General features: G+C 47.0%; 2 long non-coding RNA genes across 2 annotated transcripts; both read right to left on the bottom strand.

The window, feature by feature from the left end:
- Positions 1–13,685: 13,685 nt before the first annotated feature.
- Positions 13,686–27,371, bottom strand: LOC116599138. Its single transcript, XR_004289253.1, has 3 exons — positions 26,806–27,371; positions 15,149–15,328; positions 13,686–13,872 (listed from the first exon to the last, which is right to left on the bottom strand). It is a non-coding gene; the product is annotated as an uncharacterized LOC116599138 (long non-coding RNA).
- A 5,527-nt stretch (positions 27,372–32,898) lies between these two features.
- Positions 32,899–34,750, bottom strand: LOC116600061. Its single transcript, XR_004289486.1, has 3 exons — positions 34,667–34,750; positions 33,886–34,106; positions 32,899–33,287 (listed from the first exon to the last, which is right to left on the bottom strand). It is a non-coding gene; the product is annotated as an uncharacterized LOC116600061 (long non-coding RNA).
- Between the last annotated feature and the right edge of the window lie 27,562 nt (positions 34,751–62,312).

Genomic DNA, 62,312 nt, shown 5'->3' with positions numbered 1-62,312 from the left:
CATCTCATTTGAGTTCCATGATGATCCTTCAAGCCTAGGTGAGGCAGGACTTATCCCCATTTTACAGATGAGGACATTGAGGTCCAGACAGGGAGGTGATAACAGGGAGCCCCGGGGTAACCCTCGAAGCAATATACAAACTGTCTTATCTGGTTTTCCTAACACCCTAAGAGGTGGTTATTAGCACTACCTTTCTTTAGCAGACGAGGACATGGAGACTTTCACATTAGGTGAGTGCCTGGCCACTGTTAGGCCTGGGGGTTGGAGGGTGGTAGAAAAGGCAGGATTTGAACTTGGCCTGGAGGTTAAAGGCTGACCATTCTCTCAGGCACAGTGGCCTGTGGGACGGCTTCCCAGCCATTCCTGTTTCCAGCTCCCTGCGCAGCGTCCCCTCCCCGTCTCCAGGGCTCCTTTCTTAAGAACCTTTTCTTAGGGGCCCCCGGTGGGGGCAACCTCTGTCTGGCCTCCCTCAGTCCTCCCTGGAGTGGGGGTGGGAGAGTCAGCTTACCTGCACTGCTTTCTGAAGCTGCTGGATGGGGGCTGAGCATTAATTATGCAATAACCTCTCCGTGGTATGCCTAATTGCCTGATAACCATAATTGAATCTTATGGATTACACCAACATTATTGCAGGAGGCCGTTAAGGCAGTTAATGGCATTGTGATATTTGTTTCTGATCTCCCTGGCTGGTCCTACTGTCAGCCCCTTCGTGGGGGCTGGGCTGGGTTTGTGGGGAGCCTGCGGTTGGGGGGGGGCGGTGAGAAATAGCCCAAATATCACATTCTCTTACTCCAGGAGGGAGAAACGCTGTGGCTGCTGGCATTGTCATTTGATTAATGAGAAGGTGGCCTGGGGAGGTGAAGATTTTCCCTGGCTCATTCTTGATCATTCCTACGGGCCTTTCCAGCCTCTGCTGGGACCTTTTGGAAAGGTGGAATCTCAGAGCCCATGGTGAACTCACAGACTCAGGACCCGCATTTTAGTAAGAACCCCAGGTGACTCATATGCATGTCCTAGTTTGAGAACAACCCAGGGCTGCTTGGTTTACTTATTTATTTGTTTTGCCTACAGGGGATCCCTTCTTATTGGAGTAACAGCATCTTGATTTCCCTTCAGGAAACAAGCCCCTCCCCCAACCGCATCCGAGGCTTCAAGAGAGTGTAGCTGCCCCAAACCAGGCCGTCGAGTCCATTCCAAGCTTTCTGAGGCACTATGGAGGAAGATATATTTGGTGACCATCTTTCTTCCCTCTCTGCCTGTCTGCCATGGCTTGCTGGTGGGGAAGGGTCTTCTTACCCAGGGGAAGGTGGCCTTGGCCATCTGACTTGCTCCAGTCAAGGAATGTGAGTAGAAGTGACAAGGCACCAGTTTCCAGCCAGGCTTTTGAGAGGTACCTCAGGAGCTGCTCTTGAGCTGCTTTTGAGCTCCTGACCCCCACCATGAGAAGCCTTGACCTTCATCTGGAGTTCCATGGTGGAGAATGTGAAGCAAATGGAACCCAAGCTGAAGATCTGAGTCCAGCCCTACCCAGCTCATATTAGGTCCCCCACCACCCCCCGCAACTTACCGATAGACTCATGAGTGTGCAATGAATGATTGTTACTGCAAGCAATTGCAATTTTCAGGGCTGTTTGTTAGACAGCATCATTGCAACAGACACTTGACTGATAGAAAGGAGATGTGTTCTTTCCAGAGTCACAAAGAGGAATCTGGACCAGGAGGGCAGAGCCTGCCTAAGGCTGAAATCAGCACAGAAGGAAAGAAAGCTAAGCTAGAATGAGAATCTTAACCCTGAGGACAGTCTTTGTTTTTGTGGATCTGACCTTACTTGAGTTAGTCCACTGGTCTAAACCAGAAAGGGAATTAGTGGCTCCCATAATGCAAAAATTCAAAGCAGTTTCAGGTGAGGCTTGATCCAGTAGCCAACTGATGGACCAGTGTCTTTGTCTCTTCATTCTGCTTCCTGTTGTGTTCATTTCATTTCGATGCTCGTTCCCCTTGTTATATGGCAAGATGGCTTCCTTATTCAGGTCCAGTAGGAGAGAGTGTTCCTTCTGGCAGCAAGGAAACTTCTTTTCCAGGAGCTGGAAGTACATGTTTCCTCAAGTCTCTCTGCCTCACACTGGGTCACACACCCAGCCCCTAAGCCATTCTTAGAGGCTGGGGAAATGGCAGGTACCAAGCTGTCTAAGCCAACTGAGGTGAGAGCAAGTCCGCTTTATAGAACCACATGGATCCTCAAGAGGGAATCAGAACTTTTGGACAGCGGGACAGGCTAGAATGCTGGTAAGGAAGTGATAGGCATTTCCTAGGCTGCCGTAAAAAGTAACCACAAACCTGGGGGCTTAAAACAACAGATATTTATTCTCTCACAGTTTTGGAGTTTGGAAATCTGAATTCAAGATGTCAGCAAGGTTGGTTTCTTCTGGAACCTTCTGAAGGACAATCTGTTGTACACTTCTCGCTTGTGGCAGTGGCTGGAAACCCAGGGCTGTGGATACATCGTTCCAGTTTCTGGCTCTAGTCATCATAATGTCCTCCCTGTATGTGTCTCCGCAGGGCCTGCTTATAAAGACGCTAACCTGTCATCATTAGAATCAGAGCCCACCCGAATCCAGTATGCCCTCACTTAACTAACTGCATTTGCAAAAAACCTATTTCAGAAGTCCCCTTCTGAGTTTCCAGATGGATATGAATTTTTGAGGAACACTATTCAGCTCAGTACAGAAGACAATCAGCAAATGCTCACAAGATTATAATTCTTTTATACAAAAATAGGATTATAGGATCCATTCTGTTAAATTTTTTTTTATTTGGAAATAATTATAGACTTACAGAAAAGTTGCAAAAATAGTACAGAGTATCCTTAATATCCTTTGCTTAGCTTTCCTTCATGTTAACATCTTGCATAACCATAATGCAATTATCAAAACTAAGAAAGTAACATTGGAATAATACTATTAGGTAACCTACACGCTAGATTCAGATTTCACCGGTTTTTCTATTAATAACATTCTTCTGTTCTGGGACCCAGTCCAGGATTCACACTGCATTTAGTTGTCAGGCCTCCTTAGACTCCTCTGGTCTGGCAAAATGTCTCCGTTCTTTGTTGCTCATGACCTTAACACTTTTGAAGAGTACCCATCACTTATTTTCTAGAACATTCCTCCATTTGGTTTTGTCTGCATTTTTTTTTTTTTTTTTTTACATGACTAGATCGAGACTTTTAGCAAAAATACTCAGAAGTAAGGTGCCTTTCCCTGGGGGAGTGGAGGGTGAGGTTGGGTGGGTGGGTGGGTACGATGTCCATGGGTCATATCACAGGTGTCACTAACCTTGGTCACTTGGATTAGTTGACATCTGGTGGGTTTGTCTCCTGTGAACTTACTGTCTAACCCTCTGTAATTACTAAATATCTTGGTGGTGGTTGGAATTCTTCGGTCATAAAAAAGGTATGTTTTCTCCCCCATTCATGCTGTTTTTACAACTTTATCCCCCCACTTAATACTAACTCTTGGAGTAGTCTATGTACAACTCCATCATGATTATGACTCACTCATTTTTCAAGTGCTAGACATTATTTCCTCATTTTCTTCCAGTTACAAACAACATGGCAGTGAATTGAGTGTACTTGTATTTATTGTGACCTTCTTCTGGGAAGATTTTTCTGGGGGGGGTGGTTTGCAATCCCCCAAATAGGAAGTGTGAGGTCAGGGGTATGAGCATATTTAGTTTTTCAAAGATATTGCTAAATTGCCCCTCAAAGAGATCGTACCGGGCAACCACACTACCCTCATTCATTCATTCGAGGAGCTTGTCCCTGCTTAGACTTCCGGAGGGCACACTATGGGTACAGAAAGCCCCTTGGCCACTCCCAGACCCTTTACAACTCCTCCTGGGCTCTTTATTCCCTTTCCTGTCTCATCTGCTTTGGCATGAATAAATTCCATGTGTACCGTGTTGCAGAAGAGCATCTTTTTTTTTTTTTTTTGAGATGGAATTCGTACAAAATTCCCTTTTTAAAAAGAGTACAGTTTAGTGTTTAGTGTGTGTGTGTGTGTGTATTTACAAGGTTACGCAACCATCCCCACTATTTAGTTCCAGAACATTTTCCCACCCTCCAAAAAAGAAACCCCATCCCCCGTTAGCAGTTACTCCCCCATGACATCCTGCTTCTAGCCCATGACAAACAAATCTATTTTCTGCCTCTATGAATTTGCCTGTTCTGGACACACATATGGAGTTGTACAGCATGTGGCTTCTTTTCATTTACCATAACATTTGCCAGGGTTATTTGGATGAGAGCACAAACCAATGGTCCATTCCTTTTTTACGACCGGATGCTATTCCTGTGCATAGCGATATCACATTCTGTTTATCTGTTTCTCAGTTGATGGACATTGGCTTGTTTACACCTTATGGCTATTACGAATAAGGCTGCTATGAACATTCATGTACGAGTTTTCATGTGGACATAGATTTTAATTTCTCATGGGTATACATGCCAAGGAAAAAAGGTGCTGGGTCATAGGGTAATTCTTTTTAACTTTTTGAGGAACAGCCAGACTGTCTCCAAAGAGGCTGCACAATTTTATTGTCTTTAAAAAATAAACATTTATTTATTTGATAGAGAGGGAGAGCGAGCACAAGGGGAAGGGCTGAGGAAGAGGGAGAGAAAGTCTTTTAAGCAGACTCCATGCTGAGAATAGACCCCGATGCAGGGCTCAATCTCATGACCCTGGGAGACTCTGCGATCACAACCTGAACGTGAACTGATAGTCAGACTCCTGACCAACTATAGCACCCAAGAGTCCCTCATCGTCTCTTTGATTACAGCCATCCCAGTGGGTGTGAAGTGATAGCTCACTGTGGTTTCGATGTGCATTTCCCTGATGACTAAAGATGTCAAGCATCTTTTTTTTTTTTAATTTTATTAACATACAATGTATGATTTACTTCAGGGGTACAGGTCTATGAATTATCAGTCTTACACAATTCACAGCACTCACCATAGCACACACCCTCCCCAATGTCCATCACCCAGCCACCCCATTCCTCCCCACCACCCCCTAGCAACCCTCAGTTGCTAGTTTCATGAGATTAAGAGTCTCTTATGGCCTGTCTTCCTCCCTGGTCCCATCTTGTTTCATTTTTTTCCCTCCCTTCTGCCCACAACCCCGACCCCCCTTGCCCTGTCTCTCAAATTCCTCATATCAGAGATATCATATGATAATTGTCTTTCTTTGATTGACTCAATTCACTTAGCATAATACTTTCCAGTTCCACCCATGTGGTTGCAAATGGCAAGATTGTTGATCATCTTTTTATGCACCTGCCAGCCACTCACGTATCTTTTCTGGAGAAGTGTCTGTTCAAGACCTTTGCCCATTTTTAAATAGGGCTTTCTTTTTATTGTTGAGTTGTAACAATTCTTTATATATTCAGGAAACTAGACTGTTTTCAGATATGTGATTTGCAAATATTTCCCCAATCTGTGACTTGCCTTTTCACTTTCTTAATAATGCCTTTTGGGGCACAATGTTTTAAATCTTGATGGAGGTCAATTTATCTATTTTTTTTCTTTGGTTGCCTATGCTTTCGGTGTCATAGCTAAGAAAACTTTGCCTAATTCGAGCTCATGAAGATTTACAGCTATATTTAGAGCAGTGTGCTTTCTTTTTAAAGTTTTTATTTAAATTCCAGTGGAGTTGACATACAGTGTAATATTAGTTTCAGGTGTACAATGTAGTGATTCAGCACTTCCATACAACACCTGGTGCTCATCATGACAGTTGTGCTCCTTAATCCCCATCACTTATTTCTCCCATCCCCCCAAACCCCACCTCCTCCCTGGTCACCATCAGTGTGTTCTCTATAGTTAAGAGTCTGTTTCTTGGTTTGCCTCCTAGAGCAGAGTACTTTTTAAAAAATTTTTTCTTAAATAGGTTTGGTTTATTTATTTGAGAGACAGAGATCACAAGTAGGCAGAGGGACAGGCAGAGAGAAGGGGGGAAGCAGGATCCCTGCTGAGCAGAGAGCCCAATGCGGGGCTCTATCCCAGGACCTTGAGATCATGACCTGAGCTGAAGGCCAAGGCTTAACCCACTGAGCCACCCAGATGCCCCAGCAGTATACTTTTTTTTTTTTTTTTAAAGATTTTATTTATTTATTTGACAGACAGAGATCACAAGTAGGCAGAGAGGCAGGCAGAGAGAGAGAGGGAGAAGCAGGCTTCCTGATGAGCAGAGAGCCCGATGCGGGGCTCGATTCCAGGACCCTGGGGTCATGACCTGAGCTGAAGGCAGAGGCTTTAACCCACTGAGCCACCCGGGCGCCCCAGCAATATACTTTTTAATACAACTTTTTTGACCACTACTTATGGGAAGAAAATAGTATATACTGCAATCCAGAATTCCCATAAGTGCATACATTCCCATACGTGTGTATATATATATTTCATGTTTCATAAAAATTCTGTAAAGCAATGTTCTTTAGCCTGTATTCTATCCCATTCTATTTTGTTAAAAATAATGCTGGTTGGGGCGCCTGGGTGGCTCAGTGGGTTAAGCCTCTGCCTTCGGCTGGGGTCATGATCCCAGGGTCCTGGGATCGAGCCCCACATCAGGTTCTCTGCTCTATGGGGAGCCTGCTTCCTCCTCTTTCTCTCTGCCTGCCTCTCTGCCTACTTGTGATCTCTGTCAAATAAATAAATTTAAAAAATCTTTTAAAAAAATGCTGGTCAAGAGCACCTAAATTGATCTCGTGACTCCTTTACCGGCCGAGACCTGCGGAGTGAGGAACTACTGTTTAAGAGTTTACAGTGTGCTCTTGCATACCTTGCATACCTGACTTTCGTTTCTCCTCAAGGCAAATGGGCGAGGCAAGCGATCCTGTGTCTGTTTTACAGATGAGGAAACTGAGGCTCAGAGGGGTTCAGTTACTTCCAGTCACGTAGCTGATCCATGGCAGAGCTGGAATTCCATGGCGTGCTTGCCCGTGTCCATCTTTGCACTCAACCTCCCCGTGGTGATTCCCATGCCTTAGTGTGCTTAAGAATTCCCTGGGGTGACTTGTTAAAAAAAAAATGCCGATTTTCAACTTCTATGCACGGAGACTCTGACCGCATCTCCAGGAACAGAGGACAGCGAGACTAGCTGGGAGCTTGTGGAAAGGAGCCTCGCCTAGGACTCAGGATGCCTGGTATCCCCTTGGCTGGCACCGGCCTGGGCTTCCACGAATGTTCCCTACCACGGATTGAGCACTCCCTGTGCTGGCCTGGGAGATGGCTGGGGACAGGCATGAAGTCAGGCCTGGAGCTCAGGAGCTCACACTCCAGTGAGCACATTTATGAGGTGAGGTGATGGGATTGGATTTTTAGAGGTTGCTGACTATGGTCAGTAGGCTAGAGCCAAGAAGCAGTGGTGTTTTGTTTGCCTGAACCGTGTTTGTTCATTCTCTTGAACGGCGAGCCAGCATAGACAGATAGGAAGATTTCACGTGATCATTTGATCGCTGGCATTTCTTGAAAAGTCCAGCGATTGGGTGAGCCTGGGCTGGTGTTGCTGCATGCCCTCGGTGGGTTGGAGTCAGGCTGGGTCTGTGCCTGCTCAGTCATCACGGTCCCCCTCGACCCCCTACTGTCTTGGACCCCACCAACTCCTTCACGGGCCACCTCCCTCCTGCGGGCATGTCCGAGTGTGGCCTCTGGATCTCCACAGTGCCCAGAGACCCTCTGGGCTCTCGCTCTGAGGCAGCAGATTTTCTCCAGCTGCACTTGACCCACAGTTGGATGCCCTTAGCTTTCCCTCTGCCCTCTTCCCCACACTCTCTCTTTGTTCCCTTTTCCTCGCTCTCTGCTTTTCTTACAGAGATGACTGTGGTGATGTTGAAAACCCACAGTCTCTGGAGCTGGACAGCCCCAGGTTTCAGTTGCCCACCCCACTGTTTCCTCACTGATTGACCTTGGACAAGTTACCAAACCTCTCTGTTGAGTAACCTCTGTTTTCACATCTGTAAAATGGGGAGTGCACTTCTCACCCACTCCGAGGTTTCTTTCTTCCACGTGGAGGAAGCGTCCATTAGAGTAACGTTCTGGGCTCCCCCCCCCCCCCCGCCACCCCAGTCTTTTCCGGGAAGGAGGGGTGGCATGTCCCTGGTGCACTGGGGACTCAGCTGTTGCTGTGTGCAGCCCCCCTTTTCTTTTTGGGGGTGTAGCCATTGCTTACTGTTATGTGCCCCAAGTTTCACAGGGCTCTTTCTCCACCAGGGGAGACTGGGGTGTGGTGCCCACAGTCTAGTAATGAGGGTTTGTCTGGTCCCTGAGTTCAGAATTAAGAAACTACAGACCTAAGACAGAGTATCCCCAGTCAGCTTGCTCAACAGTCAAGAGGCCATTTGAAATTCATCTGCCTGGGTCAGTCTCTGTTGTTTCTGAACAGGGGCTGGGAAGAGGGGTTCTCTTTACCGAGTCCCCTCAGATGCCCTCAGACAGTAGTTCTTGGGAGGGGCAGGACAGGACACAGAGAAGGTGCTCAATAAAGGGTAATTGTTCTTTTGAAAAAAATACTGCTCATCCTGTTTTAGTTCCTACATTCAGAAATAGGAAAGCAGGGCCTGTGCCTGGGGGCGGTGGTGGGGGGTGGGTTCCAAGGAACAGGAAGAAACCGAGAGATAAGGAGGAAAAAGCAGTCTTGATAATACTTCACTTGAAAACTGCCTTCCAGGGTCCTTATAAGTGAATGCAAATTGCATGCAAATCTCACGCATATTTATTAGCAGCTCTCCTCAGGAAGTCTGCCTGGATGTGGCCCTGGGGAAAATTTGGGTAGAGGTCACGGAATTCCAGGGAGTTTGTGGTCAGAACTAGGGGAGCCCGCTGCCTGGGAACAGTGTGGATGGGGGGTGGGCGGGGCGGTGGGGGGGGTAATGGTGGGAAGAAATGGAGGGATGAGTCCAGTGGGGCTGGGATCTCTGGAGTGGGATGGGGGTAGAGGTTGGGGGTGGGAGGAGGCCACTCACGATGGAGACAGAATCCTATGGGAGTGAAGGCCCCAGCTGCTGCCATGGCAATGGGTGTCTTGCAGTCCCGTACCCTGGACCCTTCATTAGCCAGCCCTGGTGGGGCTCCTCGGGGTCCCAGGTCCACTCTTTAGCCATTCCTGAGGCTTACAAACAAAGTGTGGGATACTGAAACAGGCCCAGGGGTCCTGGGCTCAGCCAAACCTCATTTACTTCCAGCTGCATGTCACGTCCAGCTGTGTGACTGGGGGCTGGTTACTGAGCCTCAGTTTCCTCTTCTATAAAATGGGTTCATATCAGTCTCTCCCTCAGAGAGTGCTCATGAGGACTGTGGAAGATGAGGAGCTGTGAGGCCTGAGAGGGAAGGCACACAGCAAACATGACTTGCTATAACTGCCCCAGAACCTTCACAGCTCAGCTCGGATCTGCGCTCTCTGCATTTACTCCCCGTGAGCTCCCCACATGGAGACACCACAGTGCTCCCATTCTACGGATGCAGATGCTAGGGTCCAGGGAGGCTGAGAGCAAGGACAGTCGGCTTTGCACCCAGACCTATGCTCTTCCACATCGCTCGACTGCCTCCTCCCCAAATATTAGATCTCGTGGGTGGAGGGGTGCGCGGGGGCAGGCAATCTCTTCATTTAATTTTATTTTTTAAAGATTTTATTTGTTTATTTAAAGATCACAAGTAGGCAGAGAGGCAGGCAGAGACAGAAAGGGGGAAGCAGGCTCCCTGCTGAGCGGAGAGCCCAATGTGGGACTCCATCCCAGGACCCTGAGATCAAGCTGAAGGCAGAGGCTTAAGCCACTGAGCCACCCAGGTGCCCCCAATCTCTTCATTTTATAAAAGAAATGAAACCCAGAACGGTTGGGTGACTTGCCCAAGGTCATTTAGCCAGTTGGAGGCAGAGCCGGGGCTAGATCCCCGTGTCCTGACTACGGTCATAATTTCTTTCCTGCATATATCATTCAAGACCCGCCCCAAGGCACCCCAGCCTGATAACTGTGGGGGACTCTGGTTCCTCTTCGCTGAGCACGAGAGGCCTGGGGTACATCTTGTGGCACCAATCATAGGGGGTGGATGCTGGGAGCACTTGGGGCCACAGTCTCATATCTCTGGGGAGTAGGGGGATTGCAGGTCCTAACAGCTGGAGGGTCCAGCGGAGGCCTGCCGGGAGCTTCTGGGGGCCCCTCACTCCGTCCTCTTCCTTTCCCCCTGGGTCTCTCTGCCCCCACTCGTCAGCTGTCCCTTCCTCTTTCCCAGCTCTGAGGCTGTCAGTGTTTGGGGGAGATTATGCAGTGTTGACATTGGAATATGAATTAGGCGGCAACGGCAGCCAAATATTGGAATTAGGGAAAGCAGGAGCCCAGGCTGGGATCCAAGAGTGGCTGAAACATCTGTGTCTTGGCTGTTCCAGATGCCTGACCTTGCCGCCCACCTAAAAACGGCTGGTCCCAGAGCCACAGACAAGCTCTGCTTCAGCCAAGCTTTGGTCCTCTGGTTGCCAGCTAGGAGTCCCACAGACCTTGGCCTCATCAGCGATCTCTGTTCTGAGGCCCAGAAGGAGGCAGATGCTTCTGTTGTGATTTGGGGGACAGATGGAAGCCTGCCCAAGGAAATATCCTTCATTTAAGTGTCTGCAAACTCACCTTTAGCGCTGCTTCTACTGGTCAGGTCAGTGTTTGTCAAAATGTGTTTCATGGACCCCCAATTCTGCAGATTGTTAGTAATTTTCCATAAGAAGGAGTTTCACGGCCACGTTTAGGGAATGCTGAGTTAAACAGAATTACTGCAGGACTTCTCAGAGCCTTTGATAATTTCAGAAGCATGGTGGTTTTTCAAAAGGGAAATCAAGTTTCTATTATTTCCCAAACTTGCTTGACAGTAACCCTTTCCTCATGCAGGAATGTCTATGCTAGGGTTAACAGATCTTACTTTAGCCGAGCAGCTGCTGGTTCCGCTATCCAGGGACGGGTGGGAGGTAGACACTCAATGCATTTGGGTTGAATGGGAATCTCTCTGAACCTGTTTCTTGCATCTGTGAAATGCAATAGCTGCACCTGCGCTGGGTGTTTATTTAATTTATTTTTTGGTCAAATGAGAGGACCTCAAGGGTAGAAGTGCATTTTGAAACGCATACTTGCATACATTTCAGGGATGATGATGATCAGCCCTGTTTCTTCTTGTAACTTATCTAATAAATGTCAACACATGGGCAGCTTGGTGATAATGCTCCCCCAGGGGCTTTTCTGCTTTCCTCTCCAGGAAGAGGGTCACGTTTAACACAACATTTGTCAGTATGAGTTCTGTGCCTTCATTAAGCTTCTCACATGGGATCCTTCCAGGATGAGCTCAAGGCCAGCTTACTGAGTGGTGGGAACGGAAGGCACTAGATTCCAGGGCTTGCCTCCTGAGTCCAGAGCTCTGTCTGAGGCACTGTGGTGCCTGTCTTCTGGCATGGGGCAGGGTGCCAGAGAGAGGCCCTTACTACCTAGGCCAGCTCTTGGAGCCACCATGCCCACTAACCAGCCATCCTTCCCAGTGCCCCAGTACTGCCCAAGGCCCCTGAGGTCATCCATGCTTGAGTCGTTGCTCTGAACACACCACCTAGGGAGGCCCAGATCTCTAAGTGTGACCTTTGCTGCCAGACATCAAAGGGGGGTGTTCTATTCCCTCTCTCTTCTTGCCTGTCCCCCTGAATGGGTATCCTCTGAATCAGAAGATAAACAAGATCATATTCTAGAAGGACTGAGCCACATCTTCCAAGAGGCCCAGAGAAAACTCAAAGTCATAAAACCAGTGGCCTGGAAGCCCTCATTTCTCCTATCTGGGCCTCAGTTTCCCCATATGTAAATTGAGCAGTCCCATCTAGCTCTGGCAGAATGTAAATCTGTATTGATAAACATCATAACCTCCTGTCCTCCTTAGGAAATGTCTCCTGTAATTCCCTTTCCTCCCATCTGCCTTCTGATAGGGTCCTTATCTTCTCTCCCCCCGTGGGATTCCAGTAGCCTCCTGGGGCATCTCCCTGCCTCTGGTACTTGTCCACCCACCATGCTGGAGCCAGAGAGATCTGTCTGGGTGCTGTTCTCCTCAGGTCCTTCTCTTACTTTCAATATTGAATGATTTCCTACTGCCCCCAGGGAAAATCGGTGGCCTCAAACCATCTCTGCCACTTCCATACAGAGAACAGAAGGGATATATCTAAGCCACCTGAACTTCCACGCTTCCCCGGCTTTGCTTTTGCTGTCTCTTCCGCCCCAGATGCTTTCTTCCTTTGCCTTAGGATGAAACTGTAGGCGACCTACAAGACCTCACTTCTTCCCACCCCTTTTCCTCTCTTCACCTCTCTAGTACTCCTGTTGTGTAGCTGCCTCTCTGAGATGGTTGCACTGTATGCTAACCATCTGTGTACACACTTTTCACTTCCATAAATCTCATTATAGTATCAACCATCCTATATAGTCTCCAGTGTTTTGAGTTTTCTTTAAGTTAACAAAATAATACATGCTCTTGTAACATATCCCAATGGTTCAGAAGTGAAAGTGACATTTCCCCCTTTTCTGTTCCTGTTGGTCAATCCTGCTGCTAATGCTAACATTTCTTGTGTTATTCCCCACACATTCATCTGTGTATTCAGCATATATGGCTGCACAAGATCTGTTTAACTAGCTCCCACTGTTTCCCCTTCCCCACTGATACAAATATCACTGCAGTGACCATCTTCAGATGCAAATATTTCTGAAGGTAGAGTCTTAAAAATGGGACTGTTGGATCACAGAGTATGTATACTCAGAATTATAATGGGTACTGTCAAACTGTCTTCAGAAAAGTTGAGCTATTCACCCCTCCCAGCAGCAGTCTTGCAATGATGTTTCAATGTCTGTCTCCTTCCCTCAAGAACAGAGACGGGGGTCTTATTTATTGCAGTGTCCCTGGAACACAGTACCAGGTAAATTCTTCTTGAGGCAATCAATGGGTTGCCAAGCCCTGGCCCTACTTTCAAGATGCCCATCTATCTCTAAAAAGTCTGTGAAGTGTGGGATCAGGAGACCTTGACCATGCCATTCAGCTCTCTGGATTGCAAAGAATCTAAGGAGGTCCTGTGTACCTCTTTGAAAGTGTGGAGTGTGTGGTTTTTGTCTTCATAGCTGGCCTCAAGGAGCTGGGTTACCATGGCAACTCCTAAGCAGAGCCCCCTTTTCCCTACCCTCCATCTTGGGAGCCCTGGTTGCCATAACAACCACTGATTCACTCCTCTTCCCCCAACCCTGCCACAGGGCCTCCATCTTTCCTGTGTGGGTGCCACTATTCTCAGGTCTGGAGCAACCTTGACGCCACTGGACCCAGGCATGTTGGGGCCTTCTTGAGAGGAGATCTGAGGGGGATCACTCCTGGGGAGGGGTGGCAGCAGAAAGCAGCATGGCCGCTGTGAATGGGGGGGCCCAGATGAGGGAAGAGTGAGGACTTTGCTCCTTCTGAGCCTGGCAGGGTCACTTGCCTGTGACCAGAAGGTGGGATTTGGTGGTGGTTTGGAGGATCAGCTAGCTAGAGGGGCTGTATGCCTCTGCTTCCTCAACACTCCCATTTTAGATGGCGGAGCAGATGGAATGGACACCACCAACAGGGCCCTTGGGGGGACCAGGTCCTTAGACTTGGAGGAAGCAGGAGGCCTGGGCCATGGGGCCACTCACAGGCTCTGCCAAGAGCACCTTGGAGTTTATTGAGGTCCTTCTTAGAATACTTGGAATGGTGGTCTGTGGAAGTGAAATATGGTGCATTTATTAACATGATGGAAGACGTTGGGCCCAAATTAAAGGACTTTTGAGGATTCTGTTGACACTTGGAAAGTGCTGTTAAGAGAAAAAAAGCAGGACCCAAATTGCTATGTGGATAGTGACTGCAGCTCCATAATACCAGTGTGGACTTCTCAGAGACTGGAATTTGGAGAAATGTAATATAAATGCAAATATAGTTTCCCCACACCTGCTGCTCCACTAGCATTCCTCCCTCTCTGTGGACAGTCTTGCCACCTGCTCTGTGGCCCAAACTAGAAACTTGGGATTCAAACTAGACTCCTCCCACTGCCCTCATGCCCAATTCCTATTAGTCACAAGTCCTGGTGATTCTATCATTGAATAGTTTTCATATTTATTCCCCCTCACGTGACAAATGCCTTGAATTTACCTCCTTGCCATCTCTTACGTGGAAACCACTGTCCTATTCCCAGTGGCTCTCTCTCCTTTCAGGTGTGTCTGGCCCCTGCTCCCTTAGCACACCTGCTATGTTGTTCCTTTAGGGGCAAATCTGGTCATGTGACTCATCTCCCTTATGCTTCCCAATAGCTCCACCGTCAAAGATAAAATTCTTGGCACACAAGGCCCTGCATTTCCTTAGCACCCACCCAGCTTCTTCCCCCCTGAACCTTGCTTCCTACCATCCAACATTGTATACATTTCTCTTTATTCTTTTTGAGTGTGAACACACAATTCTCTTTGTCAGGAATACTTTTCCCTGCCTCATCTGCCTGGTCAGCTCCTATCCACCTTTGAGATTTAGCTCAAGACTTTTCAAGGTAATGGAACAAAGATGTTTCCACTTTGTGTTCCTCCTAAAAACTACAGAAACCACCAGAAGAATAGGAAAAGAAGGCTGAATTCTGTCTTTGATGGACACATACTCCTAGATGTCCATACATGAAGGGGAAAAGCTTCTCAGGGAGGGATAAATGACTTACTGGAGAGGTGGAAGATTAAACCTCTGGGTTTATGAGTAGGGAAAGCAATCAGATTCCTTATGCAGTAACTTAGACGGTTAGGGATTAGAGGTACCAGGTGCCACAGGAAGTGGACTAGAGGTAGAGGCTAATGGGGGCGGGGTGTAGTTTGAAAGTCTGTTAAATCTTGTAAGATTTATAAGGGGAAGGAGTGAGTAGTCCTACCAAAAGCAGGGGGATTGAGTCTGCAGATAAACCGAGAGACTCCCAGTCCCCTCTCCCACCTACCTACAGAGCACCAGAATCAGGTTTTCATTTGTACTCCATCCCCCATTCCATAAAAACAGAGCAAGATATTTTCTTGGAGGAACTAAAGACCTCCCCCCCCCCCAAAATGACCAATAGATACTTACATTGAGGGGTCTATAGCAGAGAAGCTGGTGGAGGCAATCGAATGTCCTAAGGTAAAGCTTATCCAATAACCTTGTCAAATTCAAACACTTAAAAGTGGTGGCCTTCTGGTGGTGTACTTTTTAATGTGAACACACAGCCAAGAATCACTGACATCCAAAGGAAGCTTTCACTCATTTTTCCTGGGGAAAACATGAATCAAGAAGAAATGGAGATTATGCAGTGAGCAGGATATAAGGTCAAAGAAACCATAATTAATATCTTTAGAGAAACAAAAGAACATACTGCATTCATGGAAAAATAACAAAGTGGAATTAAAAGAAATAATCAGAGACCAAGAAAGAACTCTTGGAAGTAAAAACTCTAGTAGTAAGCTTAAAAAAAAAAAAAAGAGTTGGAAGATGAAGTAAAAAAAACCCCTTTCTCTGGAAATACATAGATATAGGCTAGAGAGGAAGCAAAAAAAACTAGGGGATCAACCCAGCGGGGCCAACATTCAGCTAATAGGAGTTCTAGAAATAGAGAAAGGAGGGAATGAAATTGTTAAAGAAATAATGCAAGAAAGATTTCCAGAATTAAAGGACATGAGTTTCTAGATGGTATTGTCCATTGAGTATCCAATTTTTGGGGATGAAAAAAAAAAAAAAACCACCCCACATCCAAGCTCTTTATATTTCAAATGCAGAGATCAAGAGTAGTTAATTCAAAGTTCCTTTAGAGGAGAATGGGATTAGGATAAAGTAAATGAATTGCTTGCCTTGTGTGCAAAATTTAAAAAGCACCAGAAAGCTCAGTAATCAAGATTAAAAAAAAAAAAAGATGTACTACTTTAAAAAAATACAAAACAATTCAAAATAAATAATGGTGAACAAAATTCACCATTTAAATAGCAAAATTTAAAATAAAGTCAAGATCCAACAGTGTTGGGATTTGGGTCAGGCAAGTGAGGTCTCTGTTTTTATTTAAATTAATATTTTGTTTATCACAATTTTTTGCATTAATTTTGATTTTTTGATTTTTAAAAATATGTATATCTTGATCGTCAAATTTTGGTGCTCCTAAAATTTGTTGCTCCCTAAATTTTCCAGTGGAGGTGAGTGCTTCACTCACCTTACCCTGGGAAGGATTGGGAATAACAGTGCCATTGAACTTCTCAACAGCAACGTTGCAAGTCTGAAGTCAATGGAACCAAAGCCTTTAAAAATTCTGATTGAAAATGTTTTTCTACCTAGCATTTTATACCAACCCAGACTCTCAATGCGATATGAAGGAGATATGAAATAAAGACCTTTCTAGACATTCAATGTCTTGAAATTCCTATATACCTTTTCTTACAAAACTACTCAAGGATGTACTCAGTTAAAACCAGGGAGGAAAGAAAGAAGGTGTGGGATCCAGGAATAGGGACCTCAGCACAGAAGATAGGAAGGAAGGGATTTCCCTGGGTAAGGGCTAACAGAGTATGGGGAGGACAGCTGTGCCTTGGTGCAGAGAACAGCCAGACCCCATCAGCAGGAAGTCAGAAGGCTTTAGGGCATGAGGGAGTTTGTCCTCAGGAAAATAAATGAGACTGACAAATTATCTGACAGGTTTGGTCATGTGGAAAATTATACTGAGGGCATGGAAAGATTTAGTCAATTGTTTTTTTAAAAAAAAACGAACAACAAACCTAAGTTGATGAAAAATGAGGTAGTTATTAACAGGATAAACAAAAAAAGAAAGAAAATAGGATCATAGTCAACTACTTTGCTTAGGAATAACATCTATGTTCATGGTCATAATGTGAAGATGTAGAATAAGAATTTAAAAAAATTTGAGATGTAAGGATTTAGGGAGAGCTTGGGAAGGGGAAGATGACTTCTTGTCTACCACACTAAGATGTTGATCACTGTTTAAGATCATGACTCAAGCTATCTAAGAATACATGTGTTCTTTACAAATAGGTAATGAACGGAAGAAACAGATTCAAGAGAAGAAGGTGAGGAAGATGGGGTTGCAGTGGGGGATGGATGGGTAGAGAACAGGAGATTGTTTTACTTGCACACCTTTTAATACTTATCTGGTGTTCCAAAAGATTTACAAGTAATACTTTGATTGAAACAAAAAAATTTGAAAAACAGATTTGGTTCATGTTATTCTTCTGTGAAGCCTTCCTAACTTTCTCCCTCTGGGAGCTGCTGGGGCACTAGGGCACGTGTCCTGGCACTGACACACAGCAGGGGTTTAGAGAGAATTCTTGAGGAATAAGTGAATGAATTCCTTCAAATAGGTTGGTTAAGTTCAGGAGAATTAAAAAAAAAAGAAAAACTTTTGAAGAGGTTGAACTGGGAAAGCCACAGTAACAGAAGGGAGGTTTGTCTTTCATTGGTTGTCACATGTGCTAATGATCTTTCCCCCCCTTTCATTTCTGGGGGGGCGTGGGGTGGGGTTGGTTGAGGTCACAGGCAAGATGGGAACAGATTTAGAGAGAGAGACACCTGGGTCCCAACATTATCTCCACCATTCGAGAGCTGTGAGACGGACCCAAATCACTTTATCTCCCTGAACCTCGGTTTTCTCATCTGAGCAGTGGGGAGAATAATAGAGAGAAAATACCTGTTCTTAAGAATGAGGGAAGTATAGGTAAAGTACCTAGCACACTGTAAGTGCTGGCTGAATGGTGGATGGGCTATTCAGTGACCGTGGCTTTTCCCTTGACCCCACTTCCCGAGCTCCTGTCCCTACAGTACCTCCAGGAAATGCCAGCCTTTGCGTTACACGCCCTGGACACTGGGCTCTGGGTGGGCAGACCATATACTGGCAGAGTGGTTCAGAGCATCTACACATTTTCGGGGCCGTCTGAATCATGCCATTTGGGGAGCTGTGCTGAGATAATTTCAGTGGTTTGGGCTGGTTTCTAAACAAAAGTTATTTAGGTGGGAACGAATTCAATTTGAGGTTTCCATGATTTTCACATGACCTCTAAATACCCTAGATTTGCAGTTTCCCGCTTTCTCTAATGAAAATGTGGATCATCTTGGAAAAAAGAAACAGAATTTGATGCCATTGCCCTGCATATGTCCTAGCTTCCCTCTCCTCTTTTCCTTGGCTCCAACTGTCTCTCTGGCCTCCCTTCCAGCCACCCACTCACCAGGCAGTCAGCTTCCATCCATCCCTCCCTTCTGTCCGTGGGAACCGCTAGCTCAGAGATCCCCAGGCTCCTCCCATTGACCACAGCGAGAGAGAGCTTTCGCAAGTTCTTTCTGCAGGCTGGCTTCAACCCCCTTCTCCAAACGCTCTCCATGTGTGCTCAGGAGCAAGGAAGGAGGAGGCCCCTTACTTATTGTTAAAAATGTCTTCACTCTTGATTCAGGGATCATTCCTGAAGGTCCAGTCCTGTCATTTCTTTTTACTTAATGGTCTTTATTCTAATGATGACCTGTATGTCTCTGAATTGTTTCCTTAGCTCTCCCCTTTCCATTCCCGTCTCTCCCTGGAGTTGTACTCTTGACTCTCCAGTGACCTCCTGGACATTTTCCCTGGGACGTCACCTCTAAGACAGACCCTCTCCTCTGTCCCACCCTCTCACTTCCTTGTCCTGGCCAGAGGCTCTTGAAATCCTAGTGTCATGTTCTGCTTCTCCCTCCTTCATTCCTCCCTGCCAACAGCCCTCTTCAGCTTTAGTCGTTCAGCCAGCCCTCTGATGTAGTCGGGTGGCCTCCACACTGTCCCCAGTTATGTGGTCACTACTGGGAGGGAACACTGTCACAGCTGCCTTTTTGTTTTATGAGTCTTAGTGTTAGCCCATTACACATTCCCTCAGAATCTAAGGATGAGGCAAAGCATCTTGTTCCAATCATGAGGTTGGGACATCGCTGTACAGAGGCTCTGTCCCCCAGGGGCAGGCTGGTGGCCTCTAGGCATTTACTGGATTAAGGATGTGTGTGTGGGGAAGTGGTTCTGCAAGTTTCAATCGAGGAGATTAGAGGCTCGGCTCTGTTCTCAGTCCTGGCTCCACTCTGCAGGAGAGATGTTAGACCCTGAAGAATTGAAATTCTCCAAATTCTTAGAGCATGTCTAAGACAGATCAGTTAGTCTCTCACTTCTCTGATGCATTATTATGCTAACAAAGTCTCTGCCTTTTTCCTTAATCTTGCCAAGGAGACACTCTGCTCAAGGATGGGGAGGGGTTGCTCTTCCCACCCAGTCTCCAATGTCAGATTCTTCCCCACCCTCTCTTTGTTTCTGTGGGTCAACTGTTTGGGATTTCTGTCCACTTCCGTATCACTTATGTAGGCACAATCTACCTATTCTCCAAGTTTAGAAGGGGAACGTAGCCATTTTTGCATCATAGACCCTTTTGGTGATCTCATGGATACTGTAGACACCTCAAAAATTTGATTTGAAAAATTTTAAAAAGATTTATTTATTTTAGAGAGAGGGTGGGCAAGCACACAAGAAGGGGGGAGGAGCAGAGAGGGAGGCAGAGAGAGGGAAAATTTAAGCAGAATCCCTGCTGAGGACAAAGCCTGATGCAGGGCTCTGTATCAAGACTCTCGAGATCAGGACCCGAGCTGAAACCAAAAGTCAGATGCTTAACCGACTGAGCCACCCAGGCACCCCAAGAATATGATTTTAAATACATAAAAAGGATTATAAGGGGAACTGATTGTGATGTGGTTATGAAAATAATAAAAACAAAATTGTAATATAGTAATACTCTGATTCTTTACTAATATGAAATAACCACTATAATTTCAAAGTAGTGATGAACATAAATGATCTTTTGAGATATCTGTAATATTAGATGTGATAGGAAAATATCTGTTATATCTACGTCTGTGGTTTGTAGCCTACATTTATAATGGAATGAAATGCTAAGTTTCAGTTAGAGATTAGTGAACACAAAGATGTAATATTTCCTCAACCAAGTTCATGGGCCCCCGGAATTCTGTCTGTGAATTCTATGAATTCTTTTTTTTTTTTTTAAAGATTTTATTTATTTATTTGACAGGCAGAGATTACAAGTAGGCTGAGAGGCAGGCAAAGAGAGAGAAGGAGGAAGCAGGCTCCCTGCTGAGCAGAGAGCCCGATGCGGGGCTCGATCCCAGGATGCTGGGATCATGACCTGAGCCGAAGGCAGAGGCTTTAACCCACTGAGCCACCCAGGCACCCCGAATTCTATGAATTCTTATTGTGAGTTCGTATTCTGGGCCCCAGCTGAGAACCTCAACTCCCATTTCCCTTATGAAACCCTCCGTAACTACCACACTTCCATTTGAGTTTTCCCTTATGCCGAACTCTTTCAACATTTGTTCGTTGAACTAACATTTATGAAAATTGTCCATATTCATGCAAGGCACGTAACAGATGGTGGAGGTCCATAGAATGAGAAGCAAGGCCCAGCTTTATAATCTGTGGACACAATGGACATATTCTCCCCCAACCATAACCCCCAATGTAGCACACAAAAAGCATCACAGGAGAACTTTGAACAAAGGTCTGCAGTATCCCAGAGGAGGGAGAAGTTAACAGCTCAGTTTAGCAGCGAGATGGGGATGGAAATGTTACAAGAGGAAGAGGACATCTGAGCTTGGCTTGGTAGAGGGAATAGGATGGAAACAACTTCCACATGGTTTAAGCAGTTGGTATTTTCCCTTTGTCTCTCTTGTCACAAGTAAATATGAAGTTCCAAGCAGGTAGGGACCAGGTTTTATGTGTTCTTTACAGCTCTCAGAACCTATGACAGGACTGAGCATGGACACTGAATATATGCTTGTTGGTTAATTAATGGTGTTTCTTTCTAGTCTCTGTTTCAGTTAGTTATTGCTGTGTAACAAACTACCCCAAACTCAATGGCTTTAAACAACAATCTGTTCTGTCTATAGGCTGTTCTGCTGATCTGGGCCAGAACCAGCTGTTTTCAGGTGGGCTCCATGGTCACTTGCAAATCAGCCAGGGCTGGCTGGCCTAGAATGGCCTTGGCTGGGTGACCTGGCTCTCCTCTGCATGATTTTCAAGCCATGCTGGCATCAAATCTGCTGCTGTTCCACTGGCCAAAGCAAGTCATCAGGCCAATCCCAGAGTTGATGCAGAGGATGCTACCCAGGGGTCAGGATTCAAGGAGGCATAAACAATCTTGGCCGCTGATGTAATCAGTCCACCATTACTTTCACAATTAAACAATCCATGACAAATCCTTTGCGGACCAGGGCAGATTTAAATCATTGGATAAAGACATAAATCAAAGTGTAGCATGGCAATTTATAAATTCAACTACTGATGTGGTCTCTCTTGTGGCTGCATCCTGAGTGCTCGAAGAATGTTTTCCCAGAGACTGGCTAGGCTATCCTTTTATTAGTGTTATTTTAACTCGGGTGCAAACCCGCTGCCTTGTCCTTTCATGCTGGATATTCCATCAGTTAAGCCTCCCACACAATTTTTCATAGAGATGTTTTCTTTCCCCCTGAGGACATCTGCAACAATCCAGAACACACTTTCTTTGGTACTTGACTCTGAGTTGCTATAAATATCGGAAATTCTGTCAGCAGCTTAGGGTCATAGCTCAGGTCTCCCGAACCAACATTGTTTGCCCCTCTGCCTTGACTTGCGTCTGTGGTGGCAGCAGCCCAGTAGGCAAAGTGAAGTGGAAAATACAGGTCAGAAAACATGTTCCCTGAGTAACGGAGACAAAAGCATGTGCGTGTGTGTGTGCGTGACTGTGCACGCGTGTGTGTGTGCATGTATAGGCAGATTGATCCACAAAATTGCTTTTCGTTCTTCAGGCTTTAAGGAGGGTGACCGTCCATTTTGAAAGAAAAGTTCAAGGGCATGGTGTGGGGAGGTCGTGCAGACCTGAGTGCGAATCATCTCCTCACCCAGGGGCTAGATAGCCTCTGGCAAGAAGTTTTGACCTCTAAGCTCCAAATTAGTTGTAAAACGGAAAACTTCATGTTTAATGTGACTGCTCAGATTAAAACAAACAAACAAACAAACAAACAAACCCTGAAGTCAGGTACCAATAGCAGGAATTCAGTTCTCTGTTAGTTTGGGAGCGAGCAGGAGGCCTGTGTTCTAATCGTCGCCTTGTCACCAGCTAGAGGGCCAAGCGAGCCTCAGTGTCCTCACTCAGAGGGGTGCAGAGCAGTTTCATGCTCTGCATGGAGCCCACAGCCTGGTTTTGGCAAGTAAGTGGTGTATCGTACAGGGAGTCCTTTTGCAAAGTAATTTGAAGTCCCCTTGAATACATGTGAAGTAATGCCGCAGTGAAGGGTCCCTCCCACGTGGGATTTTATGGGGCGCCTAATGTCTGCCCAGCGCTTGGCGCGGCCCCTGTTGTTCGTGGTGATGCGGAGGAGAAATTAAAATTACAAGCGTGTTTCCTTCCAGATGTTGTTGCTACAGGCTCAAGGTGCTCTTTTAACTGGGACATCAGGCTTTCTTGAAATAGACAGGAATTCTAGAAACATGACATGGTGCCTGATTCATCGCTTAAACTTGTCACTGACTCATTCTCTCCTTGATAGTTTTCTTCAACAGTAACTTTAATTACATCATTTGCTTATTGTCCCCCCCCCCTTGATTTGTTCTCTTCTTCACAGTTCTTGTTTATCGTCTCAGTGATTGGGCTGTCTCACCTCTGAGCCTTGTGGACTCTGGAAACAGAAACGGAGTTTTTCACGTACCTGTCTTAATGTGTACACATACCACCCCGAGGCTGGCATCCTTGAAATACATCAGGAGAAAGAAGACGACTTTTGACTTTATTAGTGTTTCATGGAAATTATCTTTTTATTTATTTATTTATTTGTTTGTTTGTTTGACAGACAGAGATCACAAGTAGGCAGAGAGGCAGGCAGAGAGAGAGGAGGAAGCAGGCTCCCTGCTGAGCAGAGAGCCCGATTCGGGGCTCGATCCCAGGACCCTGGGACCATGACCTGAGCCGAAGGCAGAGGCTTTAACCCGCTGAGCCACCCAGGCACCGCTCATGGAAATTATCTTATTGAATGCTCTTAGCCAACCTACACAGTAGATATAATCCAGCTTTAAAATGAAAAAACCAAAAAACCAAAAAACCCTCTGGAACAAAGGCTCCAAAAAGGGGCTATACTTGCCCAAGGTCAGTGTGGTAGATGGCAAAAGTGTGGTCACAAATCTTTATCTTTCCCTGTACCCACATCCTTTGCCGCGTCATCTGCAAGGTCCTCCTCCTCAGACTCTGGGTTTGGCAACGTGACTTGCTCTGGCCCCTGGGACAAAGGCAAATGTGATGTAAGCGGACTTTAGGACTTGTGCCCTCAGTGGGGTTTGGCCTTCTTTCTTGTACCTCTGCTGCTGTCATGAGAACATGCTTGGGCTGGTCTAACGGAGAATGAGGGCCACGAGCTGAGTGGCACCAACAGACCCAGCTGAGACAGCCTCCAGACGGAGGTCTGTCAAAGGACCGCCTGGGGTAGGCTTGTTAGCGAGCCTGGCTATCGTCAGCAGCACCCACTAGCCGACGGTCATGCCCAAGCGGTGCACATGTATTACTGCATACCGTGGAGGTTTTATGGTTGATTGTTCCTCAGTATTATCGTAGCAATATGTAACTGACCCAATCAGCATACGGGAAAGAGCAGATCCTAGGAAGAGGGCAGGTCTGCATGGGAATTCCACAGCTCTGCTATTTGGAATGCTCTCCTTTTTGAGACTAAATTGTCTTATCCTTAAAATGATGGACTAGTCCTTCCCTCATCGGGTTACTGGAAGATTCAACACGAGGCAAAATAAATTAAGCTCTTGGCTCCATGCTGGGCGGGGGAGCCTGCTTAAGATTCTCTCCGTCCCTCTCCTTTTGCCCCTCCCCCTGCTCTAATAAATAAATAAATAAATAAATAAATAAATAAGGTGCTTGGGTGTCTCAGTTGTTTAAGTCACTGCCTTTGGCTCAGGTCATGATTCTGGAGTCCTGGGATCGAGTGCTGCATCGCGCTCCCAGCTCTGCGGGGAGCCTGCTTCTTCCTCTGGTCTTCTCCACTCTCATGCTCTCTCTCACTCTCTCTCGCAAATAAATAAACAAGATCATAAACAAACAAATAAACAAATACATGAATAAAACAAATGATCCTCTGGGACACAGCGTGATGGTAGATGATGGCCAAAAATAGTGGCTTCTCGCAGCAATGCCCCAATTCCATCAGCTACGGGGTTCTGGAGTTCAGACCAAGAACCATCCAAAAGTGAAGCTAATACCTTTCACATCAGCTCAAAGGTGAAAACAAAGGCCAGATGGCTGGATTCTCTCCTTACCAGGACATGCATCTTTCTGGAATCCCTCATTGCAGCAGATTGAGTGGGATGGCCTTAATGATTTTGCTTAAATTGAGGGACTGACCATGAAAGATTTTCCTTTGGGCCTGTGGTTAAGCGAAATAGATGATCATGAACGGGGAAAGGAGTGTTGCTTTTGCCCTGGGGATGGATTTGGGACTCAAAGCCCTACAGGGTGCAGAGGCCGGCCGGTCTGGGCAGTCTTGCTCTGGTGCTGGAGCCCTCCTGCCCCTCGCATGCAGTTTTGATGACAGATCATTCAGGAAACATGCATATTTCCCTGGGAAGTTTTGAGATTTTGCTTTGTCCCTTGGCTTTCTTTTTCTGGGCCCTTTCCCTTCCCTTGAAACGTTTGTCTTCCTGACATGACAAATGTCCTCGGGAAAGCTTATGGTTAATTATCTCAAGGGGGAAGGAAAAATAAAACCAATATAAGGCTAAAATTCAGGGCAATTAACACTGTAAACTCTCAGAAGGTTGAGATGCTCTTTTTGAAAATTAAAAAAAAAGTCATATACATTCAAGGAATGGTTTTTCTCCTAAACAGAATTAACTTGGGATGTCTTCTATACACTCTGGCTTTTTCCAAAGAGCTCATTTCTCTTTCTCTTCTCTGATGCTGGCCGTTAAGTCGGCCACAGTTAAATGCATGGGGCTATGCCTCACCGTCCGACCTTGGATGCATCACATGGAATTTCAAGCTTCAGTTTCTCACCAGGAAGGTGACGTGTCTATAGGATTTCTTTACGAAAAGTTTTTTTTTTTTTTTTTTTAGAAACGTAAAACAAAGAGTTTATTATTATTTCTTATAGTTCCTGGCGTGGAGTGGGCCCGGCTGGGAGCTTCTTTCTGGGGATTTCTCATGTGGCTGCATAAGACCATGGTTGGGGCTGGGGTCACCTGCAGGCTTACTGGGGCTGGGTGTCCAAGACTGGCAGCTGATGCCCATAGTGAGAGCTGTGGATTCGGCTGGACCCAGCGGATGGTGTAACTTCATCTGGATTCTCTGTGTGGCTTGGGCTGCTCATGGGTGTGGTTTCTGAGTTCTGAGAGGGAGCAGCCTAATATGAGTGTTTCAAGATACCCAGAGGGAAGCTCCAAAAGTCTCCTTATGGTTTAGACTTGGAGGTAACAGAATATCACTTTTGCTACAAGATTCTGTTCCTTTTGATGCTAAAATTTTGATTTCGTGATATGGGTTCTCCCTTCTCTGTCTGAATCAGATGTAAGTTCACGACACTGAGCAGAGAGCTGGCTCAGCCTGGGCACAGGGCGGGGGCCTGTCTCATGCAGAAGATATACAGATATAATGGCCCCATCATCCTAGTTATCTGGGAAGGGAGCTCAGGGTAGATTGTCATCTACCAGTGCCCGCTGCGTTCTTTCTGCACCGAACCCTGGGCTCTGAATCTTTGCCCCTTACTCCACCTTGCTCCTCCTCCCCTGGGTACAGTTACAGTGTTAGGCACGTGATATTTGCTCCCATAGTGGTGAGAAAGAGAAGATCTAGTTCCTGCTCATTATTTAGATGAGAAGACCAACTATGGGAGGGGAAAAGATTGCTAAGCGGATGGCAAGTGTTGCATGCCAAATGGGTGTTGAAGTCAGAAAGTGCTAGAAGCATTCAGGGGGAAGGAAATGTGGTGGATGAAGGAAGGGAGGCTTCCTGGAGAGGGCGTCCCTTGATCTGAATCTTGAAAGCTGAGCTGGAATTACCAGGGGAAGCAGGGGGAAGGGTATTTCAGCCGGAGAGACCGTGTGAGGTGTGGTTGTGTCAGGAACCCACAAGACTTGTGGGGTGGGCGCCATGTGAAGACAGAGCTGGGAGCTTGTACGAGATGGGGCAGGAGGTGCAGGCAGGACCCAGGGTCGTGCATGGTCTTGGAGGACGGATGGGCAAACAGCAGCCCTGTTTTCTGCATGAGGATACTGAAGCTTAGGTAGATAAAGGGGCTTTATTAAGGGTGTGTGGTGTGCAAGCGACCCAGGCAGAATTTGAACCCAGGATGACCTGACTTCCCAGTCCAGTCCCTTCTCCACCACAGTAACTATGATCTACCTTCCGTTGTTGCTGCTGGGTTTCCCCATATGCTCCCCCCGCCTCTCTGAGCCTCCTGGCAGACCAAGGGTGTTGCTTTTCTGCACCATTTATTGTAATGACTTCAATTAAACCATCTTGTGCTGGATCAGTGAGCAGCTCTAGGGAATCGATGAGCACGCCTGGATACCAGGGAAGCAGAGCCTCCTCCCCTTATCCCTGCCAATCCCAGGTCTGTGCTCCTGTCCCCACACCTGGGGAGGGCTCAAGGGAGGAAAAGAGGGGGGTCCGGGGCTGGTACAAAAAGTCAAGGAAGCAGGTGTCTCTTACCTTCCACACACGGAGGGTGCACTGTCAGCTCTCAGGGGCTCAACCTCCCCGGTACTGCCTGCCACTGACCTTGTTCCGTTGCCGCCTTCTGGTTAATTTGGATTTACAGCTGCAGCTCTGAAACTATGAGCTGTCCTTACTTGGTTGCCTTCCGTTTGGACCCAGGAGGCAATGAACCTTGACCCCAAAGGAGAGGGGCCTTTCTGAACTTGCTACCTGACCTTGGCCAAGTTGTCCCCTGTCTCTGAGACTCCCGGGAAAAACAGTGGGGTGCACAAGGAGAGCCATTAGGCTGTGGTTTTCTGTCCTTTCTGATTTAGGGTCTCCCCTTCTTTGACCTACTCTGGGCCTCTGAGCCCGTGAAACAAATCAGTGGACACCCTTGCCAGTTGGCTTCACTTTGGTTTGGCCCCTGGGAGGAGACAGGAGGGCGGGGGAGAGAGGGTAGAGTGCTCCTTCACCCTGAGCTCCTGCCCCGGAAGCCCTTCCGCTCTGGCCCCGCCTGTGTGCGGCTCCAGCAGCACTCCTTCCGCCCCGAAACCCTAGCTGCTTAGAGCCCCAGGGATTCCTCGCCCCTTCCTGCTTCCTTTCATCCTGCCCATCTCCCCGGAAGTAGTCCCTCCTCATTAGCGCCTCTTCAGGTGACCCAGAGGAGTGGAGCTCTGTGTCCTGCTGATGCAGACTCTGAAGGCCTCTTCCCACTCCCGGATCTGGTGGGCTCGCCCGCCCCGGGGGAAGATGCTAGGAGCTGGCAGGCTCTCAGCGCCCCTCAGCTTGGGTTATCCTGTGTTGGGGGAGCCCAGGAGGAGGCATCCCAGCTCCTGCCAGGCTCTTCCTTCTTTTCCTCTAGTCCTCGGCTCCCGGGGCCTCAGCTCAGATCCCCAACATTTGGTTTTCATCTTAAAGCAGTTTTATTGCGCTGTAAGCTCTGGCAGGCGTGCTGTATCCCCTGGAAGCACAGGTGGGTGGGTGCCCATCCTTTTGGCTCGGGTCTGTTCTAACAGCTTTCTACCTGGTCTCCAGCCTTCATTCTCATCCCTGCAAAATCATGATCCTCAGATCACATATGTTACTGCCCAGCTCCTGGACCTTGGCTGGTACTCCCAATCCTTGAGGTCAAAGCGCAAAACTCTCTTGAATAAAGTATGAAGGCTTCACGCTTCAGGCTTGGCCACCCCCTCTTCTTATGGATCCCCCTGCCGCCATGAACATCTTGAGTCACGGGCCAAGCTCTCTGCCTCTGCATGACCTGTTCCCAGACCTGAAGCACCCTGCATCCACACATCATTTACCCTCAGCATCCCTCTGTGCCTCCTGAATCCTCTTTGCCCTTGAACATCAAGCTGAAGTTGCCCCTGTAAGAGGTCTTCCCTGATGGTGGCCACAGTGAGCATGACCCCTCCCCTGTGCTTCTAGCACACCGTGGGTATTTCTACTTACACTTATCCAGAACTATCAATGTTGTCTGTCTGTCTTATTAGAGTGTGATCAGAGTCTGCCCTTTGACTCTGAGCCCCTAACTACTACCACTCTACACGGTGTGTCATCCATCATTCCTTCATTCATCCATTCAACAAATATTGAGTGCCTGCTCTATGCCCAGCACTCCTCTAGCATGGGGCCTAAGGGAGTGTATGAGACAGGTGTTCTAGTCATTTGGCTGCTGCCTCCCAGGTCCAGATCTATGTTTTATTCAGCTGTGTGATGCTGGGTGGGGAGGCTATGCTCGGTTTCTCCTTGGTCGTGGAACTTCCCGTTTCTGCCAGCAGTGGTGCCAGAGGGAGGCAGGAGGCAGAAGGCAGGAGGCAGGAGGCAGGAGGACCAACCTGCTCCATCCTTGCCAGCTGGATCCCATCAGGATTGCCCCAGCGTTGGCTCTTCTTCCTGTTAGCAGCAGCTGGTTCTGGCCTCCAGCTGCTTTGGACCCTACCAGGTCGTACCAGGACCCTATCGCAGAGGCGAGGAGCAGCAGGAGGATGCCCTGCTGGAGGGCCCTGTCCCCCTCTGCAGGTTCCTCCGCCTCCACGTTTCTAGAGTCCCATAATCCCACTGTTCCCTGTGGCTGTTACTTCTGGTTACTTCGGTGCTATCTTTTAATTTTTTTCTTTCCTTCTAATTTGTCTTAAACTGATTCCTTTTACTGAATTATCGCTGTTGAGGTAAATAGCATGATTCCCGGTTTCCCAACTGGACCCTGAACAAAGCAATGGGGAAGGTCCCTGGTCTATAGGTCTCCAATTCGAGTGGGGCAAGAGAGAGAACCAGCCAGTGAAAAGGGCAATAGTAAAATGTATTCTGATGAAAAATAAGGCAGGATGATGCTTGGAGCCTGGGCTACATACTGTAGATCGGGTAGTCAGGGAAGGTCTTTCTAAGGTGACATGAAAGTAGGGCAAGACATGGTAAGTTTCCACCCATGCAAAGAGCTGGGGAAGAATATTCCAGGGAAAAGTGCCAGCCAGTGTGAGGGCCTTATGGAGCAAGAAAGGGGTGCTGCAGGTGATGGGCTCAAGGAAGGCAGGGGCTAGATCACATGGGCCTCCTTAGCTATCGGACTATTTTTTTTTTTTTTTAAATTCTGAATGTGTTGGAAAGCCTTTGGAGTGTTTTAAAACCTAGGAAATGACAAGATATGACTTACATTTTATTTTATTTATTTATTTTTTTAAGATTTCATTTATTTGACAGACAGAGATCACAAGTAGGCAGAGAGGCAGACAGAGAGAGGGGAAAGCAGGCTTCCCGCCGAGCAGAGAGCTCGATCCCAGGACCCTGAGATCAGGACCTGAGCCGAAGGCAGAGGCCTTAACCCACTGAGCCACCCAGGCGCCCCCTGACTTACATTTTAAAAATATCTCGGTGGCTGCTGAAGAGGGGACAGTCCATAGGGCACAAGAATGGAGGCTGTTCTTCCAGAGCAAAGGGTAGGTGCCTTGCAAGGATGAGGGAACGGAGACGAGAGAGTTCACAAGACTTGTCTTGGGTCGCCGGTTTTGGACTTTGGGTCCCCAGATCAGTGCTCCTCTGTGGCTACCCATTCTCTTTGTGAAGTGTACTGAGAGAGCTCTAGACAGAGCGTTCTCCCTTGTAGCTGGACAGAGGTCCTGCTTCTCCCCACCCCCACTGCTGTCCCCTGGTCCGGCCACCAGCTTCTCACCATATTATTATAGCCGAGACCAAGGTCTTAGGCCAGGGAGGGCCCAGGCCAGAAGGGGCCTCACAGCCAAAGTGAGGGATGCCTGTGGGGCTTGGGGTTCACCTTTAACAGGCAGCAGGGAGGTTTCGGATAGAAGGGAGGAGTCTCTTTCTAAGTAGAGGTGGGAGTAACGGAAAGATACTTCTACACGCTTCAGGCAATAGGTCTGTGCTTTATTGAAAGAATCCTTCCTCCTGTGAATAATATAATCTGACATTTAGGGCGATGGGAGAGAATGGCTGGATGGATCCTGGGAGGGCTGCTGAGGTGATTTTAGCTGTTAGCATTTTTTCCTCACAGCTTGGACAAAAGAGGGGGATGGAAGACTGGAGAGACCCTTCCACACCCAGGAGCTGGAGAGGCATGAACTTTGGGAGGCCCCAACCGCACTGTGTTCTGACTGGCTGTCTCTCTCTGCCTCAGTTTCTTCTTCTTACAGACTGGCCACAACCTTCCACCCACGTCAGATCCCTGTTCCAACCGGTCCAGTCCTCCCTGGATGGGGAGGGTTACCTGGGATGGGCTGGGTCCTGAAGGGCTTCGCCGGCTTGCCTCTCACCACCACCGGATTCTTCCTCATTAAACAAATGAATCACAATCCTAATTAATTTGAGCAACAGAATTTATGTAACTACTCCCAGCAGGATGTCTGCTCTCAGTCGGTAGCAAGATTAATTCCTCTCTCTGGGAAATTCCAGCCGTGCTGGTCAATAAACCTTAATGATGACTGAAATCTCCCATCTGTCTCTGCTCAGGGCAGGTAACCCCTGCTAACCAGACACCCAGTGGGCTTGAGGCAGTACCCCGGGCTCCGAGAAGAAGGGACAAGAATCTCCCAGCTTGGATGGGTTCTGAGCCACGCGGAGCGCACAGTAGGTGTTCAATAAAGAACAGGGACTGCCCATTCTAGGGAGGGTCTGAATCTCTGAAAGCCCAGAGAAGGTGTTCAATTTCTTTTTATGGAATGAATGAGAGAGACTGTCTATTGCTCAGCTACTCCTAAAACAGTCTCAAGCTCCTGAATTGCAGCCAAGCCCCTCTTGCTCTTTCTACCACTTACTTCCACTATTTCCCATGACCATACCCAATTCTGTCTTTTCCCTATTTTAAACTTTCTGGACTCAGAGTCTTGGCTCTTGATGTTCCCTGCCCTTGAACTGTGCCAACCCTGTCTCTCCAAAACAGGCCCCGTGCTGGCTGCCTAGGTGGGAAGGGTAGTGAAGTGGAAAGTATTCTAGAATTAGTTCTAATTCTGGCTCTGCCACTTACTCATTGTACTTCACCTCCCTGTTTGTCACCTTCCCCTCCTATGTAAATGACATGAGGTTCTTAAGAAGAATAAATAAGAAAACACTGTGAAGATGTATCACTCAGTGCTTGACTCACGTAACGACAGGCAATGTTTTAGGCCCTGGGAATACAGTGGTGCTCAACAAGATTCCTGTCCCAAGGTATTTCATTTCTAGGAGAAGACAAGCAATAAGGACCATATGTAAGTTTCATTAGGCGCTCAGGGAAAAGAAAATAGAAAAAATGTTATGGAAAGTGACTGGAGGAACTCTTTGAAGAGACAGTATTTTTGTGGAGACCCAAATGCCAGGAATGGAATGGACATGAAGATCTGGGGATATGGCATTCCAGAAGCAGGGAAAAGCAGTGGCAAAGGCTCTGAGATGCAAAGTGACTTTTGCTTTGCTTCATCAGTGGGCCAAGGTTCCGTAAGATTGAATCATTTGCCCAGTTGCCTGGCTAGGTGGTGCTGGGGTTGGGATCTGAACCCACGTCTTTTGCCCTTAAGTATGGAGTGCTTGTCACTCCAGCAGGAGAAGGTGTAAGAGAAAGGAAGAGTGACTGTAGATAAGGTGGGACACCTGTCTTGTCCTCCACCAGATCAGATCCATCTGCATATTCCTGACAACTTGCAGGGTTCTAGGATCCTGGCTCCTATGAAGGCCTTCTACCTTCACTGGCCCAAGGTATCATACAGGGACCACCCAGCCCTAATATCTCCCTGAATGTGCCAGCTCCAATTCCTTCTACATTTATGACCAGGAAAAACCAACTCTTTTTGCCATTTTTTTCTCCCCCGATTATAATACATGTTCATGGTTGAAAATCAGAAATGGATAAAAGCCGTAATTTCAACTCTTCGGGAATGTTTGATATTTATCTTTCTGGTCAGTTCTATGCACACAGATGCTTTACAAGGTTATGAACATATTGCACGTACAGTTTTGGAATACCCCTTTTCCTCTTGTAATGAAAAAAGTGTCTTCAAATGTATTTTTAACAGCTGACTAAAAGGACCGATTCAAATGTAACTATGTTAGGGCTTTTATTATTACATGTAACACAAAGATCCTTTTTACCTGTAAATCTTTGTTACAGGATGTCCTACAGAGCAAGAGAAGTGTCCCCTTCCTTGAGTGCTGTGTCCTGTGTTCAGCAAAACCATCTTCTGTTGGGGGGAGTAGGGGCCTTTGCTCGTGAGTGTGGAGCAGAGTTCATGGTTGCTCTCTACTGAGAAATGGACCTGGTCACACTGTCCTTAACTTTCCCTTGCCCCTCTGCCTCTCCCTATCATTTTGGTCCCAGGACAGATACAATGGGGGAGAGGAGGAGAAAGGAGAATGCAATTTAATGTTCTATTTTGAAAAAGTAGATATCGAGATGGTGTTTTCGACATAGGCATATTATTTTTTTTTTTAAGATTTTATTTATTTTTTTGACAGACAGAGGTCACAAGTAGGCAGAGAGGCAGGCAGAGAGTTGGGGGGTGGGTGGGAAGCAGGCTCACCGCAGAGCAGAGTGCCCGATGTGGGGCTTGATCCCAGAACACTGGGATCACGACCTGAGCCAAAGGCAGAGGCTTTAATCCACTGAGCCACCCAGGCGTCCCCAACATAGGCATATTATTAAACAATATTTTTATTGAGTGATTAGTGGCAGGAGAGTGAGGTTGATGGAGTCAGGGTCTGGCCTCAGTATGCCAAAGTCTAAGGTGATTGTGTTTTGTTTCTGTATGGGCCTGCCATGCAAGTGGCTGTGGGGTACAGGGATCCAGGGCTCTAATTCTTGGGGATGTTGGGTTAGGGTGTGGGGTACTCATCTGTGGTAGGCCTGGAGAACAAACCTGGTAGCAAGCATCTGAGTAGCTGGGTCAGAGGCAATGTTCACTCCCACTAGGGCAGGGAGAGCTGGGCTGCCTCCTGTGGTAGATGCTCACGTTAAGGCTCCTCCTTCATCTTACCACCATCCCCACATCTTCTCCAGGTTCCTGTGTGGCCTCAGAAGACAAAAGGGAGAAAAGATCAAACCAGAGAGAAAAGACACAAGAGAAGAGACAGTAAGGACAACAGAATGAAAGTGAGAAAAATGAGACCGAGGGAAGACGAGACACCCTTTGTGGGGAGGCTGATGGTTTGAAAGTAGACATCTTTATGGTAAAAGCTTAAGCAGTAAGAGCTACTTTGGGTCTAGACAAACTTATTACACCTTCACAGCTGCCAGGTCCTAATTCACAAGGGCCAACGTCAAGTAGTCCTGTCTCATGGGTCAGAAATACGGCTTTGCCAACTGTACTCACTACAGACCATCTCCCTAAACTCACTGGGTTGCCCTCTTGCTGAAAAGCAATTTCTCAAACTTTTTGGAAGCTGACTGCTTCTCAGTGGAGCAGACAATGGAGAGCCCATGTCAGTGAAGAGCCCTTCATGAATATGTCTTGGGCCCTCCTGAGTTTCTCAGGGAGGGAGTGAAAAGTGGAAGCCGGAGTGGGCTAGAGTCAGCAGGTGGGAGGAGGGAGGGCTGGAGAGAAGAATATGAAGAGAAGAGGAGGAGGAGGCTGGTTGGAGGAGGGGTTCAGCTGTCCTTGCCACACTCACTTCTTGCAGCCAAACAATTATTCTGCCTCCTCCGCCCCCACGGCTGGGGCAAATGGCGTTCCAGCATCCACTGGAAAAGCCCAACAGTCACTCTCAGCTTCCGGAGGTGGTGTCGGTTGAGAAAACAAGACGGCAAATACAAGAGCTCGCTCTATTTGTGGGTAGAGACGCTTGTTCAATTTGGCCTGTGGGAACTTTTTGAAAGGACCTCGTACAGGAAACTGCAGGAAAGAAACAAAACAACCCACACGCAGGGGTAAAGGAGGGTCTTTGAACTCCATTGGATTCACCACCAACCCTGCTTGAGCAGACACTGGACTAAAAGGCCTCCTTTCGAGTCTGCACTCAGAGGATCTTCTGGTAAGCAACTTCCAACGACCTCATCCCCCACTCCCACCTGCAGTGCCAGGGCCCAAAGTTCTCCCTAGCAGAGCAGGCACCCCTCCTTCATTTGAGCACTCCTGCGGCTCTGGATGGTCAAAGTGTCTCTTCGCCTCTGGCCCACTGCCTTCCCCGAGGTCCAATGACCTGGATTGTGGATAAGAAGGGTTCCCTCTCTCTGGAGGCAAGGTGTCTTCCAAAATACCAAAAAGAAAAGGGGTTTGAGAGATCATGGTGGATGAGCCAACTCTATGAAAAAGCAGCTGAGGCCCAGGATCACACAAGGGAGTTGCTGGGGTGGGGAAGAATCCAGCCAACACAGCTTCTCTATTATTATTCCTATTTCTAAAGCCCAACACTGGTGTTAAGCTTTTTTCTTTTCTTCCTCCAAGGGCCTAACCTTGGCATGGGTCTAGGCAGACTTGACTGTCCCCTCCCCACTGCCCACATGCCCATGTTGCACAGTCCCAGCAACGAGGGCAGCACACACATAAGGAGTAAGACAGTGGGCAGGTTCCAAAAGCCAGGGAAACCATTCGCCTGCCCTCCAACCTGTTTCCTGTGAGGCCGTGCCGCTCATTGGCCCAGGAGAGGTGATTGGCAGGTCAGTAACGCAATGGATGATGAGTCTGGAAAGGGCAGTGGCGGTTACCCGCCAGTTCTCTTATCGCGAGACCTTAAGATAACGGTTGCGGCAATATTCGTTCAGCCATTTTTCATGCTCAAAATCCAGTGTAGTTTTAGTAAAGAGTGGAAGGCAGTTTTCTCTCTCAAAAGGAGGAACACATTTGGAGGTCTAAAAGGACAAAATGAATCCTCCAAACGAATATGGTTTTGTCATGCTGAATGAGTCACTTTAATAACGGGGGGCTTGGTTTATTAAGAAGTTGGTGGGAAAGTGAGTGGGCCAGAGGGAGGAAATGTGGACGGGAGTGGGGACTCCCTCAGGAGGCCAGAGTTCAAGACTGTTTTTTGTAGCTTTTGTAGACTGTGTGAAAAGCTGAGGCTGTACCTGAGGCCTGGATAGGTTCTGGGACCTGGGTGAAATGGTGGGGTCACTGCTGGGGACTCTGTAAATGCCCAGGGCGTGGGGACCAGGCTGGCAGGCAGATGAGGCAGTGGTTGTACCGTTCTTGCACATGGAAATGGTCTCTCTGCAAAGGCCTCTAAGTAAGAGCTGGCTGGGATGGTAAAAGGGAGGTCTGGACTCTGTGGAATGATTCCTTAGAGTATGTGGGCTTGGTTGGAGCACAGGGATGGAGGGGCCCAACATTTAAGGTTACAACCACAGATGGAAAAATGGTGGTAGATCACCATATAGCTTTTTAGAAGAGGGAGTGGGAGGTGGAGAGAGATGAGACAGGGCGTTAAAAGAGATGGGAAGGATGACAAAGGGAAGAGTCTGTTGTAGGGCCTTAAAGCTGGTGGCCTGGAAAAGCTGAGCAAATGTGTGCTTGCTATATGGTTGTCACTCTGTAAGTGCTAGCTATTATCATTGCTCCTCTTGCAGGGGTGAGCCATGAGCCACGGGCTGTTGAGTCTAGTAGTTCACATGGAATAGGAACCGAGTGAAGTAAAAGGGAGCCAGGAAGACAGGCCATTCCAACTGCTTTTGAGAATCACAGAGGCTAACCCTCCATTGGGGGATGAGAAGGGGGGGTTGAACTAAAGAGTAAGGGGGGTGTTGGTGGTTGAGTGCGGAGTTGGGAACTCAAAGGATGGGATGTAGGAGTGAGGAGAGGTTGTCCTGGGCTTTCCAAATCAATCTTAAATAAGGCCAGATAGACGTGAGGTGTGAGAAAGTGAGGTGCAGGTGCGGAGGAGAATGGGAAGTGGTGTGGGCCGGCACTGGGCCAGCTGTGTGGTCTTCTGCTGTACAGCTGTTGTGGTTGCTGGGCTGGGGCTGGGGGGAGCAGCCCACTTAGTCCTCTCTCCTGGGGGAAAGGGAATGGTACTAAGGTTCAAGACTCCATTGGAAATTTCCATCAATCATTGGCACAAGTTGTGAACTTTCTCAGGGACCACTGGTCTCTGAGAGCTGTTAGGGGAAGCCTCCCCCCAAGAGGTCCTGAGACAAGAAAACCATTTTCTATTTGACAGGAAGAGTATAATATCAATGGAGGCTCTTGAATACTTTGGAGAGTGCATAGTGTAGTTCCTAAAGGTTCTGAACAGAGAAAAGGAAACTCCCCACATCATACTCTCATTTCCTGTGGACTTTACCATCCTCACAAGTCTCTGCATTCCCCTGTCACTGAATCAGAGGCCTAGGCTAGGGGATGCAGAGCGGGCAGCGCTGAGGTAGTTAAGCGAAGGTATGCTGAAAGAAGAATGAAGAAGGCTTGTGAGTCCCCAAATTACTCTCAGAGTGCTGAAGCGTGGGGAACCAGTCGACCCACAGCTGAAGCCAAAGCCACATGGACTAGCTACCCAAGCAACGAGCTCTGTCTAGTCCCTAGTGTTTGGGGGAGAAAACAGGGTCACGGGGAATAAGGTAGGCCAGAGAGATCTAGGAGGCGATAGGAGAAGCTACAGAGAAGAAGACAAAGATAAGGATGAGAATGACCAAGGCAAAATGGGAGACCAGTGGCAACAGACCCTGAGCCTGGACTGAGAAAGCTGAGGGAGGTGGCCCCGAAAAGAGCTAACTTAGCTGCCAAGCCTTTACAGCCTTTTCTATTTCTATTTCCACTGGATATGGTTCTGCTAATTTTCAAAGGAGATTTATAGAGTTTCTCAGAGTCTTCCCAGATTCCAGAAAGCATTACATACAAAATCATACTAACTTACACCCATTTTATATAAACCCATCAGAATCTTGCTGAGGCTTATAGGCAACTCCTGATAATCTTATAATGGGGTTCAAATCTGGGCAAATGAGCTAGGCGGTGGGTTGCTCGTAAGAGCCAAATCTCAGAAGTCAGCTTCTGGAAGCTGCTATCATTTTTCACCTCCGTGGTTGAAGGGTAGAAACAAGCAGTGGGATAAGGGGCAGAATGAGCTGCTTTGGAGCAGCAGGGTTTATCTTGCTGGGATGTGATGAGAGAGTGGCATTGCAGGGGGGCACTAAGCAGTGATCCAGCACCCAGCATGAGAGGGCTTTTGGCCCAGGCATGGAGTGATGGTGGCGACTGAACTAGTTTCTGACACTCTTTGGGTGGTTTTCTCACTGCCAGTGAGTAGAAATGCTTCTGATGAACTGGGTTGGGACTCAGGCAGGAGGCTGGGCTGGAAGCAGACCCTGGGCAAGAAGGACACAGCTAGTAAATAGGGCCCAGAAGCCGGCTGCTGCTGGTGGGGGAAGGTACTCTCCCCGCCCTCAGAGGGAAACCAAATAGGCCAGAGAGGGTCATGAATGAGTCAGAGATGGAGAAGAGGACATCAACAGAGGTGAGAGAGGCAAACAAATGTGCCAGAGAATCTAGAGAGAAATGCAGTGCCATCAGGTCATCTAAGGAGGTGTCTCTTTTGCTTTCCTGAGGTGCTAACACAACACCAAAGATGTTTAGAATGGACCCAGGGTTTCCTGGGGCTTCAGAAAAGGACCTTCATCCTCAACAGTACTCACTTCAGCTAACCCCTCTCAATGTGTGGGAAGTCTGTTCATAAAGGAAACTGGGCTTTCCGTGCGGGAAGGTGAAGGCTTTCCCTGAGCAGCGACCTTATGCTTTTCCAAGTGTGGGGAATGCCCAGCAAGAAGGGGGCTGGTTGGCTGGCCAGGAGCTAATTATCCCCATCTCACAGTATCTTAGCTGAGGTCTTCCCTCCTGCCACAGGAAGTAGTGGTGGGCTCTGATGGTCATGAGGATGTTTTGAGGAGCTGAGGGGGGTTGTCAGGTAGACGGAGAGGACTTATTCTGAAGGGAGAAGCATTCTGTGGGCAGAGCGCAGGCAGACACACAAATCCACTCCCTTCCCTGTCCCTCCCAGGCTGTGTGCTGTTGCTGGCCTGTCTGCGAGACTTGACTTCCCAACCTTCTTCAGCCTCTTTGCCTGTCATCTGTCATGTGTCTTACAGTAAAATGAGGAGTGAGGAGAGAGGATGGGGGTGGGGGGAGGGAACATGGGAGACAGGGCTGGGGAGAGCCTGAGCCATGATAATCCCATACACACAGATGGAAAGACAGATACACTTTAATGGTAACAGAGCCTCTGCCTCCCTGTGCTGCTTTTCATCATAGTGATTATGCTCCTTCTCAAGGGATACTTAACCTCCTCAATCAAGAATTTAGAGCCTGTGCTCCGACCATAATACTCACTGAGCAAAATTTGCAGTGGGTGCCTCTACTTGCTAAATATAATGGCTCCTTGGCTTAATGAGGAGTTGAAGTGATTCAGAGACAGTGGCTTGTACTAGTTTTCTAACAACGAAGAGCATTTCTGGGGGACAAATCACACCAGCTGCTGCCTTTCCCCTCCACGTGGGCAAATATGGAGAAAGAAACGATGGGGGATAAAATGTGGAGTAAGGGGCAGGATGGAGTTGCGAGTCTTTATCCCCTAAATCTGTTGGGATAATCTGGTTGGGAGAGGAGTGTTGGGGGCTGGACAGGGATGGGTAGAAGAGGTGATGAAAAGCAACCAGGACTGTGGACAGGGTAGGGGCAGAGAGCTGTCTCAGTGTCACTCTGCTCTTTGGGTGGTTATGCTATGAAATCGTGTCTGCCCAGAGGCCACAGATACAGAGATGGGTCCTGGATGCTTCTAGCATCCAGGAGAATTATTTTCCTATATGAGGTTGGGAGGAATAGCATTTAATGTGTTGTAAGTCTCAAGGGAAATAAAAGCTCCCCGTCCCTGGGAGGCATTTTCTTACTATTGTCCTTCTCTGTCCCAACTCTCCTTCCCTCCCCCAAAGTCCCTCTTCGGAGAAGGGCAGGACAGGCAGGAGAGAAGGTGCCAAGTTGGCTGTGGTGTTATTGTTGCCACGGGAGTGGGTAGAGCTCTTTCACCATAGCAGCCTATGAAAAGACTGGACTTTTTCCAAGGAACTTTTTCAGGGAAATAAAAAGTAAAACAAAGAAAAAACCAACCCACATAAGAAAATGTGAAAGAAAGTAGCCAAGAGATCCTTTTGATTGGTTTGTAACCCTCTGTGATCCTACATTTTGCTATTAGCCATTTGGCTCCATTGGATTCCGAACCTGTTCTCAGCTTGGTTTTGTGGGAAATGGATTCATTCCAGACTCTGGGACTTGTCTCCTCCATTGTAGTGTCTTTTTTGCCCTACTTGGTGGAGGGGGGGTGGCCTCTCCCAGTCTGCCCAGAAATCTCATCTTTATAGTTCTGTCTCCTTCATTCTCTGGATGGCCCCTCCACTTTTCGGGGTCTAGTGCTTTAGCTAAGACTTCTTTTTGCCAACTAGTTTGGGTGCAAAGCTCTGTTATCCTTCAGTTCCAACCTGTGCAGTGGCTGGTTTGGGGGTGGGGAGGAGAGTTGGGCTGTCACTGTGCTGGGCAGAGAGCACAGCTGTCAGGTCATGAGCAAAGGGAAGTAAATGCCGTCCAAAGCTCACATCTCCATCTTTGTTCCCTTTTTGAAGACTGCTAAGGCCCCTCACCCCCAACACCCATTACCAGCCTCCCGGTCTTCACAGTTTTCCAAAATTAATACTGAAAATACAAGCACTGTCGAAGGAATTTTTCTCAAAGGAAAAAGAAGGGTCGTTTCTTTCCAAGAAAGATGTATATGGAGTCTAATAGTACAAACTCAATCTCAAAGAAAATATGAACATACTCCATATTCAACTGAAAATTATACAATATTTATGTTAATAGTATATGCAAATGAAAGAACCGCTAACATAGTAGGCAAGCGCGAGGAAGAGAAGAGTGTGGACAGGGCAGGGGCTGCCTTCAGCAAGCCCTGGAGTCTAGCGGTCTGTTCAGAAGTCTTCTTGGACATTGGCAGGCTTATGAGCATGTGGCAGGGGCCTCAGGGCATCAGGGCTGTGGTGTGGGATGTGGGTAGCAGGACCTAAGTTCTGAGTGACTTCAGGGTAGCTAAGGTACTCTGTGACTGAGGTGACTGATGAGGGTCAGTCTGCCTGAGGAATCTGCAGCAAAAGACTGAGAACTGGGCCTCAGTTGGTGTGAGCAAACTCAGTTGGTGTGAGCAGTTGGGTCTCAAAGGAAACTGCCTGGCAGTGGGGAGAAGAAAGCTCTCCAGAGAATGGCATACCTTTTGAAGTAGTCCGAGTGTGTCCTGGCTGGTGGCAGGAGTCCCAGGGGGGAATCCTGGGCCCCATTGGCAGGGCACAGGTCTTCCTGATACAACACTGTGGGGCAGAAACTTCTAGACCAAGATGGTTTCTTGTCAAATCCCTGAGCCTTGATAGAATGAGAGTCACGATGGCAGTTTGGGGTAATTTACTGAAGAAATACATCCCATTCCTAGATACAAGGTACCATTTCAGGGAGGATGAACAGGCAAGAGGACTAATGTCTTTGTTCTCTTGGCATGCCTGAGGAAGAAGACAATTTCTGCTTCTTGTCATCTTGATTTTTTTAGTCTCCAGAGTTTCTGACTCTTCCCTCCCATCCCCAGGCTCCTTAGTTATTGGATGAGGTGAGGTCAAATGGCCAGCAAGGGAGATAGTGAGGAAAGAGACAGCTTCACTGATGGACGATAGAAGCAATCTTCCAGTCCATAATTGTAAACAGAATGATGAGAATGTCAAGAGACTAGATAGATAATAACTTGGTAAGGTAGCAGGAAGGGCAGGGTCATGATCATGGTGGCCGTCAGCAGGCTGGAGTCTAAGGTGCCTGTGTTTGGCTTCTGTAATGGACTTGGTAGGCCTCTAAAATTTGTTAGGAGTGTTGGAAGGGTCCACGGGGGCTCTGAGTGTCGTGACTGATCTCCCTGTGGATAGCTGAGAAGCCTTTGAGGCCAGAGGAGAGAGACAGAAGCATGGAAAGAAGTTAATGTAGATAGAGACAGGCCATCTAGGAAACAGTGACCGCCCAAGTTTTTGTGTTCCACCAAAAATATTTTTGTTCAGCTAATTGGCAGAGCACAGATAGAACATTCCCAGAGCACTGCGAGCCTCAGGAAGAACTGTTCATTTACACTGTGCATCTCAGGTAAATCTTTCCAACTCAGAGGCATTCACTTTCACAGTAGCAGGCCTGAACCTGGTTAGGATTCATTGCTCCTAGTCTCCAGTCTGCTGGTGGGGAGGGGATGTGAAAGGGGCGATGGAGCAGGTAGGGAGGTAGAGCTTCTGCCAGCTGCCTCCTTTGTCTTTCTTCTGGGGTCTGACATAACAAAGACAGTGCTTGCACATTTGTGGGTTGCCCAGAAAAGAAGCATGTGAAAGGCAGAGGGCTTGAGTGTGGGGAGGGCTGGGTTAGGGGTCCAGTGAGGAGAGGAAGAAAGGAAACAGTTTTACCCCTCTGACTCAGCCCTAGTCAGTCTACTGGCGTCGGGGAGGACGCTGGGGACAGAATGGGAGGACAAGGAATGGGAGGTGCGTGGAGGAGGGAGAGTTAGGTTTACAAGTCATTCTTGATAGGAGTTTTCCTACTGTGCCTTGATCCCATTGGGAAGGTTGGGCTGCAGTATCTGGGGACATGGTGGACACAATCACAAGGGAGTTGCCCATGAACAGTGCTCAGGTAGAGTGCGCCTGCTCCCTTTTCTCAGTTCTAAGAGAAAATCATTCCTTTGCTAGCTCCTTCCTGATTTCTTGGCTATCCTAGCTCTGCTTTCTCCCTTTAACTCTCTCTTCAGATTAGTGGTGGTAGAAGAATGGTAGGTTTAGCAAAACAAATGCAGGTGATAGCAAAGGGCAGAGGTGGCTTTTGTGGGGAGAGGAGAGCTTCCAGGTGTGAATTTTCCAATTCAACTTGAGCTTAAATCTAGTAACTACATTGGTAGTTAGAATAAATAATAAATATGCCGGGGGGGGTGCTGGAGGAAGAATGGTAAATGGTCTCCGTTGGCAGGCAGAATCTAAGGTGAGCGTACTAGGAAATGGTAGGTCCTTGGCTTAGTTAAGTGAGGTCATGGGTGAGGACGTTATGCAGATTGTGTGACGTGGATGGGCCTGGGTCACTCCTCCAGAGATGCTACGTGGTGAGATTCTGATGAATGGGAAAAGCCTTTTCAGAAGCAGGGTCTCCAGCTGAAACATAATGTGGTTGGGTTGGCTCCCCCTGTTCTCTGAAGCTTGCTCTTAGAGCTGGTGGTGGCAGGTGCTTGTGCCTTTTGGAGCTTCCCAAGGTTCATTTCCATTTTGAGGGGGAAAAATCAGATGAGCTGAAGGAGAGATACAGAAAGAAAGCAAACCAGATAGTGACCGAAAGGCAGAAACCCAGTAAAGACTATATCTACTGAGCTGTCAAGCCCCCCAAGTTGCCCGTCCTATACGATCAGCGCTTCGAAAGGCTTCTGCTGATCCAAAGTTATATTCACCACATCTTCAGAGGTGGAAAGGGGGAAAAACAACAGAACCATACAAAGCCACTTCTGCTAAACTTCCTAAGCTTACAAGAGGCACCATCTTGGGGGAGAATCTATTACTCATGCTGTTAATTACCCATGGGACTCAGGTTTGTGTGCAGGGAGGGGGTGGAGAATGGAGAGACTTTGAGTCAGAGCCAGGCAGAAGACTGCTTCTTCCCTTGTTTCTCTGACTCCCCGAGGGCAGAGAGCAGGCTCTTTTTATCTCTGTATCCCGAATGTCTAGCATATTGCAAGAGCTCAATAAATAGGCATTTATTGAATAGAAATAAATCATTTGTTGAATTTCCTGTGGGTAAACATGCAAAATTAGCTCCTGCTCAGGAAAAAGCGACCAAGGAGGTAGAAGGTAGAGCATGAGATGGTCTAAATTTGGAAATTCAAAAGAGAGAGAATATATCCCAAATAACCACTCTCCAGAATGGGGATAGGATGGGTATTGAAAAGGTTAGAGGGAAAGGAGGCAGAAGAGTGAAGGAAAGTGAAAGGGCATAGCCAAGGTAGCCTAGTGCAAGGAAGGTGGTGTTGCTTTGGAATGCATACATACGTCTTCCTCAGAAAGTCCTTAAGTCTTGAGTCTTTTGAGTTGTAGTTCTTGCAAGAAGGTCCTTGACCCCTCACTTAGGCAACACAGCATAATCAGAGACTACCATTCCATAGCACATGGGAGAGGGAGAGCAGGACTCCCCCTGCAGGATGGGGGGAGTGTTGAGGTGGGGGCATAATGGTGGACTGGGGAAGAGTTAAAGTTAGGGGTGCAACAGAGGACACTTACTACCTAAATGAAAGACAACTAGCACTCCTGGCAACAGATGAGTTTTGCCATCTGTAAAATCTCTTCAGATTGAGTCACTCTTTGCTCAGAGCTGATTTGTGACATGTTGTGTCATGAAGAGGCCTCTTGAGTTCATCAGGGACTCAACAGCCTCAATGTTACTCCACAGCAATCTGTCATCTGGGATGTGCCACGGGTTGCTGGGAGGAGGTGTTGTTATGACTGCAGAAGAATGGGAGTTGGCCAGGAAAACCCTGCATCTGACCCAGAGAGGGAAGAGGTCCGGGAGTCTGGAATGTAGGTCTTGGTTTTTAGAAACACGTACTTTGGAAAGTACCTTAAAGGCCTTTGCTCCTGGTGGTTCCTAGGCTTGGATTCACAAATAGCAAAATTTTGACTCTAAAATTTGGGGGACTAACAGTGTCTTAGGTCAGAATATTAAAAAAATCTAAACATGATCTACAAGTCTTTCATTTTACAAAAGAATTTGCTCTTTTAACTCCACAAAGATAGCAAGGATATAATTTCAGAACAAACACTATTCCTCAGATGTATTTCTGGGAGCAGACTGGCCACCACCGGTGCTGAGGAATCTTGAGCCAATTGGCTCTGACAGCGGGGCGGCCCAACTTGAATGGCTAGTACCTGGGACAAAATGGACTCTTGGTGGCTGGGCAGCTGCTAGAGACACCAGCCACAGCCACTGGTGCTGTAATCACTCTGGACTAGTCAATCCCATATTCCTGTGTATGCCGGGGAGTTTCATGCCTCGGGCTATCTTTCAAGCTATGTTGTCAGCATGGAATGCAATACCTTCTTCTCCTTCACATTTTCCAAGTGGCAAAGTCTGACTCCTTCAAAACCAGCTCAAGTGCCATATCCTCTGAAATCTATCCTGGGAGCCTTCACTGCCACATCAGGAAGGAATTTTTGAAGACTTAACTTCTCTGTATTTCAGTAGCACTGTATATTCTAATTTTTCATTCATATGTTCTACTCATGGCATAAACACTGTGCTAAGATGATTTTTCTGCCAGATTGGGGGCTTTTTAGGGGCTCAGACTATTTATTTTTTGTATCCTTCGTGCCCGATATATAGCAGGTGACTTAAAGTCCAACTCATCAGGAGCTAGTGGCAGGGAGTTTTGTTAGTTGCTCTAAAATTGATGCCAGGCCCAGTATCAGGTCTCCTGGTGGTGGATAACAGGCCTTCATCCCGGCTGGCAGCTCTTTGATTTGATACCTTGGGGTTTGGTCAGACTTACTCTTGAGCATGATCTTGGAGACTTATCCATAAACACTGGGGCTCACAGGTAAGATTCCATCTTAAGAAACAGTGGGCAGAATGGAAGGTGAGATACTAACTTGCTCTCAAGAACCAAGGGGAAACATATGACTTCAGCTATTGACCTCAGCGTTTGAGGAAATGACCTGTTCATCAGGAAGAGTGTCAAAGGCCTAGATGCGGGAACCCAGGTTCCTGGGTCAGAGCAGGACCACCAGCAGTTCAACTTGGTTCAGTACCACTGGATGGTTCTTAATAATTTTGTTACAAAGTTTGTCCCTTGGTCTCTGAGTTGGAGATGGGGATGGGAGTGCTTCTTGGCAGCTGGTAACAGTCATTCAACCTGTATTTCAGTCTTGTGATGGAGAACTCTGTTTCACAGGGTAGTCTTTTTTGTTGCATGATAATTACAGTTATTTTAAAAAATTGTTTATATTGAACTGAAAACTGCCTTGCTTAGAATGAGGACCCACTGGTTCTAGTTCAGCCTTCAGTACCCTGTGAAAGTCCCAAATCTTGTGTCCACGTAAATCTATGAAGAAAGCAAGCAGATGGCCCCACTGTTTATATAAACCTTTTTGGCTACTTCAATCTTTTTCTCCCCTCCCCACTGCCTCCCTACAGTTCTTCATAAAATATATTTTTATGTCCTGCTCACCCTTCTCTGGACTTGCTCTTGATCATTAATATCCTTCATAAGTGTGACACTACAGCAGGCAGATATCTGGGCACAGAGTGGAGAGTTAAATTATTACCTGGATATTATAGTTCAATTAATGCAGCCACAGGAGGTTGCAGACAATTAAAAACCCCGATCTCTGTTATCTGCCCCATTTTTCTTGAAATTTGAATTGCTGAAATTTGAATCTCCATTTTATACTCAGTGCAACTGATTTAAGCACAGGATTTGCCAACTATTCTTGGTAAATGTCTTCTTTTCTTGATTAATGTCCTATCTGTTGAGCTAATTTTTTTTTAAAAGATTTTATTTATTTATTCGACAGACAGAGATCACAGGTAGGCAGAGAGGCAAGCAGAGAGAGAGAGAGAGAGAGAGAGGAGGAATCAGGCTCCCTGCTGAGCAGAGAGCCCGACTCGGGGCTCGATCTCAGGACCCTGGGATCATGACCTGAGCTGAAGGCTGAGTTTTTAACCCACTGAGCCACCCAGGCACCCCTGAGATAGTTCTGAGTCTTAATTCAGTCGGGCAATATTAGCTATACCTATTTTGAGATATTGGTGTATATTAAAGGACACTACTTTTACGTCTTCATTTCCATAATTTTAAAACATGTTGAGCAGGATGGAGTCTTGCAGAGTAGGGCCATGGTGAATCAGGCAGTGATGGGTTCACCTACTTACCCTGTCATCCTGTATGTGTATATCTGCCCGGCTGATGTAGATGTTATGAGACACTTTGTCAGACACTTTTCCGGTCAAGCTGTATAATCTCTCTGTTGTTTCCTCCTGTTCTTAATCTATATCACCCTATCATAATGGGAAATCTGATTAGTGTAGCATGACTTGATATCTGTGAACCCATGATGGAATAGTTTTATACTGATAGTTATCCTGGACTAGAGAAGAACACCAATCTATCTACATATTTGAGGCTAATATCCTTTGAGCAATACACTATTTTCTGATTCTGTGTTTACCAAGTAATAGTATTCTATTCTAATCTCTTCATTGTACTGCCTTTCCAAGGAGGACATGTCTTATGTAGAGAACTGGGGCTGCCGAATTGATCATTGCAAAAGAATTAAGTAGTCATTAAAATCTGTTTCTTAGGAAATTGGTGTGAGAGTGAATCTGTTCATTGGAGCCTGACTGATGAAATAATAAAATCAAGTTTGAAATACCTATTCTGCAAATCCTGGGATGCAGTGGCTCCACCAAAGTTTGGCTGTCCAGCCTAAAGAAGCCAACCAGAATTTAGATGACAGAGGTCACTTGTAATTTGTGTGGTAGGGATTAGGGAAAGCTTCCTGGAAGGGTGAGAAAAAAGAGGTCTGCTGTTCATTGATGTTCTTTACTACTTATTCCTTAACCTTCCTAGATTCTAGGAAGAGTTAAAAAGGAAGTTCTCTCTCTCTCCACCTCCCACCCCAATCCTGCCATTGCCAATTTGTTAGCTTGCTCAATCATAGGCAAACATGAGGCTTTTAGTGGGGTTTCTGTAGATTTATAAAGTCCAGTAAGAATGTTTTCTATTCATGTTGCCTCTAGTTTCTTAGGTCGGGTGGTAATAGCTTACATTTGTAACTTTACTTTTGAACTTCAACCTCAGTCATTCTTATAGCTCCCTACTATCGTGTGGTTCCAAGGTCTTTGCAGGCTAAGGCATTGTGACTCATTAGTGATGAGTCCAGGTTAGGACAACTTGTCTCTCTCTTCTTTCTCATGCTCGGGAAGGAAAGGGAATAAGATTTCTTGTTCGTTTCTTGGCTTTTGCCCCTTTCCTAGTGCCTTGCTTGGGAGAGGATCCCTATTTGCTTGAGGGAACATTAGACCTTGCCCCTTTCTAGACTTGGGAAAGGTCCTTTGTCACTTTCTTGCTTCTTGAAGGCACCCCATCGTCTACCTCCAGCATGACCAACTCAGCAGATGTGTGCTTTCCCCAAAACCAAAGAGGTCATATTAGATTGCTAATGTTCAAATTCCATCCCACCCCATTACTATTATGAAGAAAGTTGAGTACTGACTACCTGAATCCAATCCCAGTGAACCTCAAAGATTGCTCCTTTGAGACTACCATTTGTCTTCAGAGTTGTTCATGTCATTATTCTCAAAGGTTTTACCCTGCACACTTGTGCTGAGGGATAACAGGGAAATATCAGGTGTGATCCCCTTCTTTCTCTACTGTCAACATTCAGAGTGTTTCTTGGGGACACTAAGTGCCACAGGGAAGCTGACAGGCTGTGTCTTTGAAGTCTTATTTGCAAGCCCTGAAGCTTCTTAGAAGTTGAATAGAACACAAGTTCAATAACTCTTAGGTTGTATTGCAGCCTATGTTTAAAGATCTGTTGATCTGCACATAAAACAGAGGAATTCCAACCATTGTCTTGGAGCTTTAACTTTCTTTTTCAGTTAGTTTCTTTCTTTCTTTCTTTCTTTCTTTCTTTCTTTCTTTCTTTCTTTCTTTCCTTCTTTCTTTTTCTTTCTTTCTTTCTGGTATTGCTGTAGTTGAATCAAAAGCTGTACTGCCAAGAAACAAAATTTAAATTTCCCATTCTCTGGGCATCACCCCTGAGTCCACTCAAGTTCCTTGCTGTGTCTTGTTCATCACTGTGATCCCAGTGCCTAGTCCAGGACCTTCAGCATTGATGATGTGGTGGGCTGGGTGATCATTAAACATGAGTTGGTGCCTCTTCCTTTATGCTTTGGTTGACACTACCCTCTTCTGGTTTTCTTTCTGCCCCCCGTGAGCTACTTCTTAGTGGCCACTATGGGATAAGTTTAGGTCCTGTTTTTTTCTTTTTTCCTTTTTTTTTTTTCATTCTATACTCTTCTAATCTCAGCAAGACACATGATTTTAGATTATATGCCAATGACTTCCCAAGTTTATATATCATAAGTTCCAGATTGAACTTAAAAAAAAAGATTTTATTTATTTATTTGACATAAGGAGAGAGAGAGAGAGAGAGAGAGAGAGAGAGAGAGATCACAAGCAGGCAAGCAGATAGAGAGGGGGAAGCAGGCTCCCTGCTGAGCAGAGAGCCCAATGCTGGGCTCAATCCCAGGACCCTGAACTCATGACCTGAGCTGAAGGCAGAGAACCCTCTGAGCCACCCAGGTGCCCCCAGATTGAACTTTAAACTGCTTGAGCATCCAGCAGAAATTTCATACACATCATGGCTAAAACAAAACTGATTTTCTTTCTCAGTTCCACTGTCAAATTGTTCCTACTGCATCTCCTCTGTGGTAATGGACCCATATCTGTTCAGAGCTCTAAGACTGGGTTTATGCTTGATTTGTCTACTTTCTTTATACTTCCACACCCAAGTCATTATCAAGGAAGTTAATGCTTCCCACCCAATACATTCCCAGCTTTCCTGCTTCTTCATTAGCCCCACTCTTACCTCCTCAGGCAAAGCCACCATCATTGCCAACCTAGACAACTGATCAGGATAGCCTCCTCACTGCTTTTGCTCTTGCTTCCAAGTCTACTCTGTACACAACAGCAGAGTGATCATTTACAAATGTAAATCCAATTCTGCCTTGCTTAAAGCCCTTCTCTGGTGGTCCTTTGAACCTGGAATAAAATCCAGCCTCCTTTCCATTGCTATAAGATGCAGAGTTCACTCATCCCAGATCTCTTTGGCTTCACCATCTGCCTGCATTCTCTGCTCCATGCCCTCTAGCCTCTAAATACTCCAAATGTATTGTTCTCTCAGAATCTTCACCTAACTGTTGCTTCTGTCTGGAATGTTCTTCTGATATTTGGCCTGGGTCTTTCTCAACACTAAGGTCTTTAGTTCAAATGTCTGCCTCTTCAGAGAAACTTTCCCTATGTCCTCAACTTAATATTGCCTCTCTGGCAGGACTCTCTGTCATGCCCTCCACCTTGTTAGCACATAGCACACATCACTATCTGAAGTTATCTTATTTATTTCCTTGATTACTGTCCATCTTCCCCACTGATAAACAGGCTCCATGAAAGCAGGAAAATGGTCTTTCAAATATTCCATTGTATCCCCAGCATCTGGAGCCTAGTGAGTGCATTCAATAGCTGGATGAATTCCTTGAATTGTGGAGCTTGGAAGAGTGAATGTTGCATGACTTGCTCATGTCTATGCAAACAATGTCTTTGTGGAGGTCCCCTAGTGTTCTCTCACAGCTCAAGGTCTGCGACATCTACATTTTTTCAGTAACAAAGTCTCAATCAAGGTGACCACCATCTCTACTTTTTGGTGGAATTAACTCGCACTCATTAAATGAAAAGGCTAGCTAGCTATGAATTGACCCATCTCGTGAGCTGAACACGCTAAGTTGTTAATAGCCTCCCTGGAGTTTTACTTCTTGCTCCAATGCCTTTAATGATTTTTACATGTTGACCATATCATAGCAGTCTAAGGATGCAGAAAAGCTAAACATTAAGCATTCTTAATTTTGTCTTGTTTGTTTTCGGGAGTGAAAAATGTGTAGAAAGATATTCAAATCAATGTCATCAGTGTTGCTGTAAAGATCAGAGGGCTTAAAATGTGCTAATCTAATAATGAATGATCCTGACTGGGACTGCGCATTTATTAGACAATTTGTGCCACTTGTGGCTCTCTGGGGTGGTTCCTGACTTCATTCAAATTGTCTCACTTCAGATCAGACTTCTATGAGAATGAACCTAAATTTTCCCATTGGCTATGGAATCTTCCTCACTCATGCATGTCACTTTATCCAAGTGCGTCCTTACTATCCTTACCTTTCTAGGCAGGTGTCTGCACCCAGACATGCCTGAATTTGCACATGTGGGAAAGAACTTAAATCTCCACAGAAAACTTGTTTAACCTGTGTTTTGTATGTTCTGTAAGAAGAAAAAGAGGAAGGATTTATTACGTTCCCTTTATATCTTAAGCAATTCTTTCATATGATGTTCTCTCATCTAAGGGATCTTAGAACAGTTAGTAAAATAATTCTTAAAAAATCTTGCTGATAGAGTTTTAGAATATAAGTGAGGTTTGGTGGGGTGAGGTCCGGAGCCAATGACCAAGAAAGAATTCTGGAGACATCTTTGGTGCAAAATGGTGGCTTAGTGAAGTATGGGGACAAGACCCATGGACAGAGAGAGCTGCTGCCCCGGGGTTGTGAGGAGTGGTCCGTTATATACTTGTAAGTTGGGAGGGGGTCAGGGATGGCATAAGTCTCTAAGGAATTTTGGAAGCAAGGTTTCCAAGACCTTGAGGGGCTAGCTGTTGTTGGGACAAAGGTCCTTTATTATCGTCTAATAAGACGTTAGTCATGAGACCCTTCAGATATATATTGGTGGGCCATATGCTTGCGGATGATTGCCAACACGTATCTTGGAGGGTTTAGAGGTAAAGGAAGATTCTAAAGGGATTTTTATATGTTAAAGTAGACCTACAGGATCCTGGTTGAGGTGGTGGTGGGGCGGTCAGGCTAGGATTGCTTTTTGTTCTTAGCAAAGTATTAAGGTGGAGGCGGTTGAGTCCGTAGAGGAATGTCACTCTGTTTCAAGGGCTTGTCAGTGGGTAAGGAAATTTAATAACTTTTCTTCTGCCTCTGTTTCCCACATCATTGCTGTCCCCTGTGTCTGATGGCAGGCCATCTGATAGAGAAGTAGAAGTAGACTGGCATTGCACACAGACGGGGTTGCCTCTAATTCTAACTAAAGAAGTTGCATAGCAGATAAAAGCGCTGGCTATTCTAATCAGTGAAAAAAGTTATTTATTTATTTATTTATTTTTAAGATTTTATTTATTGGAGAGAGAGAGAACACAAGCAGAGGGGAGGGGCAGAGAGAGAGGGAGAAGCAGACTCCCTGCTGAGCAAGGAGCCTGAAACGGGTCTCGACTCCAGGACACCGAGATCAAGACCCCGAGGTCATGACTTGAGCCAAAGGCAGACGTTTAACTAAAGGCAGACGTTTAACCTACTGAAGCACTAGGCATCCTGAAAAAAGCCTTCTTATCAGAAATCCGATCCTAGTCACAGGGGGATATGAGATCCTAAAAGATAAGCACTGACGTGGAAGTTGAGGGTGATGAATCATTTTAGGAAATCTTAATCTGGAGATATCATCTGTGGAACACATTGTTATTGAGAGCCTCTCAGTTGGAGGCCCTCCCCCTGGCTGGAGATATCTGTGAATAAGATACTATGGTCCCTGTTCTCACGAGGTTCACTCCAGATAAGAATCCCTCTTAGGGGGATGCTCAACGTCAAATACGGGAAATCTGAAAAAGATTAACAGGGCTAGCCCTGTTAAGACTGAGCTTGGAGGGACACCTGGGTGGCTCAGTTGGTTAAGCATCTGCCTTCGGCTCAGGTCATGATCCTGGAGTCCCAGAATCAAGCCCCGTGTCAGGCTCTCTGCTCAGTGGGCAGCCTGACTCTCCCTCTCCCTCTGCTACTCCCCCTGCTTATGCTCTCTTGCTCTCTCTGTCAAATAAATAAATACAATCTTACTTAAAAAAAAAAAAAAAAAGACTAAGCCCGGAGAGTACATCTGAAATTCTTCCAAGGCAGACTTAGGTCTTACCCTTTAAGAAGCTCATAGTTTAAAGAAAGAACCGAGGATGCCCATATTGCGAGGCAAAAGTGCTAACAGGCTCTGCTAATACCACAGTAATTCAGAGAAGAGAGGTTCTCCAGACTTGGGATGGTGGTGGTGGGAAGATCCAAGAAGACATTTTGGACAAGGTGGCATTTAGTTAAGCTTCGTCTTGCATGAGAGGTAGCTTTGGGGGATCTGGAGATTTGTGGAGTGGGGAGGCTGTAACTGTTATAGGCAAAGACTGGGTCAGGAGAGGGTTTGTCACCAAACAACTAAATAGAGACAGGCTGGTAGATGAACCTTCATGGTGGGAGGGTCATATACAGACTGCTCCCCACTCTTGTTGCTGCCTCCTGCTCTTCGAGGGAAAAGAATTCAGGAGTTCTGAAAATCTGAAGGTTTATGGGCACATTAAACCTTCCCCTCTGGTTGACTTGAATGGCCTCAGCAGTAGATACTAAATGGTTGGTGGCACAGAGGGGTTGTGGGGAATAGCTGCCACTGAGAGAGGAGGAGCCTGGAGGAGGACCAGGGGGCGGTGGGTGGCTTTATGAAGGTCAGGGTCAAAACAACAGCTTCGGTTGCCACAAACAAATTCAGGGTGGAGCTGAAGAAAAGTTAAGAATTCTTGAGAAAGGTATTGATTTTTGTAACCTAGGCATTTAAACACCTAAAACATGTGCTTATATGGTTTAAAAAATAAGGGTTATGTGATATCTACCCTTGCATTTAAGTATTTTGATAAGAACATTTTTTTTTTTTTTCCACAAGCTGTGGGAAACTCATGGATAAGAGAGAGGGGCTAAAAGAGAGAACCAGTATCTTGCACAGAAGGGGAAAAGCCTCAGTGCTGGGTCACATAGCTGTGCAGTTTTTCTAGACCAGGTGTTGGAGTATTGGAATATCAAAATGGGTGTTGTTGCCTTATTTAAAAGTTAATGGAGAAAAAAAAAGGTTAATGGAGCAAGTTATACAATGCCTTCAATCTCCCGATCCTCGTTTATAAAATGATGAGGTGGCAACAAAAGTTATGGTCTTAACAAGGGCAGCATGAAGATTAAATGAGATAATACCTGTAAAGCCCTTAGTGTAGCACCCAGCAGAAAGCAAAATGCTTAAGAAATGTTATTACCCTTCTTTTCTGGGCTGTCTTTATGCATGCAAACAAGAACACAGCTACCTTTCTGTTCTGACTACCCCTGGATTTTTTCCTTTTACTGCCCCTCTTTCCTTCGGGCTTTCCCCTCTGCTGAAACTGTTGTCAATCTATTCCGGTCCTTTCCCCCTTCCCTACCCTTCCTCCCTCCCTCTCCCCGTCAAGTTCTGCGTTGAGACCCCTGAGGTTATTAACTGCTTTTCCCTTGCTGTCCCACTGAGGTGTGAACATCCCAGATCATGGTGACCATCTTTTAGGATTACTGGAGTCAACTCTTCTCATTTTTTGAAACCTAGAAATTCTGGCTTCTGATGCTTCTGGTTTTGGAAATGGCCAAACCTGAGTTTCTTGAGCATTTCATCCTGGGCTGGAAAGGAGTGTTCAGAGGGCTTATAGAACTTGCCTGTGGGTCACGGCTAGGCAGAAGCCATTGGCTTTTTGGAAAAGAGCATTAGCTTCCGTGCTGTCCTCCTCTCTCTCCACCTGCTTTTCTGACGTGGTATCCCCACCAGCAACATGGGAACCCCACAGATATCTTTCCTTTGCTGGTTAGAGCCTCATTAGCATTCAAGTAGACACATAAATATTCTTGCTCAATTTCATGCTTAGTGAGCTTGTTGAGGGCCCACTGGCTGCCTATTGTGGATTGTGGGTTTCTCACTAAGAGCCGTTCAGTGCTGCCTCCTCACCTTTAGGGATGAAGACGCAGCAAAGGGAGGGTTATTATTAACTGCCATTTCTGCCAAGCACGTTACACAGGTTATTTAACACAATCCTTACAAATTTGCCATGACCCTATAAATTAGGTATCTTGTTCCCATTTTACATATAAGGAAATAGAGGCTCAGAGAAGTCAAAAAGCTAAGGAGGTGGAATGGCGAAGACCTAAGTCTTTGTCTTCAGAACTCATGCTTTTTCAAGTCCTACTGCTTATTCTTCTGGTACTATTGAGGGGTGGGCTGGCCCTGTTTGCATATAACCCCACCAATGTTGAAGCATGCAGTTTGGAACACCACTTCCCCCTACACTGGCATGTCTGCCCCATGCACTGCTAGCACCCTAGACATTTTCAGAACAAATTCTACCTCGTAAGATTGGAAGAGCATTCCATGGTCTTCCCTGAGGTCAAATATGACTTCTATTGATTTATATATCCTATTGCTTTCCTGCTCCCCATGTTCTTGTCCCAACATGCAAAGCATTTTTGTAAATCTAAGATCTCACTGGGTCCTCAAAATAACCCTGTAAGGTAGGCCAGGCTGAGATTATTATTTTGAGTGTATGGATGAGGAATTTAAGGCTCATTCGACCTAAATGAGCTGCCCCATTTTACACAGCAGCATTTTGGAGAATAGTGGCTCTTTCTGGTTGCCAAGCCAAGTCATTCATTCTCCAAAGGGGATGATTTGCTTTCAGTTGGGGACCATCTTTCTATAGGAAAGGTTCTTTTGTAATTAATTGGCTCAGCAGGTCCTAGGGAGGGGGCTTCTGAGGATTTGGGGGTACTTCTATACCAGTGAACCCTTTGGCCTTCCCTCTCTTGGTCCCTCCCTCTATTGATTTATTTTCTCTCTCTCTCTCTCTCTCTCTCTCTGTGTGTGTGTGTGTATGAGTTTGTGCATATGTGATCTCATTCTGTCTTGTGCCTCTGGGTGATGGTCTTTTTCTCCATTGCCAGGGTAATGAATAGAGTTAATTTGTAAGAGGAAACTGTAGGCAGGAGAACAAACCAGGATCTCTTGTAGGAATACCAGTGTAAGAGATCAGTGTACTCCTGGGGTTCATTGTGTAGCTCAGTTTGGGCCTGGAACAGAGACTGCTGTGGGAGCAGATGGAGTCATTGTTTTCTTTGTAGTTGGAGGTACAGCCGGGAGTGGCAGGTGGGGAGGTGGTTCTCAGGGACAGCTCCAGATTGGTCTGGTTGGAGGAACAGAGTGCATTTGAGAAAATAGACGTTCATGAGTCTGTGGTGGAAGATGCGGGGGAGGATGGACTTGGGTCCAGAATGGGCTGAACTCAAAGGCTGGACAGAGGCATTCAGAATGAAGAGATCTAACAAAAAACAAAGCACAGGGAAAGGCTAGGACAATGTTTTGGCATGTGGGAGTAACTCAAGAAAAGCTAATTTCCTTTTCCTTTTCAGTGGAGCCATACCATATAGCTAATTCAAAATCAACTGTATACTTCTCATCCAGAATAGAGTTTGTGCCATTGTTGCACCTTATATCCCAACTACGGTAGACAGGACCAGACAAAGGCATCCAGGGTCTGAACTTGGGAGTCAGACAGATTGGGGTTTGAGCCCTTCGTGCTGCTATGTGACCCTGGCCTTCCATTTCACTCTTCTGAGCCTGGTTCTTGATTTGAAAAATGGGGATCATACTTTTCTTGCTGGGTTAGAGCTACATTAGCTGTGAAACAAGGTCTTAGATGCTCAGTGATGGAGAGATAAAGTAGTTAAGCTGCACTCAAATGGACCTGCCTAAATTGCTGTTGAGACTGGAGGAAGACGGGTTTATGAGCCGCCACAGCTCTGACTCCAGGACCCGTGCTGAAGGCTGCATCTCAAGCTGGATATCCTGGGATGGGAATCCCATGGGGTCTTAGCATCAGGAATCCTTAGAATCAAGTCTAGCCTCCGATCTTAAGGGCATGATGTGCACCATGAGGCAGATTTCCGAGTCCATAGTCCTGAATGCCTGGGGACAGGATGGACCCCCTCAAGCTGGGAGGAGGCTGTTTGGACCCGGAGAGTTTCGGCTGCCAAGACGCCAGATTCTCCCGCAGCAGCTCCTTGGAGGAGGCCTAGATGTTATGTCTGCAAACTTCTGGGGCATCTGCCCCATCGACCCATAGTCCTTAGGCTCTGTAGCTACTCTCCAGGCTTCTCACACACTTCCTCATTCTCAAGATGCTCCTTCACCCCAGTCCAGGTGCCTGAGGCCAGCCTGCTGGATTATGCTTCTTTAATCTGCCATGATTGGGATGAGGGGATTCCAGAAACTGCGTTTTCCCTCAGGAAGGCAATTGCTGTGGCCCCTCGGGAAAACGGCTCTCTTGTTTGCACTTTTCTGAGACAAAGCAGCAGGGCATGGGGACTCTGGACATTTGGGGACTTTTTGATTGGTTCAGTAGGGGCTTTTCTGCTGGTCCTTTTTTCAGATTCTTTCCCAAATCTTTTCCTCCTCAGGAACGACACAGGCATCCTCCCGGTAACCAGGGTCAGGGATCTCTGCTTTGGTCCTCGCACTTTTGTCTCGTCTGCCGGCAGAAATACTGCGGTAGCGTCCTCAGTGGCCCTCCTTCCTCTAGTCTGTCTGCTGCAATCTTTTCTCCACATTGCTGCTGGAATTTGTTTATTGCAGCGAATATCCATCATCAAATAACCACTGAGTGCATACTGAGTCTGCCAGCTCTGGTCTCCTGGAGCTGGCTGCCTAATTCCCAGACCCTCCCTCATTTCTGACTCTGCTTTCCTTCTTGCCCTCAAGCTAAATCTCCCCAACCTTTGGTCTTGTGGTCAGAAGCTTAGTGGTTCCTTCCACCAAGCCTCCAGGAGCAGGAATCTAGCAGGAGAAACCACTGTTCTGCCCACTGACACTTGAGACCTGAACATCTCAGCACATTACACCCCTCCTCCCCTTACATCTCCTGCTCTTGGACTTGTTTTCATCTTTCCTCTTTTCTGATCCCCAGACCTTTGCCCCTGGAGCTCACCTCCTGGGACTGCCTGGGAATATGACCCTCTTGCCTTCTGTTCCCCTTTTTCCACGATTTGCTCTTTGGCCATTTTCTCTTGTATTTTAGAAGACTGCTTCTAGAATGCCTCTCCCTACCCACCCCGCGGGCTCACCTTGAAAACGGATGCCTCTCCTTCCAGGCCCAGCTCAAATGCTACCTCCTCTGGAAGCCTTCCTTGGCCCTCTCTCAGGCAGAGCTCTGAGCTCCTTCTCCTGGGCCGCCTGCCACTATAGCTTCTGTTTCCTCCTGTCGCTACCATTGCCTGAGGCTTGTGCTTCCCTGAGCACAGCAACTGTGGTGATCTGCGTCTTCCTGCTACCAAACTCAGGTCCTGGAAGCTAGGTATTAGGACTGTGCTCTTAGGGAAGGAGTTCTTTCTCCCCTCCACCTGGGTCTGGGAAACCAGAGGGAGCAGGAGATGTGGGAGGTGGGGTGGGGGAACAGAGCATAAAATGAAAATAAATAGCTAATTCCTCCTAATAATGCCTGATGTCCTGATTTGATACTCTGCATTAATTATAATTATTTGCTAGGAGATAGGATATTAATCACTGTGTGTGGCTCTTCTTGGGAGTTGTAACACAGTGCCGGGCTCCTGGCAGCTGGTATGCTCAGGAAACCCCAATGAAGATGGAGCAAGTGTCGTTCAGAAATCCTAGGCGGTCCCCTTAGGCCTCTGAGAGAGTTCCTGGACTGGGGAGAAATGAGAGCCTACCTGGGGAACAGACTTGCATGGATTCTGAATAACAAGGACAAGCCTGGTTACAAAGCCTCTGGCTGGGAATCCAGGCGATTGGTCCTTGCTCTGACTTCACTGACTGCTAACTGGTGGTGTGGCTTTAGCAAGTCCTTCTTTGGGCTTTGATTTCCTTTCTTATTAACTCAAGGCAAGGAGGATCGAGCTAGACTCCAGAAACATGAAGAGGGAAGCCCTCTGCTTGGAAATATTTTCCTCCTCCGCATCTGTGCCTGTCAAAATACTACCCATTCTTGAAGGTCAACCTGTGACTGTCAAAATACTCCCTATCCTTCAAAGTCAATCTCAATGCCTTGGTCTCTGTGAATCTTTTGTTGTTCTCTCCGGTGGATGGGGGTGCTCCTTCTTCTAAACTCATTCCATGAGTGGTTGGTGTCTGCTTCCCTTACCTGGACGTGGGACTGCCCCAGGGCCTTTGTACTCACCGTTGCCCCTATGGAATGCTTTTCTTCCAGATGATCACACAACTGGCTGCTTCACTTCTTCAGATAGATGCCTGTAGTTGTCTCCATGGAATGTGCCAGAGATGCTAACATGCCTTCCTTGACTGTTCTATGTAGAATGGCCGTTCTCTCTTTCCATGCCATGCTTTTTTTTTTTTTTTTTAATAGCACCTATCCCTGCTTGGGGTTTTGTATACTCACCTGTTTGTTGTCTCTCCTCTGCGGTTAGAACAAGGGCAGCTAGCTCTCGTTTTGTCCCATGGCATGCTCCTCAGGGGGCACTTGGCGGAGAATGTTTGTGTAAATGACTGAACGAACTGTTCTCATTACCCCTCTGTCTGTCAGGAAAATTTTGTTTGCATTAAAGGGAAGCCAGATCCACAACCCGAGAAGATCCTGCTTTCTTAGGCAATTTAAGGAGAACCGACTACTTCATGCTGGACATTTGCCACAGGCCAGAAAGTGTTTCAGGGTTTGACTTACATTTTCTCACTTTTAGCTTTCACAAAACACTTGGAGGTGTTAGTCCCTCCCCTCTAGAGATGGCAAAACTGATGAGGCTCAGAGAATTGAGGTCATTTGCCCACGATCACACAGCTAGGAAGCAATGGAATCGGAACGGGAGCCCAGGTCTGTCTGGATCTAAAGCTCTCTCTGTTTTCTGCGCTGGTGCCTCCCTGAGGGTGGGGGCAGAAAGGAAGCCACCCGCAGGAGCCCCGGGAAGGACACCGCCATCACATGTCACAGATATGACATGACCAAGGGCGACCTTGCTCTGGGAACCGCCCAGCCCTATTTTCCATCTTGCTCATCTTCCTTCTCTTTATCCTCCTCCTCTTAATTTTTACCTTGTCTCCAAGCCTGGAGGGACTTCCAACTTCCGCCTGTTTTTCTAGGATAAGCATTTCAAATTCCAGGCGGCCCACTGGAGTTCTGGAGGCCTGTTCTTCTCAGTCATTAATCTTGAACTGCTGGGTTGCCAGTGAGGGTCGGCAGGGTCTGGGTTTAGCTCTAGTGACAGCCTGTCTCAGCGAAGCCAGTACTCACCACCCGCTCACACCCCCGCTCCCCAATGCCCACCCCGCAGCCACGCACAGGCTGGAGAGTCCAGAAAACATGACTGCGTCGTCTTGTCAGGTTCATTGTGCCACTTGAACTACGGTCCCTTCAGTGGCATCACTCCTCTGGGACCGCCGGAGGATGAAGCAGGGGAAGGGTAGGAGGAGACAGACGTCCTCCTGGGGATAGAGGGGTGGAAGAGGCGGCGCTAGGAAGACATTGAGCCCCTCTCCTCTCTAGGATGTCTCTCCTTCCTCAGGATCCCTACTCCTATACCGGGATTCTAGGTGGTGTCCTGAGCTGGAAGCTGTAAGGGACAGGCAGCGGTAACCTTGCCTTAGAGGAATGCAGTTGTAGCACTTGTGATTGTTTTGAGTTTGAGGATTTGCTGGGACCCTCCAGCATTTGTTGCATTCCTTTACAGCCAGCCAAGGGAGTTAGCTTAGGGTCTGAGTTAAGCTTTCTCGTTCCTTTGGGAGGGGTGATGGGCTTCAAAGGGGAGTAATGGGAGAGGAGAAGAGCTTCAGGTCGGCCCTGGTGACTCGGGGACGGAGACACGTCCAGAGGGGCGTGGCTTATGGGTCAAACTGGCAACTTGAGTCTCATCCTGGGTTCTAGGACATGTTGAGCCTTCTGTGGCAATCATTGTAACTTACCTGTGCAGAGCGGCTTGTCCTGTCTGCACTCCCAGCGCACCCTGGACCATCGATCTTGTGTAGAGAGAGCTGGTTGGATCCCGCGGGGCAGAAAGAGGGCTGTGGTTGCTCTCTCTACTCCAGGGTCTCGGGAGAACAGGACTGGGGGTGGGGCGGGCAAAGGGGGCTGACCTAGATGTCTGCTGCGCTCTCTTCTGGCTGTCACATTTTCTGGGTTTATAGAAAAAGGCTGGAGAGAAGGGCAAAGTCTACACCCTCTGTCTCTTCAGTTCCTTCTTTCCAAAAACAGGCACTGGATGAACACCGTGTGATAAGGAGTCAGGCCCTGGAGAATCTGGAAGTTGAAAAGGGGACATTAGTGGAATCCAGCGTGGGCAGCAGGTGGTGCTGAGAGATAGCACATCCCCTAGACCGGTAATGGCCCGCTGGGAACTGGAAGGGGGAGCTGCATTCAGGGTAGGGGGGAAAATAAAGTAACCAGACCCAGGGATCCAAGGATGGAGACTGGGGCAGAGGAGGAGAGAAGGAGAGGGGGCTTTGGCAGCTTTCTGGACCAGAGGCTGCTTGCTTGTGAGGCAGCAAGCTGTCATTACCTCCCAGCCAATCTCCTCTTTTGCCTCCTGTGAGGGGGGACCGAGAGACGAGACGGGTTGCAGGATGGGTGTATGTGCATGCGTGCGCATGAGTGTGTGTGTGTGTGTGTGTGTGTGTGTGTGTGTAGGAGCCAGGGCTCCTCCTTTGGGATGTGCTCTGCAGAGCTGGGCACTGGCTCCTGGGGACGGATGGCATTCTTGTCCTAGTACGCGACCAAAGAAGATGTTGGGGCACAAAGGGTGGTGGAAGCAGGGTTGAAATCTCCTCCCATTGCCCCCTCCCTTCAGCTCCCCTCTAGACTTGGGGAGAGGCCCTAGTTTCCGTCTCTGGCCCCCTCCTGTGATTCAGCGTGTCCCCAGCCCCAGCTTGGTAGTCTGGTCCCCTCCCACACGCTCAACTGAGCGGGGCCATGAAGAAAGATATCTTGGCTCTTCCTCGGCAAGGCTCTCTGCTCGGCTTCCTGCTGCCCATTTGTCCCTTCGAACAATGACCCTGTCCTCCCGACTTTTCTCCTTTGCTCCTTTTTTATATGATTCCTATGTTCTAAAAGGAATATATGCTCATTATAGGAAACTGGGAAGAGCGTTCACAGAAAAGCGCATAAGAGAATAAACTCAGAACCTCGCTGTGCGGGGATAACAGAGCACTTTGATCTGGCTGCTTTTTCCCGATCTGATGCTTCATGCAGTTAAGCCTGTGTCTACTCTCCGTACTGTAGTTGGTCAAGCTTTTTGTCTTTCTAGCATATGTATTTCCCTACACCATTAAAGGTTCTTCAAATAGATTGTCAGTAATAACCTGTCCTAGGGGTTGCCACTATTTATTTGATGGTTCGATTTTTATGAGACAGTTACTACATTTTTTATAGTTTTTTTTTAATCTGGTAAATTATGCTGTAATGAATCTCACAGTACATAACTCTCTGTCTGTAGTTCGGATAATTATTTCTTCCCTTCCGTTTCAGCCTAGGAAGTATTTCTACCTAACTAGGGTAAACTAATCCAGACCCCACCTACAAGGCCAGATCTGGGCAAGACTGTAAAAATTCTGCGTACTCCCTTTGTGTCTTGAAGTATTCAGGGCTTTCCTGGGACCTGTCCTTCCTTTAGCAAGGAGCCAAGGAGACCTGTTTGAGAGAGGGTCTTTAAAGAACCAACTATGACTCCACCAACCCCCCCCAAAACAAACACACACAAAAACCAAAAAACCAAAAACCCAACCCAATACACCCAAAAGCTATCTTACTTTTGGTTGAGGTAGATTCTCTTGGCCTGGTTCTGTTCAAGGTGGGCTGGTTAATATTCTCTACTACCCATCTCCCTTGAGCCCTGATCAGGCATGAAACTCTCCTCTGTCTAGCTGGACAGATGGATCACAGCGAGGCCATGGCCACATTACTCCCTCCTATCCCATGTCATAGTGGGAACCTCGTCCCCTGTCCTCCTTACGAGCTACTGCTTGAGTAAAGCCCCATACTTGCCTTGAGCCGATCTGGGTTACAGGTCAATGGGGAGGGGCCTGCTCTCTCCTGGGCGATAGATAGATACACGTTGTGAGCCAGGGGCTTGAGACCCAGATCTAAAGGGCAGATCCTTGGTGCAGGGGAAACTCCCCAGTCCAGGTTCATCAGGGAAAGAAGCCTTTGCCCTTTGCTATTTCTGTGATGTTTGACTAGAGCATGTCCGCATTCTTGTTCTTTTGTTCTTTGTCATTCATTCATCAAATGTATATTGAGTAACTACTATGTGTCCAGGCCCCGGGCTAGATTATGAGCAGGTTTAGAAAAAGAGTATGAACTGGTTTCTCTTGAAGAAGCAGGTCGTTGGAGGGGGAATTTGTAGGCACACAGAATGTTCAGATAGAACTGGGAGATCATTGTGGGT

The sequence above is a fragment of the Mustela erminea genome, chromosome 9 (assembly GCF_009829155.1).
Source record: "Mustela erminea isolate mMusErm1 chromosome 9, mMusErm1.Pri, whole genome shotgun sequence".
Lineage (NCBI taxonomy): Eukaryota > Metazoa > Chordata > Mammalia > Carnivora > Mustelidae > Mustela > Mustela erminea.
This window is presented reverse-complemented; position numbering and strand designations above follow the sequence as displayed.